The sequence below is a fragment of the Teleopsis dalmanni genome, chromosome 2, assembly GCF_002237135.1.
Source record: "Teleopsis dalmanni isolate 2A chromosome 2, ASM223713v2, whole genome shotgun sequence".
Taxonomy (NCBI): domain Eukaryota; kingdom Metazoa; phylum Arthropoda; class Insecta; order Diptera; family Diopsidae; genus Teleopsis; species Teleopsis dalmanni.
The window spans coordinates 97,778,201-97,850,289 of NC_051847.1; the positions used below are offsets into that span (position 1 = coordinate 97,778,201).

Sequence of the window (72,089 nt, forward strand, 5' to 3'; positions counted from 1 at the left end):
TTTTATTTATTTATTATTAGATCATATCATCTAATAGTGTTCAAGATCAATTGGGTTCAAATATTGCTACAACAGAAAATTTACAAATAATAAGAGAAAAATCGAAAAAGTAAGTCCTAAATATTGTATTGTATAAGTATTGAATCTTAGATTTCAGAATTTATTTTTTATTCAAACTGTATTATTTTGCTAGTAAAAATCTATATGTTTAAAATATTTAAAATATTTAAACATATTTAGCTTATAATTTAAAATATGTAAATAATTAACTATATAGTAAAAATTAAAGGGAATAGGAGGGAATTTAGTGATTAAACCGCACGCAGTTTGAGGTGGTCTTAAACATAGATAATTACAAATAGGGGATCGTAATTATTGTTGTTGTAGTAACCCGCCGGGTCCTGTTTGTAAAGTTCCTTTGGAGGGGTTGAACGGCACTTGATCGTCCCTGCAAACGAGTAACTCCGGGACGGGAATCATAATAGTTGAGTGTAGTGGCATCTACAGTTCTTGAAAATGAATTTAAAGTTCATATAAAAACCGTTATTAAAATAAAACATATTATATATAGTGAAAAACATATCCTAAGGATGTGTTGAGCCTCAAATTTGCACCTTTATATATATCATTGGTTGGAGGATATAAACTAAATTCATTAAAAATTTTAAGAAGGAATTTTTTTTGTATTCCTAATATGGATTAATTACTCCTAATACTTTGTTGTTCATTTCAGTTCGAAAAATTGCAATTGCAATTGCAACTTGGAGCGTACTTCATCACCTTTACTCCGTACTGGTGGCGAAAGGAAATCAATTAAAATGGTGGAAGCAACTTCACAAACGCTTAGTACTGGTGATATTGTTATTACAAAAATTTTCTTCCAAGATGAGCAAGAGAAAGCGAAAGAAAAAATTTTGACTTACTCTGCAAAAAATGAAATTGAATCCTAAAAACTATAACAAATAATTAAAATATTAGTAAACAAACGAAGATATTATAATGAAATGAAAAAAAAAATTTTTTTTTGGAGTCGGTTTTTGGTTAATAGTTCCATTGAACTCTTTAAACTAAGCAATAATTGTGCCTAAATATTGAATAATTGTAAAATAAATAAATGAAAAACAAGCAATTTTTGAAACAATTTATTTTTTACTAATAGATTATTATAAAATTTTGTTGAAAAAAATAACTTGAAATATTAACAAAAATTATTTTATTTTAGCAATTTATAAATAAGATATAACTACAAATTGATTATGTTTTCTTTTTTAAGTGATATTTAAATTGTATTTAATATTTTAACTGCTAAACCTTGTTTTTATAAAACGCCTAATAAAGTTCTAATCAAAATGTCATAAGAAAATAATAACAATTTTATATTACACTGAAATATAGGAATATATAATGTTTATAAAATAAATTTTAAAGATTGAATTGTGTTATTTTAATGTCTCAATATAATCTAATTGTGAAACATTGAAAGTTACTAATTGTCATAAATTAAAATATATATAGAAATCGCACGTCTCATACATTAATGAGAATTTGTGTAGATTTATAGTATATTACGAAAAGCCATTTGTATTTAAAATATATAAAAAATATAAAAACTCAAAAAACTTTAAAAGTATTATCATTATTTATTTAAAATAAGACCAAAATATCATCTAGATATATTAATGAAAATGCTTAAAATTGGTTCAGAATTTTTTTATAAAGTTAGTTTAGTACTTACTGTTTATTAATTGTTTTTGAAAAGTCATTAAATGTAAGAAAAAAATTTTGCATTTAGATTTGTAGGGTTGAAGCACTTTTCACATACGGTTCCCTGAAATTGTTTGAATATAAAGAAAATTTCTAAATATAAAGTTTTAGATCAATCCAATAATGTGACAAAACGTGCATTAAGTCTTAAGTTGGAAAAGTTCAATGCTTTTCTACCATAAACTCTTTCGAAAATCATTGTAATCGGTTAATAAATAACTAAATTATTGCCAATAGAAGGATTCATAAGTGAACAGTGAGTTTGATTAAAATTTCTAAGAGCAATACAAGTGTGCGCTTAATAAAGCTGGACCTTCTCCTAAGATGGGTTAAGAACGAAAACAAATTCATAGCTATTTTATTACGGAAATACCTTATTTGAGCAGCATAATAAGATATAATAGTTTGTGTTTGGCATAAAAAAATAAATTTTGTGGACAATCAAATACATACTAATCATAATATTCAAATTTTCTATTGATACGGACATGAAAATATTTTGATTAGAATTAAGATTTATTGATGTATGTAGGTATATAATGAAAAGAAAAGAATTTTGGTATTTTTAGTAAAATGTATGTTTCTCATATATCCTAGTGTATTTCCTTTTTGTATTAGTTGTAGATTGTCATGTTACTTTACAATTATTCATTATTTACATGGTAAAAAAAATGGGTGGAATCAAAAGGTAAGTGCTTTTGTTAAAACATTAACTCATAGCTTATAAGCTACTATTTATACATTAACTGATTTAGTAGAAAGCGCTTGGAGAGTAATGATATATACCATATTTCCCTTAGAAAATCTTCCCGAATTGTAAAAAGAAATTTTTCCGCACTTGAAATTGTTAAAAAAATGGAAAATTTTGTAGGAAAAGGTGCACGTTGGTAATGGTGGAGTATACAAATTTCCTTTGAAATATTTCAGACAATTTTACACTATTTATATTTAATTTTGCTTCGATTAAATATCTTCATATGTACTATGAAATAATTTTCAAAAAGCCCCCTTTTAAATAAGATTCTGTGTACATGTATGGCAGAGAACTACAATGAGTACTCAACACTCGAGTCATACTTGAATCATTGGCTGTATTTTACTTATATGCATTCTGACTCTTTTTTTTTCTTGAATATTCGACTCTACCTGACTAATATACACAGCTGACAGCACTTGCAATGATTAATACTCTTCTCATATGGTACTTATAAACACCGACACGCGATACAAAAATGATGCAAGTGATTTATGAATCAATCATGAGTATTACGTCACAGTTGGTTTTACATGAGTATTACTAGAGGTTTCAAACTAAAACTATCCCTAATTAATTGCACTTCTTATATTCAAGAACACAAACAAAAAATATTCATTTATAATGCTAACAGCAACAACGCACACTAAAGGCATAACAACAACACACAAAATAAATAAATATACAAATACATTTTTTGTTTAATAAACAACAGTGTTAACATGAAGCTTTTACGAATACCAAAACTGATCGAATCGGTATTCATTTATTTTCGATGAGTACATTCATGGATGTACTCATCGAGTATATGCTATGCTGCACGAGTCATTTGCCATTTAAGCTACTCTACTCACTCGTTAACGAAAACCCTTATTAATCATTTCTATGAGGAATGTGAATGCGTATAAGTAATGTATGAGAAAAACAATATACGTATTTATACTTGGTTTTTATGAGTGTACTCTGAGTGTTAAAATTACGACTCGTTGCAGTTCTCTGGGCTATGTCTATTATTCTTGTCCAAATTAATCTTGTCCAAATCTCTAATTATACAAGGAATTAAACAAACCTGGCCGGATGGGAAATACATCATTTTACTTTTTACTAAATGTGTATAGATTTTTTACAAATATTTTTTACACCGTTATGATAATTGTTTTCAAAATTCCTAAGAGCGACTACAATTTACAAAATGTATGTTTCTCATATATTCTAGTGTCTCTCTATTTTTTGCTATTTCTTTGTAAATTGACCGGAAAATTTTCCCAATCCTGAGATTGGGAAATTTCACTCATAGGAATGTATAATAGCTTTTCGTAAAGATATCTTGTCTTTGTATGGTTCATTATAGAATAAAACGTCCTTTATATATATTATTAGTAATAGTTTATTTATAAATAGTATTTTTGTTTATTTAAAAAGGGTAACAATACAATTTTATGTATGAAATTTACAAAATTTATCAATTTATACAACTATAAAATCGTTTCTTTTGCCAACATTTGGTAATACATTATTTAAAAAGTTCACAAAATAAATTTATTTAATTTTGCTAGTTTCAACATAATTTTTTTTTAAATTTGTATAAGTTATCAAAAATCATTTCACATATGAAAAAATTATTTATTCTACATATTTTTATTCAATTTTCTTTTATGCTATTTTATTTATACATTTTTACATTATTTACATTTCACTAAATTTCTTTTAAGAAAAAAAAACGCAATTATAAAAATACGAGTAACATTACTTTTCGAACTTTTATTTATTTATTTGTTTTTTCTTTTTTTTTGACGGGAATAATTTTGTTAAAATCGGTAATTAATATTATGGATTATGCATATGAGCGTAGCCAGGAAAAAGATCGATTGTCTCATAAGCCGAGCTTTTAAAAAAATAATTGGTCTGTTCCACGAGCTACTCATAGTAACTTTGAGTAGCACTATGTATACACAAGTGCGTTCCACCAGTGAATTTTCGAGTAAATGAGAGCATCTGTGAGAGCGTAACATCCCTGTTGTACTTTAAAAATGCTATGTAGGCTTTACTCGTAGATTTTATTTGAAGTAAAATTTGTGTGATGTGTGAATCAGCTGTTTTGGTTTGAATTTAAATTTTTGTATTGTTTATTTGCACGGCACTGGTGTTTTCACCAGACTTTACACAAAGCTGTTCCATGAAAGTCTGTGTAAAGCGCATAATTAGACACATTATTTGTGTTACGCTCTCAGTTTGTACTTTACTTGTGTTTTACTTGAATTTTACTACGAGTAACTCGTGGTGCAGTCCTATTATCTTTGTCACATATACTCTACTAAGTTCCCAGACTTCGCTAATGGCTAGGGCTCAGTAAGTTTTAACAAAAGATAATTTTTTTACATAAAATATAATATACGTATAAACATATAAAATTAGTTCTTATACAATGTTAAACATTTTTAATGGAAGCATATGAGAAGCAAGATAATATTAGCTAACAAATAACAAAAAACTGAACAATAAAAAAATCACAAAACAATTTTCATTTGTATCAAAATCAATTAAATATGTAAAACGAATGAAATTTTGAAATAAATCATTTTCAATTCGACATAACCAACAAACTTAAAAATATGCTCGCCTTATTTTACAAATTTTAAAAATTAAATGGCAATACAAAATATGAGTAAATTATTATTATTATTTAAAATATATTTGGTAAATTTAACTAAGAATAACCACTAAAATTTAGAAATGAGTGATTATTACAGTTTATATCTGAAAAGTATGTTTTTATGGGTTAAACAATTTCTTTATTTAAATAAAACTAACGCAGATTAGTATAAAAATATTATTTATTATTTATATATCTATTTTTCGAAAACTTTTTTTTATAAAATTAAATAATTTTTAATGAGATCATGTCCTATAGCGCATAATTTCACGCGAGGCATATAACAATTCCGCTTGGTTTCTGGCTTCCATTATCATTAAATTAATGTGCACCTAAAGACCAAAGAGTAAGAAATATAATTTATACATATTTCATATAAGACAAACCATTGTATTTTATAAATAGACACATATATTTGTCATTTTCATTTTATAATATACAAATAAATGAAAAAAATATATATTGCATTTTTTATATACCTTTTCACTATCTTGCAATTCCACAAGTATACTGTCATAATCTTTTGTAGTTATCCTTTCGGGAAAGCAACAAGCTGTTTTTATAAACATTTTTAAAGGCCGATCTAGAAGCTGTAAAAAAAATAAAAAAATTTATAATTGAATCTTATATTAAAAATATAAAATTTATTTATATGTATAATATTATTTCTATATATACTGCTCCTCACTTGTTATTGTTTTGTGAACAAGACGAAATTTCAGTCTCCGTACACTTTTAGAAAACCTTTGATACTATATATTTTTTGAAACTAAAACAATGGTCTCTATAAAGCCACCTATTTGTCTAACCTTTTATACACTTTTACATAAAAAGTAGTAAACTATTTTCACATCATAAGCAACAGTTTGACTACACATAATGTATTTTGAAAGATTGCCTAAATAGATCTCAACTGTCACATTTTCTTTTTCTCTTGTCGATAGCACCTATATCTAAGACTGCGTGTGTGTACCTTCCTGAGTTATGGTAACAAAAACATTATTGATTGTGTCGAAAAATACAAGAACTGTAACAATGACATGCTTTCATTTTATTAAACTTAGTATGTATTAGTATCGAATTATTAGATAGGATTGAGAATAAAATCAAAAATTCAAAATTTTGGAAACTACTCTATAACGACATCAACTTAATATTTAACTGTAATTGTATTTATGTAATTTCCTCTATATTAATAAATTAAGTAATGATTACTCACTTGATTCACTTCGCCATAGTCGTAATCATCATGTCGAATTCCGAATATGCACTGTATGTAATTCCATATGGCTCGCCGAAATTTTGATGTGTCTACATTTTTAATGCCAGCCATAGTGAAGTATGTTAAATTATACGCGGCACGAAATTTTTGGTCTAAAAGTGTGCCAACATCACCATATAAACTAAATATTGATAAACTTCCAAATTAAGAATATCGGAATATGTTAAGAAAACTTACTCATTTACAAGTGAATAGCCATGATCGTCCCATGAGTAATCTTGTATACGAAAAGTATTTGGAATATTTTCAGCACCTCTTCGAGCAAAGTCTTGATAGGTAAATGTCGGATCTTTTATATAATGGGATATATTTTGTGGCACTTCGACAGCAGTTTCCGGTGCAGCAGCTGGTAGTTCAGCAGTCTGCATTTCAACGTTCTTAAAACGATTACTTAATTCTGCTTCGCTACATTCGTCCTGTTTTTCGGAAAGCACTTTCATACGCTCCATTATCGCCTCAACAACACTTTGCACAGGGGCCAAGGAGAATTGAAGTGGTAGCGGTGTCGTAGCTTTTAGGCACACACCAATTACGTTCACAATATTTCCGCTCGCTGAATTATTGTGAATTTCATAACTGCTGTGATCATCAAGATTTTTATTATTCAAAGTAATTTCACTTAAAACAGCTTTTTGTTGTTGCTGCTGTTGCATTTGTAACTGTTGCATTTGTAAATGTTGTTGCTGCATATCTGGTATTTGGTTTAATGTAGGAAAAGGCAATATAGCAGGTGATGACTTCAATTTGGGACTAGAAAGGCCGTCTAGCTTTTGTGTTAAGCCGCAAGAAAATACAAAGGATGATAATGAATGAAAATGTGAGAGTAACACCATAGCATGAACGACCTCTGACAATGACCAACTATTTTTACCCTTTGTCAAACGCTGCAAAAATTATGTAGACATTATTTGAGATTTTCATCTAATTAAATATTTAACACTTACTTCTATTAGCTCCTTGCGCAACAGCCATGGTCTATGTGCTAATATTTTATTTATCTCGTAGATAGCATATAATTTCGATGGAATACAATCCAATCCATTCAACCATTCAGGTTGACCTCCTTGGTTAAGGAACTCCTTTTCATACATTTTGACTAAATATACGCATTGGTGACGTGCGGCCGCCTTATGAAAAAAAAAAATATTTGTATAATCTCTCTCGTGGAACTATAATTTATTACGCTTCACAATTTCAAACTATAAGTTGGAAATCACAAAGAAAGAGATGTAAGAAAGAAATATAGATCTTAGAAGCATATTTTTATGTGCCATATGAATTTATAACTAATGAGAACTATGTACTAGAAAATTTCTCCAAATGCTGGATTGACTTCCTAGAATATTAATGAATACACAACAAAAAAATTTTAATCACGTAAATAGGAAACCCAAATGCATCCAAAAAATCATTTCTTTACGAACCGATGCACGTACACTATATACTTAATGCAATTATATTTTCTCAACGAAAAATAAACAATAAAAAAAATATAAAAATATAAAAAAATATAAAATATGTATAGAAAATAAATAACAAAAAATAATTACGTACAAATTTCTTTCTAGTTATTTAAAGAGAAACAAAATTTACATGGACGCTTCAAGTCTTCGAAACAAGTAGTCAAAATGTCTTCGAAGACATTTGGCTAATTTGTTCGAAAATATCTTCGAAGACCGTCATACATTTGCATCGATCGGTTTGCAGGCATGCGTCCATGTCTTCGAGACGTCTTCGATGAAGGATCGATCCGTTCCCTACTGGGTTTTTGAATAGCTGCAAAAGATATTCACTACTGCTACAAATAATGATGCGTTAAGAAGTTATCTGTATTGATTTGTCCGTATAGTTCTGCCTACTATTTAAGAAATTTTAGGATTTTCAAAATGGTTTACAATAAAAACGTATTTACAATTATAAAATTTTCTGGGAAAATAATTTTGTAAATTAATTCGTTGAAACTAACGTATGTTGTTGTTGACGCCATTAGCCATTGGCTGCACATCTCTGGTGTATATCTTCTTGAAATTAGAAATAATTTATTGGTTTATAGGTTGAAGAAATGGAGTAGTGTGTGTTAGGAAACAAGAACTTAAATGAATTTAAACTCTTCAATGATTTCATATTGACGATGAGAAGGAGAGTTGTGCATAAGAAGCAAGACACAAAATGGTAAATCTATCTCAATCAAATATAAATAAATAACTTTATTATTCAGCAAAAAGGTCACGAGTCACTCAAGCTTTACTGTTGGATCTCCATATGCCCTTTAGCTTGTTTTTTAACTTTTAGGAATGTGAATTCTATGAATGATAGACGGGAAGAAATTGTTTTATTTTGAAATCGTCGGTTTCATACGTGGAAAAACTGGAATAGGGCAGTCTTCCGCTGGTTTGTTTGAATATATTTTTCCAACAAAAGCCCGTGTCGTCATTATACAAGCTTTTTGAAATCTCCCAAGAAAGTCTTTGCTGCTTCAGCGTTTGAGTTTGTTGCTTCACTAAACCTCACAACGCTATGGACGCCAGTAAGATAAAAGGAAAAATACGACATAAACAAGCGAAATTTTAGCTTTTTATGGTTTCTTATTCTACCTCAATAACTCTAGAAACAGATTCATACTCTTAAGTCATTATATACATTTGCATATGGGAAATGTTCTCCACTTTGATTAACCTATTATCAATAAAATGTGGGTACACATATCAGCTCAAAATGATCAGTATGAGAGCGGTTGCGAAACAAAAAAAAAACATGATTATTGGATGTCCCCTAAGCAAATTCTTTCAAAACGAACAAGATCGAGCGCTTTTATGAAGCATATAATACTTGGATCTTATTTAATATATTAAAACTTTTTGCCAAATCCAATGTAATCATATTTTTGAAAGTTTTTTTGAATTGCTTATTGTCAACTGAATTCATTTATTTCTAAAAATTTTTGCCTGGTTAAGCAAAAGCTCGATTAGCGAAGTTTTATTTAAGAACGGGAAGCCTAGTATACTGACAACCAGACATAGAAATGATCAAATATCATTAAGTCTTGCTGCAGACTTGAACCAGGCAAAAGTACATACGCAATATATAAAAAAAAGAGTTTTTTAAGTTGCATGAGAACTTAAAATCATAATACAAGATACAAATATTATTGCAATGAAATTTTTTTCAAGACATAAGCCAAAGACTCAACATAGCCCCATAACAACTAATCGAGAGGCGTTAAATTGCACGAATGAGAGGGCCAGCTAACAGGACCATTTCTGGAAATAAAGTTGTTACCAAATTAATTTCGCAATAAATCGATTGTTAAGCGCGTTGTATGGCAAGTTGCACCGTCTTGCGTCTTGTTAGGATCAAATGTCGTCGATGTTTAACTGTTTCTTTTTTGAAAACAAAAATTCAGTCAGCCTAACTCGAAAGCGCCCATTCAATGTAATGGCAGCTCCTTCTTGATTTCGAAAGAATGAAGAATAAGGATCAATGATGCCGCCAACATGTAAATCGCACGAAACAGTCAATTTTAATGGATGTATTGGTAATTCATTAACGGCTACAAAATTATCTCCGGCTCAATATACGGCAATTTTGCTTTTTGACGTAGCCATTTACCAAAAATGACTTTCATCACTAAACAGCATTCGACGAAATGCTCAAAATTTCCACAATTTGGAATCGTTGTTCTACCGTTGAGTTTTTCATGATCAACCTTACGGAACAGAAATGTCAACACAGTTTGATATTCTCAGCTCTCAAACCATAGTTATCAAAATCGATAGTTCTTATGCAGCTAAAAAAACGCCCATTAGTAATGAGTTAATAAGTAAATATTCCTTCAATATGAGCTTTGTATATCATTGAACATTACAACTTTATTAGGCTGTGGTTCCATTGAATGCGAATTTTGTCTTGTGTGTTCGTACGAACAAATCAAATGTATGTAATCATATGTGAGTGGCTACAATTGCTGAGAACTATTCGCGCGACGTCTTGTCTTTCTTATGCGATTTGATTTGATTTGAAATTAATAAATAACCTGATAACCAATTTTCCGTTAAATATATATCATCTTCACTATACATTTTGTTTCCAAAACAAACAAAACAGAATTGTCAATTCGCAAGCAATTTAACCGCAACATGTGATTTGTTCGCATGAGAAAACATATGTATGAACACGCAAGACAAAATTCGCATGCAATGTAACCGCAGCCTTACAAAGTTGTAATAACTGACAAATATTATAAGGCCTGATATACAACTAAGAAATGGTTAAAAAAGTTTTAATATTTTTAGACTAATATAATATTTTTTGTACACAGTGTATGCTTTATTTGGATTAAATCTAAAATAATCAACATCCAGATGCGTATTCCCGTTTTCCACGCTTTATTCTACGATCTTACCATCATGCACGCATTGTGAATGTGTGGACATTTGCCGCAAGTGCGCACTGGGTCTAAATTAATTTGGTTTCTTAAGCTAATAAAAAATATATATATGGTTCATATTGTCTCGGTAGTATTTTTATAAGGATTGTAAATTCAATACATTTGCCCTTTCACACTGTGCACATGTAATATTTTAAAGCAGGGCTGTCCAAATCACGGCCTGCGGACTATATGCGGCCCGCGGATAATGGTTGTGCGGCCCGCGACATGTTTTTAATCTACTACATTTACCTAAATTTTCTTTTGGTGGACTGGTAAAACTACATTACTTTATTTTTATTATACACCAAATAAATTAATTTAAATTGATGAATTAATAAAAATAAATTTGACATTATAACCGTATTTTTATTTTCGCCGAAAGTAACTATGGACGTATGTATTTGTTTCTGCGGTACTCCAATCTGTACAGTGATTTGTATTGGCCCGCGAACGTATCTGGTCAGAACAGCCCTGTTCTAAAGTATTAAACATTTCATTACTTCTAAGCACATTCTGTTCCAATATATTTTATATTTTAGTAAAAATCGTTTTCTATTAAAGCGTGATTATATGAAATATGTTTTGAATTTTCAAACGCATAAATTTAATGGTTTAAAATGAAATATCGGTCAGACGGGAAGTAATTTTCTTACAAATAATTATTTTTTATTGCACTTTTAACAATCTTAAGACCTTAGAGACGCAATTAAAACAAAACGTAATGAAAACAGAAATGCAAAATTTCGAGATGCAGTTTTCTTATTAACTTTAAGGCTGTTCTCGATGCAACGCCTTTAAATTAATAGATTTTTATATAGATTTTTTATTTGCCAATGACGCATCAAAATGTAAACAAATTTTAATAGGCTTTTAATATAATTAATAAACAAAACAAAGTTCTGCAGCAAAATAAACAAAATAAAAATATTTGCAAATTAAAAATAATTGTTTTTATTATTTTTAGCGTATGCGCGTAGGTGTTGATTACTATATTTCTATGTCGCTTAAACGAAATAAATTTAGTTTAATGTATTTTACGCCACGCCACACCACAGCAACACTTATTATAAAGGGTGTTTTTTAAATAAATGTCAATTTCAATATCAACAACAGGCGAATTATCGTTGGAAAGTGATGACACAATAACGTTTACATTTTATACTAAATCTAAGCGTTACCGTTTATTACAATAAATAGCATTTATTTCAATATAAAGCGTGTTAAATGTATTTTGAGTTTTTTTTTTTGTAGCAAAATTATAACACTATATACAGTCAAACTTCCATAATTCGAACTCCTATAATTCGAATTTTCTATAACTCGAATTTTCTATAACTCGAATTTTCTATTACTCGAACTAAAAAAAAATGCAACAGGGTTTTAGAGAGCAAATTACATACAATTCTGCTTCCATAACTCGAACTTCTATAACTCGAATTTCTCTATAACTCTAATAAAAATATTGTCACGTGCCAATAGGAATGGGGGAAAGTGCATTCTATAAGTGTTAGGGGAAGTCCCTTTTTCCAAACCAAATCTTTAATTGTTTCCTTATTCTGTTGCTTCTTTGCACAAATGTCATTCGTTGGCATGCATAGAACTGACATATGTTCTACCGAATATTACCTAAATTGCAACCGCTTGATCCGGTAGTAATTCAAAATTTACAGTGTAACTAACACACATAACAGAATCGTAAAGGAATCGCTAAAGCGTATAGAAGCAAACAAGAAGCAGGATATTACACCTATGGATTGCATAAATCAAATAACAAAAGCTTGATACATTTATGTAAGTAGTCAAACGATAGCGCACTGCTTTAAAAAAGCTGGATTTGGCCAATTTACTACATGGGACGAACAGAACTACATATTCCTTTAGTTTTCTTGAATAACATTGGTGAAGACCATGAATTGATGTAAAAGTAAAGTAAATATAATAACTTGCAATGATATTCTTAACGATTATATTGAGTTTGACAATAAAATTCAAGCTTTTCTACAGATGACGATATTATTGAGCATTATATGGTAACTCTGAATTAGTGGATCCGATTGAAATTGACCTTCAGCCTTCCAAGAGTGAAGTACAAGATTCATTCAAAATACAACTGATGATCACTATAAGGCTTCGATAGGAAACTATTTTTACTGAAAATAAGAACAGTTAATATCCCAAACCCTAATTTCTCAATATTTTACTTCAGTATAACTTCTGTGCTGTATTTGATTTCAATACGAGTTATCTTAAAAATATCTTAAAAAGTATTTCTAGTTTCTTTCAAAAATAAAAAAAAAAAAATTCTCTAACTCGAAGTCCCAATAAATCAACCCTTTTCTTTGAAAATGGTACTTCGAGTTATGGAAGTTTGACCGTATTTGATTATAATTAAAATACAGAGTGGCATTTGATTATTGAATTAAACGGATTTAATGAGATAATTCAGGCGCTCTATTTGATTCGTTTGAGATCTGCATTTTTTTATAAAATAAAATTAAGAAAATGATAAAATCATAATATCTTGTATCTTGTCTTGTATATTATATTAGAAGAACCAACTTAAACACATATTCTGAAAAATAGTAACATATCTATGAATTCATAACTTGAGCATACATTAGAACATTAATTATAAATAAAACATTGAAAATCGTCAATGTTCGATGTGATATTTTGTAAGTTTAATTAATATATTAATAAACTTTGAACACAATTTATTGTTAAGTCAGAAAGGTGGGAAAGCTTTATTTCACCTTTTGCATAAAAAGTATTAAATACTAGTACCATATATACTCGTCTTTCATAGTCAAAATTCAGTTTTGATCTATCAATTAATTCGTTGCTAACAAGAATATAGAAGTCGTCATAATGCTTTTAATAATGAATTAATTTCTTTGTAAAGAATGAAGCTAAAATCTGTATCATCACTAGAAATCACCTCAAAAATACAATATTTGGTATTTAAGCAAATCATAACAGCTTAATACTTACAATTATAGCCAAATAGTATCTGTACTCATATGGCAATGGTCCATCACGGTTCATAATAAAATCTTGAGTTCGTAGAAAATGATCGAGAAATTTTGGATGATAACCTATCACCTGTGTGACTTGATCTAATTCAAGATCGTCCATGTTGTATTCACGTAATGTACCCTGAAATTGAATAAAGAAACTTATTAGAAATAATTGGATTAAAGTAACATCCATAAATTAATTACAATTACAATAAATCAATAATTTACTTCAATACATCGGAGGTATATAAAATAAGTAACGATAGAATAAATTCCTAGTTGTCAAGTCAATGTAAAAATAAAAAATATTATTCTTACAAGTTATAGACTATCAGGTTTAATCTTTATCAGGTATACTATAATAGAACACATTTTATATGTAGTTATCAAACAAAACGTGTTGCAAAAAAAAAAAACATGGCTAGAACAGCAAAGAAACAATTAGATGATAAGCGGTCATAAATTTTATAAGCACCTCAAAGGATTGTTTTTGCTTATCTGGGTTTCTTATTTTATCAAAATTTATATATCGTTTTGCATTTTGTTGTTAAGCTGAAATATACAGATGACCTAATACTGATAATCAACACAATGAGTTAGATATAGAATACAGTATTCGTAAATAGAAGAAATTAAATATAAGCCACACAATCTCAATTTTATACATATTCTAATATCTAATGTTTATAGTACTCATTTTAGTTATCATCTCTACAGCCATGTTGCTTACATTATTTTTTGAAAGCTATGCTCTTACACGAAGTGCAAGTAGCTATTCGATATAAGAGTATCAAACATAATACATGATAAATAACATGATCCTTCCTTATCAGTTCAGCTATTTCAATACTCTAATCAGACTACTTCACATAATTAAAGTAAATGCTAATTTGTATGTCCGCAAACACGAAGTCTATTATTCCATTTGCGGGTCGCTCGAACTGTTGGGCTTATGTTATGTCAAGTATCTTTAAAAATTCTAAATACTTAGACACATATGTGTTTGTATAACTTATTTGAGTATGGTTCTAATGAACTGTGCTCGCATTTGCTCTGATAATATTTTTATTAATACATATAATTATTTATTTTTTTATTTTTTAGATTTTTAATTCTTGTTTATTTATTTAAATGCTGCAAAAAATATCAAAGATTTTCGCGCTAAACTAGGGCAAAGTAGTTTAGCGTTCATTGACCTTTTAGTTTCTTGATTGCTACTACTCTTAATGGAAATAAATTACACTATATTTGTTATTGCTTATCATAAAATATTTAATCAAAACTTAAAAGAAACATTAAAAGAAAATTTTATTTTGAACACTTTGTTATGTACATATATACAAAAATGCAGTTGGAACCCAACGATAAGTTTTGAAATAATTTTTTTGAAATGATGGTCTTAAATTTGAAATGATAGATAATAGATTTGATTTCTCTCCATTTGTATCTATGAGTGTGTAATTAAATAAAAATATAAATATTTATTTAAAATGAAGATTAGTGTATTTGTTTATTCAAAACTTTTGTCCGACGAGATAAAATTTGAAAAAATTTCATTAAAAGTCCTGCATTAATAAAAACTTAATACTGGGATACTGGGGTTTTTACCAAGCAGCGTGCGGAATTTTCAATGCCATGGGACACGATGAATCCTAAGTTCAGTTTGACTAAGCCTTTAAAAACTGAACAAAGCAACAAAAGAAGATGGGAGGGCATTAATCAAACCTATCAACTCGCTGAGGTAGGTGCCGGAACGGGCATAGTCGGACCAGGGAAAAAGAATTGGGAAGCGCTGGAAAAAAATACTACGTCTTCCAATTTTAAAGTGCGTATTCATCAATATTGAACGGAATTACCAAGGTAAAAATATCGCAATACTGACAGACAGCCAAGCGGCGATTAAACTCGCATCCGGTGACCTGAAAACTAGTGCTAGACTGCTTTGATAAGCTAAATCTGCTTGGCGATTCAAATCACGTGTCGATTCTTTGGACAACGGGATATACGAATACGCGGACAAACTTACCAGGAAAGGAACAGCCACACCGATGATGGGGCCGGAACCTTTTTGTGGACTAGGACATAGTACGCTCCTTTTTTTCATAAAAATAAAGGAGAACCAGAATAAAAAGGATTACTGGGATAATATACCAGGATTAAAACAATCCAAATCATTTCTTGGTACCTATAACAATAAGAGATACCAATATTGTATGAACCTATCAAAAGAAAAACTTAGAATCATCAGAGAAATTATAACAGGGCACTGTAAACTGAAATACTACCATACAAGACTGAGTAAATATACAGATGCAAACTATAGATTCTGTGAAGAGAATGAGAAGTCGGTACAAGTGCTATTAGAATGCCTATCGCTTATGCACATACAGAATAGACTGCTGGGAATGTATATTCTTACGGAAGAAGCAACAAAACTCTGTAAATTAGGTTCTATACTACTTTTAATTGACGCAACAGGGCTTACAGACCTACTCTAAACCCAGAAGGTTGCACAATAGACCCGACGGTCGCAGTGCCACGTTCCCTAACAATAATATAATAAAATACTGGGAATTGTTGAGAATGCTTAGGAATACTTGAATAAAGCTAATTTAATCATTCGTAAATAGATTCTTGTTTTGGGAGTTGTTAACAAATCCGAGCTGAAAGTGAATAATAGTTATTTGTGTATAAAACAAATACATGAAAACATAATTAATTTTTTATCTCACATATATTTTCTGCAAATGAATTGTGCTTTAATCACATAGCGTTTCCTCCTTGCAATCGTCATTTAAAGCGAGCTAAGAAATGCTTTTATTTGCATTTTTTCTTTTGCAAATGTACATATCTATTTATAAGTACTCATATGTACTAGGGAATTTGTGCAATATGTCTTTCGCAGAAAATAATTTTTTCAAAGTTTTTCCAAATACAAACTAAAGTCTCAAATAATATGCAAAATAATTAAACAAAAATATTTACACTGAAAACTGAAGATACTCTGTTCGAATGCATACACATTTATTTCAGAAAATATGTTACTTAAAAATTTTAAAAATATTTATAAACCTTTTTATGGATACTTTTCTTGGAGGCATCAATAGTGCTTATATAATTGAATCTACACTTTCTTCAAATATTTTACGATCGATAGGTTAGTATATAGGTCAGTCCGAAAATGATTTCATTTACTACAAACAAAAAAATTTGTCAACTGTTTTTTATTTTATTTCCTTTATCGCAAACGAAAAATTCGTCAACTGCTTTTTGTCTACTAATCCGTTTGCGTGAATTATAGTTTAATTGAAAAATCGGTAACCACAAACGAGCACATGGTTTCTTAATAACTTTTTATAACTGATTTAAATTTGTTGATCATTGCCAGGAAACGTATTCATTTCATTCAGTTCAGTTAAAAATCGCTTTCATTTGTTTCAACTACTCCATGAATGAAATTATTTCTCTTACTCATTCCCATTCTACAACTTGTATAAATCCATTCCAATGTTTTTTAAACATTTCTATACTTTTGCTCCGAATGTAACTACTTTATTGGAGTAAAACATCCTTTTTTTATTATAAAGTATGTGATCAGACCCCAATTTGTTAAAAGTGTAGATAATTACGTAGTAATTGATGCAATTACTATGATGCGTCATAGCCACTGTTATGCCACATTCTTTATTGCAAAGTCGGTCTATTTTCTAATTTACTTCCTTAAATGCATCAAAAACTAAATATCTTTATAACATATCATGATCATATTCAATAACGGCACTCATATCCTACCAGGTAACATTCAAACTGGTATGGGGGTGCATTGACAAGCTGAACATACTTGGCTGGAACAATCAGATGCACCTAATATGGATTCCGGAACATGCTTGCATCCAAGGCAATGAAATGGCAGACAAACTTGCAAGAAGAGGTGCGGCTTTATGAATTATAGGCCCAGAACTATTCTGTGGTCTAGGCAAAGGAACTCTATCCATTCTTATAAGAAAAGCTATCCAGACTATCACAATCTAAAATGCTTTTAGGGACTTTAAACCTAAAACGCTACAAAAATTGCATAGCACAATCAAAAAATAATTTAAGAATTATTGTGGGATTATTTACCGGACACTGTAGATTGAATAATCGCCTATCGAAGTTAAGAATTTAATCCTATTCAGACTGCAGATACTGTGAAGAAGAGAGAGAAACTTCATACCATGTACTTGGGAAGTGCCCGACACTGATGCACAAGCGGAAGAAACACGTAGGAGGATATTTCATGAATCATAAGGACTCAAGACTAGAAAAGATAGGCTCCATACTGTCTTTCATTAAAGATATCGGACTTAGAGAAAGACTAAGTGGCACAATAGATTTTTTAAGTCACAGTGCACTATCTCTTCTTTTTCAATAATAATACACCATTTAAATGGTCCGATACATTTAATGAAATAGAATTATTCCTAACTTTACAACTATTCAAATAACTTCATGAAATATATTGATTTTTTGTGGAGTAACCACTGAATTCGGATTTTAAATATCCGTGCACAATGTTATTGGGATCTCTACAGCCACGTTTAAGTTCATCGAACCTTCGATAAATAGATGATTTCAGCAAAGAGAGTGCTAATTATACTTTTCCAAATATTACTAGACTTCCAAGGTATTTTTTTTTCATAAAACCTTTCATAAAACAATATCGAAGTTATTTTTCATCCATTCTTTTGGCAATTCTATAAGTATTATCACTCAAATGCCTGTAACTTTATAATTATTGGTCAGAATATCATAATATGTTAACACTTATCGATTGAATGTTCCAAATTTTGTGTAAGGTAGTACACATTTTGTGTGAGTACCTCAAGAATTAACATACTCAGCTTAAAAATAAGAAAGAACAGGGTATTAGCTCCCATTTGAGCAGAGCACCGCGACCATGATTGATCTTTTGTGCTACAACAGACCCTAACTGAACAAAAGACATTCCGCCTTTCGAATGAAGGCCAAAATGTCGGTTGTTAAGGACCTCCTAATGTCAGAAGGTGCTAGCAATTCCCGACCCAGTGATCTTCTCCTGGCCCAGATCAAAGCTGGGCAGTCACATAGAATGTGGCTGGTTGTCTCCTCTGCCTCGAAGCAGAGTCTACAATCTATCTCTTCGGATAGGCCCATTTTGTTGAGGTGGTAACGTAGCCCATGGTGACCCGTTAGATATCCCACTAGCAACCTCAACTCTGTTCTGCTAAAGGAGGATATCTAACATACTCAGCTTAATGAAATGAAATTATTTTAACAAAATTTAATAATGATAATATTATTTTAATGGAAGACTGCAAGCATTTATCGAAAGCTTTCAAACAGTGACAAAAGGTGTTTAAATAATCGGTATATCTGCGGGATTGAGGGAAGCAATCTGCTTATAAAAGCATACACTTATTTTATGCATATTTTAAATAATAACATAAATTCATGTGAGAAATAAAAAATATTATTGGTATTTACGGCGTCCGAATTTTGGTTCGTAGATTAGCTCTGAGCTTAGATTTGCTCATTAGCACACAATCTCCGAATGTGAGTTGAACAAATTGCTCGAATTTCCATATAAAGCACATCATTTCAATAACTTGTCAAGTTTCATCAGTACTAAATTGAAGAAAACGAATGCGAATGTAAATTAAAAATATTAACAATTCAGGCACAAACACATAATTTGACGGCAGGTCTGTAGCTTCTAATATTTTTTTAAGTCCGAACTAGTATTGAAGCGTGTGTTATTAAGCAATTTTTTGTTTTCTGCTCTTCTGCATACGTCTCATATCTCATGTCTCATATCTCATGTCTGCGTTTGAAGAAATTCATATTTTCTTTACAAACCTCTGAATAGTTCTTCTCAAGTGTTGTTACTTTTGAAGCAAATAACGCAAAAGCTGTTAGCACAAGTACTTAGAGCTACACTAAACACTGAACAAATTAAAATTCCTAAACGAATTCATATGTTTATCGAAATTTGCCTTTAGAAGAACCAACGTCAAAAACTCAATTCTTCTTATTAAGTTCTTCGAGACGATTGATGTGCCATAGACTTGTGTGAAGTACGTGATTTGTAAACAGAGTCTACTGATATTTATTTAACTAATATATGTAAAAGCAAAAAATATACTACACAACATTTATGTATAACCCTAATAATAAGAATATGTATATTATATATAACAACCGCCTGATGGCCAATATATAATAAGCGTTGAAATTTAAAAGGCAAAGATATCTATCCTTCAAATTAAATGGTACATGAGTAAAAATATAGCTAGACTTTTAGCTGTATAAATCACTTATTAAAATAGCCTTGAAATGTGATTTTTATATCCCATATCTGAACATTTATCTCTGTATTTTGGGTTGATATATTTTTATAAACAGCTTTAGAAGCAGTTGCATAGATTTATCATTTAATTATGTTGATTTATTATTTGACTAAAATTTTTAATTAATTTAAAAGTTATTTATTTCTGATTTAATATACTATTTAAATAATAACTAATTACGTTACTTTATTTCTTGAGATATATAAATATTACATCTGCTATACTGGTGTTTAAAGCATTTACCATTATAGGTTGTTCTTATATTTTACAGATCCCTGCTTTGCTTTTAAGGTCTACGAATACATCTCGAATACATCATACGACATACACTGAAAACTCTTCGAAGTGCCATTGTACATCCGCACGAATGACATGCTAAGAGATCTCAGAGTAGACCCGGTCAAAAAATGCATGAGGGTCAGAGCCTTGAAGCTAGTCATAGTCATAGGGATGGTATACAGATCTTAGATAAATCACCAAATAGTCAGCGGAGCTTGTGAGGAATACATAATTAGTCAAAGATAAGGAAGGGACTTTGTAGAAACCCCCTAGCAAAGAAAGAGTAAAAGTACCCAGATGCACTAACTCAGAGAAACCTCAAATAAGACTTCAACTTTTTATAAATCCATTTAAATTCGGCATTTTGACATGTCTTTAAAGTATTGAACCCGTGTATTGTCTTGTTAACACAAAACATTTTTCGTTTTAAGTTTAGTCAATAATGTTGGATCATATTATGGTCAGTTATTATATCCTTCAAAAAACAATATTCAAAATATTCCCAGCTAACAATATAGTATTACTTGTTTCTAAATTGTTTTACTTTTATAATCTACATATTTAACACACATTTCATCAATAATTATGAACATAATGTGTGCAAAAAGTCCACTTTATTTTCGTTCAACTATTCTAATATTAGCAAGGTCTCCGATTTTTAATCGATAATTTGATGTAAATTTTTGATATGCTCTATTACAATGTTTATATTCAGGTACTCATCTGTACATATGATAAGGTATTTTAGACTATTAAAATTTTTCGTTGTTATTATCGAAATTTAAGAGTTTTTCAAAGATAAGCAGTATTTGTTGAAAATCAAATTTATAATATAACAGTTCGTTTTAAAAAAAAACAAAACATGGTGAAAAAACAAACGTTGATGGAAAAAACAAATATCGAAATTAAAATTCCAAGAGCAGAAGATATAATAGACAGAAAAAAAGGTATAGTGCAATACTTTGACTGACAATAAGTACTCAAATGCAATGATTCTTTAATTTTGATTTAACTAATTTGATGAAGTTATCTGATCAGGCAGGTTCGTGTGTGATCTTCATATCCAAACTTCGATTAAACTACATCTAGCAAAAATAATTTTTTGTTTATTTATTGTATATTTATTAATCAGATTGGTTTTGTTTTGACAATTTTCAAAAACTATGTAATGATTTTGTTTTAAACAAAAATAGGTAAAAAACATTATATACTATACAATAAAATCGGTGATCAAACCTATGTGATAATACTTTCAATGTTAAACTGGGTTTGTTAACTGTTTATTGATTTAAGTTAACAAAAATATACATAAAAACCGGAAAACAATAAGCAAAGAGATATGTCAAATCTATAGTACAAAAATAATACATAAGTAAAATATGTAAATATATAAAACTAGCCTAATGAACTTTGTTGACAAAAAACAAACACAAAAAGTTTGATCAACCTACCTACACACCTTAAAAGAAAACCCATAAGCTCAGTATGTATTAATGTCTGAAACGTGTGTAAATTGTTAAAAGAAACAATAAAAAACATAGCTTTGACTTCGCCGAAGGTTAAATACCCTACATAATGTTTTGTTCAACATAAGCTAAACAGAGATATTTGAAGAAAATGCATCCAAAATTAAATGGGATTATATGTTAACAACATGACATTTGTATTTTAATTATTAGCTCATATATACAAATTTATAATATATATAAATTTATAGTAATTTGAAATAAACAAGTACGTATTTAATTGTCTGAATGCCAGATCAACAATCAAAGGGAAAAACTCTTACACTTTCACAATCTCTCTTACCCTTTCTGATACCATCAATTAGATTTAATCACTCATCCAAAATCATTTCATGCGGTAGACTTATAGAAATTGGTTAAGACTCAATCATCGCAACTAATTCTATGGTAATATGTCTGAGTTATCAACTTTGAATAGAATTTTTTTAATACTAACTATTCGTACAGCGTTCCAGACTGTTCTAACAAATTATTTGATTCATTTGATAATTATTAGTTCAAATCAAATTGTTTTACCCCATCAACATATAAGCGCGGTGCCGTATACTCAGCAGTGCTCCAAGTTTATACAAAGATCCAAGTTTATACAAAGATCCAAGTTAACGTTCTGAAACAACTCAATATATGAGTAGATATGGTTTAAGTAACGTTTAACATTGGTTTCAACTGGTACTAAGTTCCAATTTAACATTATACAGAAATGCATTTAATTAGTCATTTAATCACATTCCATGTATGTCTGCAGAGACATCACTAAATAATTCTTGATTATAGTCCTTAAGGCACCACTAGACACGGACATCCATACCTCTCATGGAAGAAATAAATCGCGAATTTTACAAACTCCTGAGTTAGTAATTGAAGATGGACAATGAGAACTCTGAAACCACGACTGCTAACAAGACTAACTGTAACAAGTTACAGTGATTAGAAAACACATACATAATTTGATGTTTAAGAACAACTCGTACAGCAGCACTAAATACTTTATTAGGCATTATATCACTAAAACTCAAAGTATCAAATTACATAGGTTATATCACAATGGACTATCTACAAAGCAAAGGACATGTAGTTGGCAAACAACACCTATTCTTCTTAGCGAAATTAAAATAATGAGGAGAGTATCAGATACATCTAGATAATAAGATTCTGAAACAATAGACCAACAAGATATACATCAGTATTATATCAGATAGAATAAAATTGGAAGAGAATAGAATCAATACCATTATCGATGACATTGTCTGGTACAGAAATGGTTCGAAAATTGAACCATTGGGTTCGGGCTCGTGAACCTACGATGAAAAGAGTAAAATATTCGACAGCCTGGGAAGAATGGTTTCAATATTTCAAACTAAAATTCATGCCATAATTGTCTGCAGTAGACATTTACTATTAGAAATCTTAAGAAATAATCCTTATGTTAGAGTCAGACAGCCATTAAAGCTTTGGGCTCGACTTTCATTAACTGTTTTGGAGAACAGTCAATATCTTACAAAACCTCGCTGCTAGAAAACCTGTATTTTTACCACTAGATAACTGCATACAGTAGTTCTGATAGCAATAAAATGACTGACGAATTGGCTAAAAAAATTGCATGAAGGTAACCAAATATACCGGGACGAGTTCTGCATGTCAAAAACAATCACTTCAAAAGCGTAGCAAAACTGAACTAGTAAACCCAACCACAGATGGTCTAACGGAGAAAACCATCCGCCACACCAAGCTGTTTTTCCGAATACAAGATTGACAAGAAAAGCAATCTTAATTTGAACAGACCACATTTTAAAATACTGATTCGAGAGATAACTTGGTACTGCCTTTTAAACAACAATAAAGTACGATTAAAACCCTCAGAAACCGACGAAGATAGACTATGTGTACAGAAGCCACAAAAATTTCCCTACATATCATTGAAAAATTTATCCAGAAGTCAGAGTTGTTAAGTAGCGACTTAGACTACATTAATACTTTCCTGGATACAGCTAAAGTGAAAGTAATTCTTGAGTGCTAGAAAAGGCAATAGGAAGACAATAGTGTTACAATTGACTCAGTGTCACTGATAGTTAATGTTCGAGTTCATATAACAACTATATACCTTTAATAAGTCAGTGAGGGTTCAATATATTTATACAATCGTGCTGAATAAGAATTGCCTTTATATACATACATAGTTTATATGGTATCTGATGTCGTCTTCATAGCCTTACAAATATATTGACAAACTCAATATATTCTTTCAACAATTATATGAAATGTATGAGTTTTAAACTATTAATAATTTTTATATGTTAATACAGTAAATAAACATTTTAAAAAACTGATAACGAAAGTTTACAGGCTTTCGTTCGAACAAAGAAAATTTACAAAGTGCGTTCAGATAAATCGTTTGAAAATGTGAAAAAAGTTGTATTATAATTTATTAAAACATACATACTTTGTATATAATATGCCATTTATATTCTCGTATTTTTTATTTTTATGTGAAAAAACAATCATTTTTGATAGCAATTCTATTTGTACACTGTTTTCCACTTTTTTTGCTACGAATATTAATTTATATATGTTAGACCAATAAATTCAGAAATCAAATATTAAAAAAAAATCATATGCCATAAGTATATAATTATTTGCACTAATGGTTATTTTAATATCATAAGTTCTCATGTAAATGCAAATAATGAGTCTATTACATATCGATTTTATACAGATTGGCGATTCAGTTAAATATTGTAATAAAAAAAATTCATTTAATTTGTATATTTATAGTGTATTAATTTATACCCAAAAATTAGTTCAAATTTGAATATAACTATAATAATGGTTTACAAACAAGTTCTGCTAGAGACAACTGTTCTATTTGTCAAAGTATGCTTTCCAAATTTTGAAATTTAAATATTTAGATATTTTATTTACTTTATACTGCATTGTTATTTGAAAATGGAGTCGACCGCCTTAGATTTTGTTGTAGTAATCTTCGAAAGTAACAAACAAACAGCATACAATGTAAATTCAAAAACTTCCTTCCTGCTTATTACTATCAAAGTGCTGCTCAGCCAATGCGTGTCCTATCGATGAAAACAAATGGTAGTCGGAAGGAGCCAAGTCTGGTGAAAAGTGTTTTGATTGCATCCTGAACCCATTTTGCTTTGTGTGCAGGTGCATTGTCATGGAGCAGAATTACCTTGCCGTGTCTTCTGGCCCTTCTGGTCGTTTCTCATTCAATGCATGGTTCAAATTTATCATTTGTTGTTCATAGCGACCAGCATTGACGGTTTCACCAGGTTTTATGAGCTCGTGGTACACCACACCTTCCTGGTCCCACCAAATACACAGCATTGTCTTCTTGCCGAATCGATCTGGTTTTACAGTCGATGTTGATGGTTGTCCCGGATTAACCCATGATTTTTTCCGTTTAGGATTCTTAAAATAAATCCATTTTTCATCGCCAGTAACAACCCGATGCAAAACCGATTTTCTTTCGTGTCTTTGAAGCAAAATTTCACAAGTGTTTTTTCGGTTTTCCATCTGTCTTTCATTCAATTCATGTGGCACCATTTTCCACACTTTTGGATCTTTCCCATAGCTTTTAAACGGTCAGAAATTGTTTGTTGTGCAACATTTAACATTTCTGCCATTTGCTTTTGACCCAAAGTGTCATCTCCATCCAATATCATTTGCAATTCGGCGTCTTCAAACTTTTTTGGCGGTCTTCCACGTTCTTCATTTCTCACATCAAAATCATTATTTCTGAACCGTTAAAACTATAGCTACCCAAGCTGAGAATACAGTATTTTTTGATATCTACAATAACTGATATTGGGACATCATAAAATGTTCAAAATCGGTTAAATGCAACAGGAAATTGACTTACAAACTGAACTATTAGGCTTAATTCAAAAAGCTCACTACATGTCCATTTTCAAAACACAAAACATAGAAGATGTAACAGTTAATGTTATACGAAACGGTTATACCAAAATTTAACAGTAAATAAAATAAAATATCTTGATAGAAGGCTTAACTAGAAAATGTTAAACTTTTGAACATAAATGTCTAAATTCTTATGGCAACTCTTAGTGTTGCCCAGGCATAACACTTAAAAGGCCGCCAACGCAATTTACAACAACACGATGCTGTCTTGTGTATTGTTTAATTAAAATTGCAACAAAAATGTGTTACATATTTATTATTATCAATTTAATAATTCAAAAAATTATATAAAAAAATTAAAGCATAAAAAATTACAGAAACCTTAGCAATGAATAAAGCTATTCTTGGAATACCCTTTTCGAGTACTCCGTAGAACTAACAGAAACTGATATTGAATATCTTACAAATTTCTCAAAAAAAAAATTAATTGGTTAAAGCGCAGATTGCTTTTGAATGTAGAACATCCGTACCGTAGAAATGGTCTAGAAAAACAAATTACTAGAAGCAGGCACAACTTAAAAGGAGAACCTTACAGTAGCGTAACGGATTTATAAGTAGTCTGTGTAAAGTTTGTCGCAGACTCGTCTTAATGTTTATCTAAACTAACTAACAGAAACTGATATTGAATATCTTACAAATTTCTCAAAAAAAAAATTAATTGGTTAAAGCGCAGATTGCTTTTGAATGTAGAACATCCGTACCGTAGAAATGGTCTAGAAAAACAAATTACTAGAAGCAGGCACAACTTAAAAGGAGAACCTTACAGTAGCGTAACGGATTTATAAGTAGTCTGTGTAAAGTTTGTCACAGACTCGTCTTAAAGTTTATCTAAACTAAAGCAGATATTAGGCTTATCTGTTCACATCTCTCTCCCCTCAATACTGGAATAAAGTGTCCTCAATGCTGTGGAAATCTTCTCCATTCATTCGTAAGAGCTGGTGTTTGTGGGTTAAAGTCTCACACTGTGGCTTTCCATGCTTTCCACCTACTGCAAAAAAAAAAAGTGTGCTAAAATAAAATTTTCACGCAAGATAAGCTTTGACATTTGGATTTTGTAGTCAGTACATTTTTAATATTTAATTTAATTACTGCATATCAATCAAGCAGTTAAGGATTTTTATTTACAAATATTATATTTTTTTTGATTTTGGGGCAATTATTTATTTGTAAGTTTGTAATAATTTTTAACAAATAAATAAATAATATTAATACTCGTCGTTATATGCCTTTCAACAATATTTTAATAAGAATTGTTTAAAAAATGTTTGTTTGCTTTCTTGCTTTTTATCTCAATTTTCAATTTGATGAAATGCATTTTGACATTTATTGTACGCCTCTTTCACTCTTGACGTCAAATTCGTATTCAAAAATAACCTCATAAACTCAGATTTAAAATATTTTAATGTGGCAATAACACAATCAAAAGTATTTTCAAATTTTTCTTTGTTTGTTTTTGTTTACAGTTTAAATTTAAATTTAAATCAAAATCAAAAACAAAGAAAACAAAACCATCTGCTTTCTTTATTGGTGATTAGGTACGTCATGCGGTTTTCAAATCATTTTAATAATTCTTAAATGTGCACATTCGAAACTGTAACATATTTTTCTAATTAATAGAAATTGTGTTACATACATATTTATTTTGTATGAAAACCAATGCTAACCGCATCGTTCCATTGCATTCAATTTTAGACTATTTTAGATAGTAGATATTATCTACTAGATACTAGATAAGCGAATGCATTCAAGTCAAAGCAAATTCATTTTATTTTATATGCAGCACACAATATAATTCAATATTTTATAACGAATGCGGGGTGGGGTGATTATAAAAATGTAGCCAACCAAACATTTCCGCAATTTTTCTACAATATAAAAACATCAATTTAATTATTCAATTACGAAAATATATGAATAAAATGTAAAATATGTAAGATTTATTTCTAGAAGCAATTGTGATGCAATAAGTTGTTTACTTTAACAAATTCTAATTTAATTAAAAATAAAAAATAATTCATATACATGCGCATACATGTAGAGAGAATTTAAATCAGAAACTTTGTTGAAGAATAAAAATGCACTCGAAAAATGCACTTTAAATATATGCAAAACAAACAAACCAAAAAAAAATTCTTTTTGTTGCCACACAAATACTATATAATATTTTACCGTTTGTATCTTTCGTTTCTATAAGTATTTCTAACTCAATAGTTCAAGTAACTCTCAGCTTTTATCTTCGCAAAAATAATAAACAAAATTAAAATAAACGCACATAAATTGTTAAACCATAAATGCTTTCCTCCGCTGGCTCATTTATGAGAATCTTTTTAAAAAAACACTTTCATAAACAAATACAGTAAAGACTTGATAATCGAACAAATTTTACTGAAGGTATGCCTGAATTACAGAAACTTAACAGTACAGAACTAATACAATAAAGGCCTTCTAAGATAATCGGTTCTTTATTTCAATATATGTATTTTTTTTTTAAATGGGTTGGGGACTTGTCACCGCGTCACTGCATCCTATGAAGATTGTTGTGACATACCCACTTCACAGTTCCATAGACGAGTAGCAGTTAAGAATGCCAATATGTCCTTTGAAGTGATGTTGCCTAAATCCGTTATAGGTAGATAGGCAGTGGATAAGTACCGAAGTCTGAGTCTGGTAAGACTATCACAGTGACACAAAATGTGTTCTGCTGTTTCCTCTTCTTCGCAACAAATTCTGCAGCTATCGTTTCTAGTAATACCTAGGTTCGATAGATGCTTTTTAACTCTGCAGTGCCCAGTGAGGAATCCTGTGATAAATCGGATACCACTTCTGTTCAGCATAAGTAGCTTCCTAGTTCTGGCTTTTGATCGAAATGGCATGGCTTCTTTGGCTTGTCTGCAGGCAATTGTATTATTCCAATCAATCTGAGCTGCTCTTTTCAGCCACTCATTAGTTTTAAGTTTGAAGCTCCATGAAGGACCGCAGAATGGTTGTGTCACAGTCAATATATGTATAAAATTTAATATATTTTTAATATCTCTTTAGATATAAATATATTTATATATTTAAATATATTTTAATATATTTACGTATGAAAAATATAAGGATTATGTGGTTCCAGCGTACTATTATTTAGCAATAATAAATTCACTATATCCTTGATGGAAAAGTCATTTAGTTCATTCTGTCTTTATAAGTATAGCTCAACAAAAATATGTGAAGTATTAAAACATTGCGTTGAACTTTACAATACGTTTTTTATACAGCCGGTGTTTCAAAATTTTTTTACTTCTTTTTCAATGAGAGTCATATTAACAACTTAACAACTGTGACAACAGTTGTCATACTGCGCCCTGATATTGAAGTCAAACAAAACTTTGAAATGTCTGTAATATTTTTATATAGAAATACTTTTTATATTATTCAAATACTCTTTTTTTTTTAATTTCAAAAAAAAAAAAAATTTAGTATATGTTAGATCACTTACTTCTGCACAGTCAATAAATATCCTATAAATGTTGGTGCATTTACCTGTGTAACCTTATTTTCTTGCTTTGATTATAGTAAAATGCATTCATAACTTTGCTTTGAGATTTAATATCTGAAGCTTCCAATGATATCTATCAATCAATCAATTAAATTATTTCTGTGGTGACTAAATCATTCACATAGCAGTTTAAAAGTTAATCCTTTTCAGAATTATACTCTTCATAGCTCAAAAGTTATATGTTATGTTACAGTGAAAACATCAATTATAAGAATAGAGAAGTAATAAATATAAAAAAGTGTCGAAATTACTTATTGTTACTAATACATTTCCGGGTTTCAAAATAAATAATACAGTTCAGTTTACCACATTTTCTGAATTTTTGACTGTTTTTATTACCGAGCAAATACTGTACATGGCTACATATTTTTCTACAATTATTAGATAAAAAAAATTTAATATTTTCGTTTCGAAAGAAATAAAAATGGAAATATTTTTGTTTATTACAGTACAATAAATAATTAATTGACCTATTTTATCTTAAGTTTTACAAATATTATTAAAAGGTTTAAAATCAAAATTAAATATATATTTTTATTTTTTGAAAGTCATTTATATTTTATTAATATATGTATAAAGTCAGTGACATACCATATATCAAATAAAACTATCATCCAGGGCATACTACAAAAATGGTGAGAATGTTTTGGTTCGAATTTCTTTTAATACTGAGACTCTAGATATGTTAAAAAATAAATTACCGTACCTGAGACAATCCTCAAGTAACTGTCGAAAAATAATTTCATAAAAACCGTCAATTCTGATATATATGATCGTTACAGCAACATCATCACTTTTATTGTGTGTGAAATGAAAGATATAGATACAACAACAGGAGGGATAAGGCAGCACAACATACCCTGTTTTGGATGTGTTGGCAAGAAATTTTTCTGACTTGTAATTTCAAGTTTTATCCACCAAATTTAAGAGACTTGTCATCACTAAAGTTTTTTGGTAGGGTTGCACAAAAGATCGTGTTTAAGCAAACAACTATTAAACTCTCGACGTTTTGAAAATGAACATTCATCTAGTTGGCCAGGCTGTATTATCCGTGTATGGCGATAAGGTACTAAACATTGCTTGGAAAGCATTCAGTGCAGTCCGTAGAGGACATTAGATTATTGCTGGTGAAATACAACATTAATCTAATTGATACAAACAATTTGTTGACATAAAAAGTCAAATTAAAATTGCAGTCATACGTGTGTGTTATTAACGTTAACCTCGGAACAGTAAATTAGACAACCCCATAAACACACTATTTATTTACCATATACATTTATTGTTGTGGTTCCTTTTTAAAATGATTTTCATTTTTTAAAATGATCTATTTTGTTACATTTATATATTCAGTTAAGATAAAGACAAATAGTTAGAAATATAAACTCGGTATATACATGCATGCCGACATTGCATGTGTTGAAAAAACTATCCAATTTAACATCTTTAAAAGGAGAATATCAAGAAAATTTTTTGGTTCAATATTGAAGAGGCATAAGATAGACGTTCCTAAATCATAGAGGACCAATATTACGGATAACTTTCTTTCGAATACTCCTAGTGTTACAGGAGCATAGTTAGTATGAAAGAGCCATGGAGCATATATCGATAGAGCTCTGCATCTTAATTACTTACTGAGCTTGTTGTCGCGTCTATTAGCAATGATAATTCTTAGTCTGATCTCAACACTGGCATAGTTGTTGTTGGTTTCGGCAACAGCGATGTACATTTAGTCAGCAGTTATTTAGAATATTTTTGCAGACTTTTTTAGATGGCAGCAAAGGCAGCAGTAAGAACGTTTCACACAACTATGTCTTTAATTTTATAGGATGACAAGTCAGAAAAGGGACCTTGAAGATATTGAATCTTCTTCCAGTCAGTTATGGACACTGATGATACAAAAGGTTAAGTACAATTTGCTTCTCATTCACTGAGCCAATGCCTTTCTGTGCGTGCCTTTTTAATACGAAGTGACGTACTACCACCGATTCCGTACTACTGAGTAGGTTTCGCTTTAGCTGAAACAGCTGACAGCTATAAATTTCTTCTAATTTGGATCAGATAAGTTTTATTATTTGACAAGAATCTTCAACTATTCAGGATTTCTTCACCAATTGTTGGTATTTATGTTTAATTGCCAGTTTATCCGTAGAAAGAGGAATATCAATATCAGGGAAGTGAATGTCGGATAGCAGCGTAGTTGCTTTAGTAAGTTCATCTGATTTACAGTTGTCCGAGATATCTTCATACCCAGGTTGCCTATTAATCCTAATAACCTATACTAAAAAATTATCGAAGTTAATAATCTTTCTAGCAAAACACCCTGTATATAAGTACTATAGTATAGAATAGAATAGAATAGAAGTATGGAAGTAAAAGAAGTAGAGCTTACTTAATAGATTAGTGAAGTTAATTTTATAATTAAAATAATATTAATATTATCATTATAAATTCGCTAACAAAAAAAATCAACACTAAATTTGTGATGAGACTTAGAATAATTGTTAAAAACAAAACCTGCCATACTAAGATATGTGTGTGCCTAGTTAATAAATGTTAATTCTATTCAGTTTCAAAAGCTGCGGGTAATTTAACAAAAATAAAAGAAAAAACAAATATAAATAATAAATATAAACCTGCATTGTGTGACTGATAAGATAATAATTAGTTCACAAGCTGCTAGTTGTTTGCCCATAGCCTGGTAATTTAGAACAATCGAATAAAGAGCACTCAAACACTTATAATAAAACTATAGTCAGATAAGGTGGTCTTTTCAAGTAACAGAAAAATGAACAGTGAATAAATAATTTTGTACGTTCATCTTTTAAAAACAAAACAATAAATTGAAATTATACAAAAGTTATATATTACGGAAAAATAAATTCATATAATTATGTATTCACTATTAGCATATTTATTAAACGATGCCTATGTACTTGTACTATGTAGAAGGGAGTAAATTTGAGCCCTTCTTATGTTTAGACCACTCGTTTCATAGTCTACGTCAATAAAATAATACACTGTATTGGATCAACAATATAATCCGATAATGGAATTTGAAGACAATCTATTGAAAATATTACCATAATGGGTTTTTCATGCGCTATATATAGCATGACATGGATCTTACTTGGAATTGTTCTAAATGTGTTTTAAAAATATTATTTTAAAATAACTCGAAAAGTCGAGTTTGTCAGTCAGTTTCAATATAAAATAGTTCCTCAGTTTTTGAGCTACTCGATGAATAGTATACACACATATTTTTTCGGAAATGGACCTTGATTATTTTCTGTATTCGAAATCTGACAAACGTGGCACGTAAACGTACCATCATATTCTATTGTTATTATTATTATTTGAAAAGGAGTAGTGTACTGCGACCTTAAAGACGTATTGTGCCCCTTAGTCCGTTTTGGAGTGTTTCTCCAAGTCCGGTTTTTTAATGAGAGACACTACAGAGCCTATCATTTCTAGTCTTGAGTCCTTATGATTCATGAAATACTCTCCTACGTGTTTCTTACGCTTGTGTATCAGTGTCGGGCACTCCCCAAGCACATGGTATGAAGTTTTTCTCTCTTCTCTACAATATCTATAGACTGTGTTGGATTGAATTCCTGATTTCGTTAGATGATTATTCAATCTATAGTGACCGGTCAATAATACTATATTCTATTACTGCCATATGAACTGCCCAATCGGATATAAATTTTTCCTTTTTTTTAATAAAGATTATCAAATAAAACATTTTACAATATGTATATCGGTTCAGATTTCGATATATCTGTCCTATAAACTGCTGATTAAGACAGATATTTGTACTTCAAATTTGGAACTTAAGCATTTTTTTTAAATGCAAAAAATGTAACAAAAAACAAGTTGTTCGATTTATATATAGATATATATCACAAATGTATAAGTTGGCGTTTAAAAGTTGCTGTTTACATTTAAATTATTATCAGTCTTGATCATGTTTTGAAGTATGCGACTTAAAATTAAATCTATCCACCATCACGACTACAAAAACAAAACTGATAAAATACTTGAAAATTAAATTGACTTTTAATGTTAATAACTTTTGAAAGCATTCTATATAATAAAATTTAATAATCGTTAATTAGTGTACATGAATTGTTTTATGGCTTCTTTTTGTTTGGTTAAAAACAGTAAGTAGCACGAATTCAGAAGACGATTGCAACAAAATAGCGCATAATAGAAGAAAAACTTTTATTTGAACCATCATAAGTTCCGAATTTTTATAAATAAACTACATATTAGGTATCAAATCAAATTAAAGTATATTTAATGAACTCAAAAATATTGTACGAGTTAAGCTATTTGACTATAGATCATTTTAAGATATTAGAAGTTTCTGATCACAACAAAAATAAGGTGTTTTCGAGTAGAAAACACCTTGCACATACAGTCGAATCACGATAATTCATACTCCGATAAATCGAAAACCTCAACAATTCGTTACTTGAAAAAAACTCGTTAATTCGTAATATTTCCATACATTTTGCTCCCCTCGTTAATTCGTATTTTATTTGAAATTCAATTTAACCTGTCAAAAAACCTGTCTGCAAATTCAAGGTGCTTCAAGAACATTTGTAGCTTTACAATGCTTTACTGACACATTAAGAAGGCATGGATGACAATGGATCTATTTAACGAATGCTTTCAGATGCTGAATGATAGCATGAATACTAAAAATCGAAAGATACTGTTTTTTATGGACAATTGTACAGCGCATAATGGGACTCTTAATCTCAGGCACGTAAAAATAAATTTTTTACCAGTAAACACAATTTCCAAGCTGCAGCCCCTCGATCACGGTGTTATTTTGCATTCAGAACTGATTCCAGGCTTGCGGTTTTGATAAAGATGTAAACGAATATTTATGTCCAGTCGAACAATTAAACATAGATTATCTATTTATTTTCTTATTGAATTAATAGTACGTAAGATGTAAATACATACGAGTATGTAAATTAGATTATTTAGTTATAATAAAGTTATATACATATATAAAATAAGTGAAAATCAATTTAAATGTAAAGGCCCCGTTAATTCGTATTTTCTTCTTTTTTAACCTCGTTAAATCGAAACCTCGATAAATTGAATCCCCCTCTAATTTGTAAAAAATGCTATTCCCTTGTGATTTCTAATTATCGGAATTCGACTGTATATTGACTCGTATATATGTATATATATATCTATGTATATATAAAATAATAAATACGTCTTAAAGAAACTTTGTAAAAGCGATATATTTACAGTACTTACTCTTCTTATTTTTGCCTTTTATTTATCAAATTAATATGGTAGACTGTTGTCGATTATGTATTTAGAAAAGACTTTGATTTTTTTTTTTGTTTTTTCTAAAACGTAAACATTAAAAATAGTGCTATAATGGGAGACAAAAAAGCTTTGTTAAGGAACTATCATTAAAATGAAAAGCAAAAATTAATAGTACTTACATCTAGATTAATTTGTCCCATATCTTCGAATTGATCAACTATTGAGAACATCTAAGCGTTACAAATCGAGTTTTGTCGGTACAGAAATGGGAAGCCAACAAAAATAAATTGCCTGTGTGAAGTGTTTGGTTAACGTTAATTTGTTGTTGTTGTTGTTGTTATTATTATTATTGTTATTGATGAAGCTGTAGTTATACACATTAAGAATGGAAATACAAACGCTGTTGATACTTGTTTTTGTATTTAACTGCGACTTTGTGTCGCAGTCTTATATGAGCTAAGCCAAGCTCAAAACAAAACAAAATGATACACAATTTTCTAGTTATTATATTTTTTTTTGTTTTGTTACAATTTTCAGTTTTTTTTTCTTTTTTAATGAGTTATTATTAGTGCATGTACTGTGAAAGAGTCTTAGAACATTACTAGGCTTACTAGACTTATTGCACTAAGTCGGCTTCAAACAATGTTGTTTTGTTGTTTTTTGTGATTTAAAAATTTCAAATTAATAAACAAAAGCAGTGGGTGTTTTTAGATTTAATTCGATTAATTATATTTTTGTGTTAGGAGCTCAACGAAATTTACCAAAATTAAAAAAAAAATACAAGTTGAATCGTAATTTAATACATTCATGAGCAATTCGAATTTTATAATTTTTTTTTTATTGCTACCGATAAACAAGCATGCCGTATAAAACTAGTATTCGGCTTTGTTTTTGTTCGTTTGTTTTGATTTCTCTCTTCCAAATTTTCTCTTCTCTTACTATGGTTTACAGCGCGGTTAGCAACGTCTACTTTTCCTAAACCAAAACTAACTGGTTTTCGTATATTTTTTGTTTTTTATTATTTTTTATTTTTTTTTCCCATCTATTATTAAAGGTAGTTTCTTATTGCGATTTTGTTGCAGTTTATTTGAAAGAACGTTGTTGGGTCAGTAACAGAGTTTTCTCTTTAATACATATGTGAGTATATATGTATGTATGTTATTTACGATGCAAATGCATTGGCTTAATTTTCGGGGTATACGGTATACGGGTCTTACAGTTCATTTATCCTTGTTCTATAGAAGTTGGATTATGATTTAAACGTTTAAAAGTGAAAATTTTAAATTTTGTTAGAATTTCAAAATTAAATTCCGGATTGTATTGCAGTTGTTGTAGTTGTATTATGGTTTTATTATTGTTTTTGTAATTAAAAATTTTATTATTCATTTGTACCTTTAACTAAAGAATAATGGGTTTTAAATCCTTTTTAAACTCTTTACTTCTCTTTACTTAATTCATAAAGGTTTCGCAGAGTGACAAAATTGAATTAATACTTTATATATATTTTAATAAAAAAATGGTATTGAAACTAATTAACCTTTTTTATAATTTATTTATTTTTTTATTCTTGTGTTTGTATTTATCACTCTAAATATGTATGTAAATTGAAATATTGTTGATTTGGTTTAGTAGTTAAATCATTTACATAAATCTGATGTTGTTTACATTGTTTTGTTTTCTGTTGTTTCTAAAAATGAGAAAAAAGTACATATTAAATATCAACATTTAATAATTAATTGAATATTACTATAATTATGATATAATTTGTATGTAAAGATACAATATGAGGTGGTATAAATTAAATACGCTTCGCTGACTTAGAATATGAAAATAGAGATATTCTTAATTAACATTATATATACTCTGGGGCTTTATTTGCATAACCAGTTTTAAAGTTCTCTTACAGGTGAAAAATAATTGATACACTTAAAAGAGACTAGTAACATTTAAATAAACAAACAAACTTCCATTTTATTTAACTAACAATAACAAATGCACTTATTAACTGATTTCATGTTACGTTTTCATGTTTCGATAGCTGTTTATGTATGTTTAGATAGCTTTATCTGGACAAGACTAAGAACACTTTTCAAAAACGAAGCCATTTTTTCTCAACAATGTGCAGAAAATTTGAACGTAAAATGTTCTTGGTGAATATCTTCATTCCACTAATAATTTCCGTCATATCGATATGGCTAATTAGTTTAAGCAGACTAGGTGCAATTTTAATATAATAAAAAAAAAATCCGCTAATAATTGAACTTATTTTTGACAAATTTTTTAAATCACGAACACATCAATAATTTGTTTTATATTCAATAAAACCATTTAGACTATAATATGACTATTCAGAAATTGGTACTTTTTATACTGATTTCTGAATTATATCAACTATTAGTATTACTGGTTACCAACAAGTAAACTTATAAAAATTGAAAACAAAAACAGCAAATGAAATGCAAAAAATATCAAATTAATATAAAATGTAATTTTTTAATAATCTATTTGAATTTTTTTAATCAGTACTACAACTTTTAGATCAATCTAATAACGACAGACAACATAAATATGTTAGTTAATAGTCTGGCATATTACTAAGTAAGGCATTTGCTATTATATCTGTTTTTGAAGAAGTTACATGTTCACATATATAACTCATTCATATAAGATATGGTATATAACTTATTTATATAGCATATATAACTAATGTATATAATTCATATATACATATGTATATATACAAAAAGTATATACAGTCAAACTTCCATAACTCAAAGTCCAATTTTGCAAAGGAAAGGTTCGACTTATGGAGACTTCGAGTTAGAGAATTTTTTAATTTTTTTTTTATTTCTGAAAGAAACTTGAATTACATTTTAAGATATTTATTTATTTGGAATCAAATAAAACACAGAAGTTATATTGAAGTAAAATATTCAGAAATTAGGGTTTGGGATTTTAATTTTTTTCTTATTTTCAGTAAAAAGAGATTCCACTTTATTCATATGCTTATAGTGATCATCAGTTGTAATATCATTTGATGCACATATAAATTCTGAATTTTGAATGAGTTTTCTATATCATTCTTGGAAGCTGATGAATAATTACATCCACCGAACCCTCATCATCACTTTCCGTTGCGCTTAGAATTGGAACCAGTAATTTAGAGCTATAGTGCTCAACATCTGTAGGAGAGCTTGAAGTACAAATTTCATATAATCGTTTAATATGATAAGTTGCCCATAACTCCAGAGCATTTTTTAAATTATTCGCGGCAGACATTCGATTAGTGAACTCTAGCCTATTGAATTGATGACGTATGTTACTCTTATATACGTATAATAAATTAACCATGTAGTTTGTTGTTGGGTCACTGCCATTGTTTACAGAAATTCACTATACTAGTGTGTGGATATTCGAGTAATTAAAACATCATATACCAATATATGATTGGTTATACGTATAATAAATTAACCATGTAGTTTGTTGTTGGGTCACTGCCATTCTTTACAGAAATTCACTATACTAGTGTGTGGATATTCGAGTAATTAAAAAAAAAAAACATCATATACCAATATATGATTGGTTAATATAATGTAAGATATTAATTTATAATAACGTTATAATAATAATATTAGTTTTTGTCACAATGCTTTCAAACATAAATAAAAAATTGAGTTGCAATAACTATTTGTTGTTTTGAGAAATTACAAAGAAGTCTATGTTAAGTCTACTATATGATAACCTTAGTCTCAGCAGTTTCTCAATTTCTTAAGAAATTAAAAAACTGAGAAGATTAACACAGGGAATATCAAACAATACTGTTAGTGGTCTCATTGAAAACTCACTGTTTTTGAATATTTATTCAGATTGATATATCATAGTTAAAACATGATGATTTAATTTTTTAATCTCTTTTATTTGATTTGTAAAATTAACATATTGAAATCTCTTTCTGATCTCTTTCTCTGAGCGGGTTGTTTGAATAATTAACTAATTTTGAACACTATTAAATGCTAATTAATGAATTATAAATTCATGTTAATTAATTTAAAGATAATAGCAAAATTTTTACAAATATACTTACCTATGGTATAAACTATTAAAAATAATAAATAACCTCTAAATAGTGAATATAACACATAGCATGTGAATTGTCGCACTATATTATTAATATCAACTACAAACTAAACCACTACACTCATCCACGCAAGTATTCAATAATTAAGTTAGTTCACACATTAAAAATAAAATAAACAATCGCCAAAGTGCTGGCTTGTAGCACTAAAAAAGGCCAAAACAAGTATTGAAGATGAGGAGAAGAACAATATCAAAAATAACAACAAGACGAACAAAAAGCCAACAACACCAACATTTGTTACGTTTTCTGTGGATTTCATTATCGTATTTTCTATTTATTTCATACTTAGGCCATTAATATAGAGTTTTGTAAATACATTTGTAAATACATTTGGAAAATCGCTGATAAGAATGATAGATAGGTGAGCATACCGTCTCCTTTGGTGTTCTTAAAATGTATATAAGAACAATGTAGATATTCGACAGCATTTTTAATATCATTTTAGTAACAAAATAGATGACATTTACTGTAAGTCAAATATCATATAAGTTATAGTTTATTTTATCTTTAACTGTTTTAAATGAGAATTTGTTTAAAATAAAATGTTACTATTTAACAAGATTCATCTATTATACAATAGAAATTCTATGCGTTTTAAGAGTGTAACGAAATTTTAACGAAATTAACATGCTACATAACACCCTTAGATTTAGATTAGATTTTAAAACGAGTTGGAAACTTGTCACCACGTCACTGCGTCCTTTGGGGATTATGGTGACATACCTACTTTCCATAAACGCCATTATGTACTTTGGAGAGATGTTGTTTAATTTCGTTGTAAGTGGATAGGTTTGACTCTGGCGAGATTATCACAGTAACACAAAATATTTTCTTCTGTTTCCTCTTCTTCGCAACAAAGTCTGCAGCTATCGTATCTAGTAATACCTAGGTTCGATAGATGCTTTTTAACTCACTCCGCAATGCACAGTGAGAAACCCTGTGACAAGTCGGATGCCTCTTCTGTTCAGCATAAGTAGCTTCATAGTTCTGGCTTTTGATCGATACGGCAGGGAATCTTTCTTGTCTGCAGACAATTATAACACTCTTAAGGGGATCAATATTTGTTTCTAAAAGAATGTGTTGACTAGCGTTTTTTTTTTAATTTATTACTTTCCGTAAAATAACATAGCATATAATACACATAAATCGAAATATATATAATTACACATATATAAAATTTAATTTGTTAAAAATATTCATACACCGTTTGAAATATCAATATATTACCTTTTCAGTTTAATATACACAATATTAAATGTATATATTTTTTGATATAATTGTATGCGAGCTTAATCTTCACCAATGCGATTAATTTATTAGTAATATATTCACTTCTATTTGTATATATAATTTTATATTCTGTTTAATTTTTTTAAAAATCCTATTATTTTAAACATAATTCAAATTATTTATATTTTTTTAACAAAAATAATGACAAACAAATTAAACAAACAAATACTTTCTTCGCGATATTAAAGCAAAATTGAGTATTTAATGTTCTAAACGTCAAGAATTAATATTAGAGATAACAAGTTCATGCACTGCTTCATGAAATTCCGTCAAAAATAAAATAAATAAATAAGACACCAAAAATAATTTCGATCAAAAACACTCCGATCTCACTAAAGCTTTCTGTTTCTAAAAATTATTTAGAAACAGACGCGTGGAAAACACGGCACGCGAAATGTTCCCACACTGATAAGATGTGACCGCACTGACGAGTGTCAGAACGTTTATTGATTTTATGATATTTTCAGATCAATTTTATTGTGTCTTTGGTTCTCCTTCTGCTGACTCTGCTGATTCTGCTGACTCTGCTGACTCTACAGTTGTTGATCTGCTGCCCGGTGATTTACAATTTAAAGCCATCAATTGCAGAGATGGATTTTTGTAAATCTGTGCAATTTAAATTCTTGAATCGCTAAAAATAGCTGACAACTTTTAAAAAGTACGTTCCGCCATCCTCTCTGATTTGCAACATCAACTAAAGTTTTCAAATATTTTTACAATATATCACTATATCACTGTATTTATATAAATTTGGCACAAATGGGTAATATTATCGTTTCGCTACACAAATAACGATCCGCACCAAATTAAACCGAAATATCTTACATTCCGATTTTAAAATTTGGTATACCCTACTCTCTCGCGTATGCGAATACTTTTATAGAAAAATAAAGTTTACAAAAGAAAAGATGGAAGATGGAAGATAGATGCAAAACGTACTGGAATCTTCAGGTTTTAAGTTCGATCTGAAGAAACAATCGGATAAACATCAGATTTCTATTACTATCGGAGCAGTTTTACATTGTATGTAGGTCGTTTACTACGCTGCATTGGCGGCTGGCGGCATCTGTTGAAAAGACAATGCGTTCGCTGTTCACAAGTAAACATCTGTGCAGTTTTTCAGGTTATTTTAAAAATTTATTTTTGTGCTATTTTTCGATTCACACTTTTGAACGCAAGAAACGAAAAATATTTGATAAAATGTTGCCTCATCGTATCAACGCGATATAACGATCTGAACGATGCCACCACACAAAACTTTAACAATAAAATTTGGCACTACATTCATTTTTTAACAAAAGACAGAATATAAATCCAGACTTTTTGTCGCTATACTCGCACAAAAATAAAGTTGACTTTTCTTCTTTGAGTGAGCAGAGTAGAATGTTTTATTTATATTATTTATACTGCATTTCATATATCAAAATATATTCTTAACATGTATTCTGATTATATTGCCTTTACATTTAATATATAATATTAAACATCGGTTTTAGGAAAAACTATTCGTTATTTTTCTGTTGGCTTCAGTTTATTATTATATTATTATGACATGTTCTATAAATTACAATCACAATTCCAGAACTTAGTCTATTCACATATGCTTTCCAGACACCACTATTACTCGTTAATGCTCTTAACCAGGGCTGTCCAAAGCACGACCCGCGGACTACATGCGGCCTGCGGCTAATGTTTGTGCGGCCCGCGACATGTTTTTAATCTACTACATTCACCCAAATTTTCTTTTGGTGTACTGGTAAAACTACATTATTTTTTATTATTTTTATGGTATACCAAATAAATGAATTTAAATTAATAAAACTGAGTTTAACATTACAGCCGTATTTTAATTTTTGTCAAAAGCAACTATGAACGTATGTATTATATATGTTTCTGTGGCCCTCCAATCTGTACAGTGGACTGGACAGCCCTGCTCTAAACTCCCTGTTTATCGATCATCTCCATGTGCTTTTTGGCCGTCCACGATTCCTTCTACTTTGTGGGTTTCATTCTAATGCTGAGTGTTCAAATTCACTAACCGGTTAACCAGGGTATGTCCCAGACAGCCATATTTCCGCTTCATTATCTGCTTTTCAATCGACTGTTGATGCAGTGCGATAAGTTCAAAACGATCGATTTGCATCTGATAATATTTTTTTTTGTTTTAAGATTGGTGCTCCGAGTTAAAACTTTCTGCAGAGGAAAGATGAGTGAAATTTTGGAAAAGTTTATATCATTTTTGGATTTCACTACGATAAAAGAAAAAAGCTGCACAGATATATAAAAAAATTTATACTAGGGATATTTCAACGTTGATCGGTAACTCGGTTATCCGGTAATCTGTAAAGTGATAAAATAACAAACGCGTTAATGCCCCTCAGGACTGAATCAGAAACCAAAAAAAAAAACGCAATTTTGCATAAACATAATTGTTTTATGTGTCTTTAAGTGTTTTTGAAAGTGAAACGAAACAAATATTACGCTATAATTAAATTTTTGTATTAAAAAAATTCATTGCCTCTATCAATTTTTTATCTGAATTATAGTTTTACACTAGATGCTTTTTAGCGTGATTATCTGACGTTTAGGCGTAACACCAGGGGTGCTCTTCACACACGTATTAGTATAATGCATATAGTTTTCTTCTTGAGACAAAGGCAATGCATAAATGTCTTAATATTATTATGGAGCTCAAAAAAAACGAACAAAAAAATAATTAATTTAAATTTTAAATGCCAACATTTTGGTAGATAATACGAATTTTTTTTTTCTTTAGCTTTCTATGGGTTCTATGGGTCACAGTACCCGATTGGAATATCAAACTCTACATCGATTGAAAGTAAATTATTACAGTCATTCCTTTCACATGTTTTTATGTTTTAACCACAGCCACAACCTTTATTGTTCAGGACACCATAGTACTAGATTTATAAGCTGCGGTTGCTGCAAATGAAACTTACTGCCTACTATTTATAGTTCAAACAGTATTCGCAGGTGTTATTCACTGGATTTTAGTCGCTCCTTAGTCTTACCTCAAGAATATTCTAACTTTCCAACGGGGACTACTTTTATATACAATAATAAAAATATGGAGGCCTAGCTGGAAACATAGCTGTACCACCATAGTTGAGAAAGATCACCCTGGATGGGTAAAAAATGACGCTACTGAGGAAAACAGAAAAAAGTGTATCAAATGGGCTTTTTTCTTCATCGTGAGACAGTGAGCATTTAATCACACTTAAGGGTATGCAAATAAGAGCGGTGTACTTAGTAGGCTGGCACCTACTACTAAACCATTTCAAAACGCAACAAGCCTTATTGTTATTACACATTAGAACAAGAAATATTCAGAGTAAAACTGGCTTAGGTGCTTTAAGACTCAAGGCATCTTCATATTTAATATCGGAAACATAATATGATATTTGATAACATTAGAAAGATGCTTACAAAGTTTCATTTTAGAGCATATCTTTAATATTCACCTAAGACAGCGCTATGTGTCTAGTCTCCAAAGTATAAACAGACGTCGGAACTTTTGTCTTACTTAAATTGATCTGGAGAATGGAATGTTGACATCATTTAGTTATAATGGCTTAATAAACATGCGTTTCAGGCTAATTTTTGATTCCATATGTACAAATAGGGATCATTGTATTCCTTGTCGATCAGTAATAATAAGAATATATCCAAAGTAAGTATGAATAATAGGATGATGAAATATAACATTATATTATTGCAGTATTTACTTTGAATGTCATCGATACTGTCATATCATAATATTATGAAGAACTTGGCTCTTCATGATTAATTGGAAGTGCTCTGTTTCCGTTTAATAATTCGTACATAACTGCATAGATCTCCCCAAATCATAGAAGTTTGAACCAATGAATTATGGTAGTATTAAAATAAAAACATTCAAATGGAATGTCCGCGTAAATTGTAGTGCAAATATTGGAAGCCACCACTAGTTGGTAATTGGCACATTTAAAATTAATTTAGTAGCAATTAAGGAATCAACAGTTTGAAGCGTCGTGGGTATAACATTTATAATTGAAGGTCGAATCGTGGCTGGTGTTCTTTACCTTATTGCTTACGAGTAGAAACCGTTTTGATACACTAAAATATTTTAAATTAATTATATCAACAGACGACAATATGTAAATAAATGAAGTAATAAAAATATACCACCAACCTGTGAGAATAATCCATGGACATAAAGAAAAAATGAAAGAAAATTTAGACATTACAAAATACTGGAAAAATTAAGGCATACATAGCTTAAATTATTAACAAATTTAACAAAAAAATATTTTTAGCACAAGTAGATTTCTTAATAGTAATAGTTGTTTCTCTAACGGGGAGTGTCAGAATCTGAAACCTAACGCCCATCGAACGTGGTTTGTATTCGCTTTTTCCAGAATAAACTATTATTCCGCATTATTATTCGCAATAATTTCGACATTTAAACTGGTCTACCTTTATACCTATGAAATTTCTGCCGTTGTATAAAATTTTTTCTCCAGACCGATTAGACCCGTGGGGATTATGATACCGAGTTTTCAAGTTTATAAATAAGGATTACAAGAACTTTTTAGATAATGTCCACCTGCTGGCAATCGGCTACCAATAGGCAACCGGATTCTGTAGTGAACTGCTCTTGACTTGAAACTCCTCCAGGGCATTAATGGTCCTACTCAGTTGTCTTATCACAACAAGACATTAGTTACCAATGGGCATTGGATTTTACTAAGAGCAGACTTATTTTATTTAATAAATCAACGATTTAACAACTACCATAGATTAGAGCTTTAATTTACTCCAAAATATATATTATGTAGGTTAGAAAGAAGTAAACTAAGAAGCAAAAAAAAGAGAAGAAAAAGTCATGGCAATAACATGTGCAGCAATTTACTTTTTTTTTCTCTCATCTTTTAATTATTATTTCAAATATTATTTTGTCAATATTGGTATTAAAAAAATAATTGTGTGAAAAAATTAATGTTTTGTTACATTAATGAGCCAAAAATAGCTCTAAATATAATAGATATGAAAACAAACATTTCCAACTTGTGTATATTTAAAAATTATAAGTCAGAAATTATAAAAAAAATTTACCTTCCAAATACGAATAAAGAAGATTAGACTAATTAAAACATTGTTAATGCTTTCATATAAATTTCTAGTTCGGATCTACTTGCTATCTATCTGCGATGGATTATGTTGTTAGGATCAGTAACGAAATTGTAAAGGATCCATTATAGATACGTAAGTATAGTCATGAAATAATATTTAGAAGATCCCTGAGGAATCTATTGTTCGATTTGAATAATATACCACAATTATTGAAAATAATGTATTTGGTATGTTTGAGACGTTTTGATCTCGAATAGTTACCGGAGATGCCGAAATACACTATCTTGAATACTTACTCAGGTTAATTATTTATCAACTAATGTATTACTTATTTTAATTATTAGAAATTTTTAAATCCATTGAAGTGAATGAACTCACAGCTAAATACTCGTATTTACTCAGTAAATAAGTTTTTTTAATATGTCACAAAACCATAATTTTGCAAAAAAGTAATACAAAATTGTAATTAAAAAAAAAACTATGTAATACGAGGGCGGCTTGATAAGTCAGTGACTTTTTGAATTTCCCGCGAAGTTATTCCAACTGCAACAGTGCTGCCGTCAGCTGTAATCTACCAGTGGGCAACTTTCTAATTTTGAGCAAGCTACGTCATTCAATTGGTGTTTGATAGCCGTTCAAAGTAGACAACCTCGTGAATTTTTACGAAAATTTTCGTGTGCTGATTAAGCATTACTTTTTACGTAAAAAATCCATCACTGAAACTAAGGAAAGACTTGATATATATTACGGGGACTCGACACCATCAATTTCAAGTGGTTTACAGAGTTCCGTTGTCGTCGTACCAGCACTAGTGACGCCGATCGTTCAGCTCGCCCAAAAGAAGTGATCACACCGAAAATCGTCGATATAATCCATGAAATGATAATGGATGATCGGAGAATGAAAGTGCGACAGTTGGCTCATGCTATAGGTATCCCAACTGAATGTGTACATCATATTTTACACGAATATTTGGACATGAAAAAACTATCTGCGACATGAATGCCGCAATTGCTCACATTCTACCATAAGCGTAATCGTGAGATCACTTCAAAAGAGTGTTTAGCGATGTTCAGCCGTAATCCGAACGAATTTTTGCGCCATTGTGGACGAAACATGGATCCATCACAACACGCCAGAGACCAAGTAACAATCGAAACAGTGGGTTGCTAGGGGTGAACGTGGACCAAAGAAAGCCAAACTGAGTCTGTCAGCCAACAAGGTCATGGCCACAGTTTTTTGGGATGCAAGCGGTATCATTCACTTCGATTACCTTGAGAAAGGTAAAACGATCACCGGCAAATATTATTCAAAGCTTTTGAACAGATTCGACGTTGATTTGAAGCAAAAACGGTAGTATTTGGTGAAGAAGAAAGTGCTGTTCCATCAAGACAATGCACGTGTGCACACTTGTCTAGTCACGATGGCCAAAATACACGAATTGGGATACGAACTGCTACCCTATCAAGTATATTTTCCAGATTTAGACCCCTGCAACTATTTTCTGTTTCCAAACCTAAAGATATGGCTGGGCGGTAAGAGATTTGAGACGAATGAAGAAGTCATTACCGAAACAAACGCGTATTTTGAGAGCTTTGAGAAAACCTATTATTTGGAGGAAATAAGAAAATTAGAAAAACGCTGGACTAAATGTATCGAGCTAAAAGGTGATTATGTAGAAAAATAAAATGTTTATTTACCGAAAAAAATTTGTTTCATTCATAAAGTCACTGACTTATCAAACCGCCCTCGTATATTCTTAACAACTTGCAGATGTATGAAAAGTCACTGTACAGATGAGTAATAGAAACGTGTAATATGAAAAAAGTAGGTAAGTTGGCAAACATTCGATTTTCTATTTAAAAGCAACTGAAATAGACATTTATATATTTTATAAATGTATTATTGAAAAAGAATTTTTACTATAGACAAAAAATTTAAATCAGACTTTTTGCCACCGACGAGAAATTAAAAAGATATAAGATATAGAGTAATTCTCTTGTTGTAGAATTCCCGGAAGTATCGATATGTTCAAACTTCAACTTTTAATTAAAATTTCTTGTTCCAAGTTTTGAAATATTCACATTTACAGACCTAGTTACTCTGTAAAATAGGTTGAACGGAATAAATAACAAGAGGGTTGATAGGAAGAAAAATATCAAATGCAAGTTATAGAAAAAACATTACGAAATGCAAGGAGAAAAGTTATGTAGAAGTTATTGATTTGATCGCGACTACAAACTAAGATCCTTATACTTCTAGTGGACACCTGCTGTAGTTGCATCTTAAATTATTCAACCATCCTTGATTTTTTTTATTGCTCCATAGTTTATTACGACTTTCCCAAGACAATAAAAAACTCGTATAATTGCTTAGTGAAATTAAGCCAAAGTTTAAATTTATATTAGCTTTACATAATGCCGGACTCAGTCCGTTAAGTCACTTTTACTATGATATTTTTATTTTTTGTGGAATGGACCATATGTCAGATTTTCGTGTGACAAGAATCTAATGATATGATTTGTGCTTTTGGTTTATGTGACTTCGTTAAAGGTCTTTATTCTTAAATCATGATACAGTTCATTATTTGTAATGTACTAATCGGCTTTAACAATGGTACGGTGTATTTTTATAGAAGCTGTTGTAATTCTTGCTTGTTTGAAGATAAAAAATAGTTCCCTATTCAATACTTTATGTCCATATACAAGAAACGTAGTAGTCAGCTGCTTCAGCTAAAACGTAACCTGGTCAGCACTAATGTGTTGGTGTTGACAGGTGTACTAGGAAGACATCTGTGAGACTGAGTTTAACCCATAATAACATTTGTCAGGGTTCTGACTGTCGGATGACAAAGAAAGTGTACTCGAACATATTTATCAGTGCCCATCACCAGTTAGAAGAAGATCATCTACAATCATCTATAAATTAATTAAACCGATATATATTTTTTTATATTCTACTTTTTTATTCCATTGCGTTCCCAGGAGAACATTGGGCCATAAGATGATGTATTTTTATATTAGTATTATATTATATTACTAAAGTATAATAATATAAATTATTTAACTAATTGACGTTCTTAGAAAAATGGAGTATGTCTTGCTTAAAGACACCTTTCGGTCTCTTTTTATATTTGCACAAAAGTTACTTTTTTACATAAGTAGGCATCGCTGGGGCATATATTAAATATAGATCGATTTTAACCGATTTTCTAAAACCCATATTAACAAAAACTTCCGTTAAATTTAGCGTGCAAAGGATAGAGATACACTTTTTTATATGAAGCGATCATTTTTGATGTATTCAGGAAGGAATGTACACATATTTTAAACTTTATAGATGAAATTCAATTGATTTGATTTAGGAAAATGGGTCGAGGTAAGCAGCTACAAGAAATACACAATATGTAAATACTAATACTATATATATGATGCTATATATATATATACATATACTTTTGAGCAAAAAAAATAATTTTTATTTTTAGGCTTTATTTTGTAAACAAATTTGTTTTGCTCTGTAAAATGTAAACAAAACATTTTGATAATATTCACACTTTATTGAACCGCGTTCTTTGTTTTAAATTTCATTGTGTGCTCACTTAGCGATAGAAAAGTACAACAAAGTATTAATAATTTCTGATTATTTACAGCAGCAGATAAACGACAGAATCGGGCACTGTTGTGAATAGATTGTCTTATATTCGGAAGGTGATGATGATGAAATTATTAATTGTATTTCAAGAGAATCAAATAATTGACATTAAATATTAGGTTTGAAATCAGCAAAATCTGTTCTATGTATATTTTTTTGTTTTTGTTTTAATTGCATTTGGTAATAATTTCGTCTGAGTCGAATCTCATTGATAAGCAGTTCTTCTAACATGAGGAGATGATTTCCAATTGAGATTATTTGTAAACTTAAATAACTTAACTTAGTTTTAAGTGAGAAAAACTGAGAATATACCGTCTATAGCATTGTGGGACTTTTATCTGAATGGAACTTTATAACTTATTTTAAAGATATGAAACATATCTATGCACTATGATATGGCATGCAGTTAACAGTCGAATGGGAAAATAATATATAGTCCATCAATCAATACATTTGCAGAATGACTAATAAAACAACTTTTAAAAAGAGTTTGATTTTATTCAGTAATATTTATTCCTTCTTCATTCTAACGTTTCTCCAATATTTTGTTGCTTTTTTTTTATTCAGTTCAATTCCAACTTCATTGAACCCCAATATCCTTCCTTGAAGCATACAAATAGTAATAGTTGATACACACCAGGTCTGGTAAATACAGTGGTGGTAGATTGATTCAAAGTTCAATTTATGGAATTTTCTGGCACCTCCATTTGACAACTAATTTTAGTTAATTGTTAACTAATTTTAGTTAATTGATTTATGTTTCATCTATTGTTACAGAGTGCAAAAAAATTTTTTTTTTATTATACTATAACAGATCTGAACAGCGTTATTTTCGACCAGTTATTATTTTACTATAAGCTTTTGATTATATTAATTCATACAAAAAGGAGAATACACTACTTTCTGTGATTTTTGATATTTTTTGAAACAGCCACCGAATTCGCGCCACTATAGCAAATCATCGTACTTTTTCCTATCAAAAAGCAATAGTAGATTTGTACAAGAAATTCAGGTGTTTTTATTTTTTGAAAGTTTCAAATGTAGTATTCTAGCAACTATGATATATTTATACATAATTGATGCAACCAGTCATTATTCTACACAATTAGGCCATGTGTGAGTTCGAATAATTTGAGGTAAAATAAATTGAAATTTTCTAGGGATTTTTTGCACTGCACTTATATAAACATTTATTTATTTATTGCACTTATATATTATTTTTGATTAAAAGTTTTCAAATTTATTTATTAAACATTTTACAAAATTTTCACAATGGTAACACCTAATTTACTTAATTTTTGTCTAATTTACCCTGCTCGAAATTCTGGTAAATACCAACATTCGTTGCCATATCGACATAATTTACTATTTCCCTCAATTTACCATCAATTTATTTAAACTCGCACACGGCCTTAAAATGTATAAAAGAAACAACAGCAATGCCTATAGCAGTACTGCTACCAGAGCAAGTATCAACAGATGGCGCAAGAACAGGAAAAATAATTTCCCGAAAAGGAAAAAAATGAAAAAATAATTTCAGTTGGAATTTATTTCTATAAAAAATCTCTATGTAAATATTTTTAATATTAAAAAATATTTTAGACTGTATATATATGTTCATATGATAGCTCTCTAAATATCTAGCTCCACTTTAAAGACAATTCGGAGTTGAAGCTAGTTAGACCAAGTCATATATATTATTTTGTGAGGTTAAAGTTGAAGAAAGAAATGATATTGATATTAAAATAAATTAATAGTCAGTTTATTTGTTATCTACATACAAAACGCATTAATATTGTTTGATATAATTGAAAAAAATTAAATTAAGAACTTCCATATGGGATACTTTGCAGAATTTTTTAACAAACTTTACATTTTAATAGAGATCTATTAGTCAGTCACGTAAACAAATCTGCTACATATTGACACAACTACGAGTAAAGAATCCCTTTGTGTCTAAACATGCTTGGACGGACATCTACACAACACAAATGTGTGCCACTGTATATTTGATTATGAATAATAAAAAAAAAAAAAATAATGAACAAAACTTGAGTATCTTATCAATTGTTGACATCGTTCGTTATAGATTAATTATCGCTTTTAAATTATGCTTGGCAACAATAATGTATAAAAACAAAATTGAAATAATTTATACAATGCAAATAAAAGGATTTCAAAATATTTATAGTAATCGCATTAAAACTTGAACCTCTTAAAGTTTAATTATAAATATATATACAAATATTTGTATGTATGTATGTATTTTGACATATTCACAATGTACATATAAATCCATTTATTTCATATAATATGTACGACTTTAATACTTTTTTATTTTCAATTATTATTCTTTAAAGAAATCAATTCAAAATGGATTTTATTTAATTAATAAAACAATTTAAAAATATTAAATATACATAACAATAAACTAATTACTATAAAATAAATAATTAAAGTAATTTGTAATATAACACACTCACCTCAAAATGACTTATTTTTCATAAATTTTGAAACAATAAGTAATTAAATTATTTATTCTATTTTTTTAATGTTAATACGTAGATTTGATATACAAAAACAACTGAAAAAAATTAAGCACTTTAATACACAAACTATTGGAATTTTTTTGATTTTTACATTTATAAGTTTAAGTTGTTTTGAATGTGGGAACATTTGTGTGAACTCTCTTGTTAAGCTATAAAGCCATACAAAAGCTTTTCGTGTTTAAATAAAATTTTATAGTGAAAATAATAATAATTTGTGGAGATGAAAAATTTAATAAAAATTTAAATAGTACAAAAACAGGTAAAAAACAATATGCTGTTGTTTAATTTTTCCATGGGAAATGTTATCTCAAACAAACAAATAAATCACGTTCTCAGTATGGCAAAGTTCGCTGACGTTCAAATTGTGAGATATGCACAAACAACTATTTATTATGATTTGAAATCAGCTGTTAGAGGGGTGAAGTCAAAGAATATTTGAAAAAGGCAACAAGTTTCGTATTGTATGGGTTACAACAAGCTATACACGCCCGGCAGTGTTACAATCGATATAATTAATTTTTATAATACACACTCAAAAGTTTACAGCACAGCTTATCATTTTCGTAAAATATTTAATATGAAGAAAAAATGTTCTATATTAAAAAAATCTTGTTAGAATTAGTTTAACAAATACGTACGATAAGAGACTTTGACAAACGGTACAAACAAAACACCGATAATTTTTTAAAAATATTTTGTATTTTAAAAGTTGAAAAAAATAATAATTTCTTTTTTATTGTAGTAAATAAAATAAACTTTTGTTATTTACTAAAAATTTGAAAATTATAGATAACAAAATTTTTCGTTGTATGCGATGCGCGCATATCTGCCTCCCACATTTCCCAATCACATTTAAACTGGTATTTATTTTCATTGAAAAGCGAAAACTTTTCAAGAAGAAAAGGAAAAAATAAAGCAAATAAAAACTCAGCACATAATAAAACAGTAATAAAATATGTGCACAAAATATAAATAAAAACAGTGTTATTCAACAAAAAAATATATTGATATTGATTTTTTGGTTTTGCATTTTGTTGCAAAAATAATTAAGAAAAAATGTATATAGTTAGAAATAGTAAATTTTTAAATATATATTTTAAAATTCTACGACAGTTTAGCAAGTAAATATTAAAAGAGTTTGAGTACTTTATCAGAACTTTTTAAATGGTTATGAATTTGTGTTTAATATACTCATTTATAAATTAGAAAAAAATTTCAGACTTATTAAAATGTTATTAAAATTGCAGACTTTTAAAGTGTACTAGATTACATAAATTGTTTCTAATATATAACAATGCTTGCGTGAAGAAAATAATTAATTATAGGTGTATTCCTATGAGATGAATGCTCCAATACAACGAACACCCTTTGGTTACTTAAGAATAACTTGGCATCACTGCCTAAATCAGTAAACATATGACAAATGACAAGTAAAAGAATTTTAAACATATTTGTGGTTGAATAATAGTTATAAACACAAAAATTCCTGCAGATTGTTTTATAAAATAGTGTTTTTATATAAATATATATAAAATCAATGACGCAAAAAATTATAGGTGAGCATTTTATATTGTGTTTGAATATATATAAAAGTACACATTTTATTTAGGTTTTAACTATAATAACGGAGAAAAATAATGAAATAATACGAATACAAAGAGGAAGCGCATTGATTTTTTATATAGCTCCAGCTCTTCAGAAGGCAATTCGATAACTTTTATTTTGAGCGTTAATTTTTGTGTATTTCTATACATATTTCGGCAAATTCGCTTTTGCCTTCTTCAGGAGAATTCCTTATATTAGGATAGGAAATAAAAGTTAATCATAGTAATTCTGAATACTCCCAGGGAACAAGTCTCCCTATTATCCACGCTATTCCCAAGAATACAACTCATTTATTCTTAATTGCTTGGGAGAAAGCAGTCTTGTGAACAACTTAAGTTTCAAATTTGTTTTGTTAAATTTTGGCAACCATGGCACTTTTTAATGACGAAAAGTGCGAAAATGAGCAAAACAAAGAAAAGAATTGTGTATCATATGTCGATTTAAATTTAAAAATCGCATTATTTGTCTGCAACACAAAATATAAGAAATAAATATAATGAATACTTTATAAGTAAATAATAGAAAATTTATATTTTATTTATTTGTTTTATTATTTAAGCATATATATAATTTATTATTTTCTTATATGCAATAAAACAAAGTAAAATATCTTATTTAAAATTAGTAAATATCTTATTGAAATTATTAGTGTTTTAACTAAAATTTGAGTTCCTCTCCAAAACTCGTATTTATTTTTATAATAAGGATATTAATTAAATTAATAAACTGTAATAATAGTTTATGATTGTGCAGATGTTATAATAAAAAAGAAGCAATGTTTTACCTGTGCATAATTGCAAAAGTTTATTTTAACTTGTCCCATTCATTTCAAAATTTGGATTTCTTTCATTATCTATTGTTTTAAATAACAATAGTTAATGCTTTAATTTGTGGAAAAAAAACCCTAGTAAATAAAATAAATAAATAAAAATTTAAATATATTAAATTTGTTATAATACTTTTATTAAAATAATAATGTTAATAAAATATATTATATAAAAATTTCGTTATATTAAATTTAAACTTATTAGAAAAATTTGTCAACGAAATAAACAAATAAATATTTAAAATGTTACATTTATTATACCAATTTTATTAAAATTTATTCAAAAATCTGATCATTATAAGTTACTTTCATATTAAATTAAACTATTTTTAATACTTTTTTAACTTGTCTCCCAAACTATTTGCAAAATTGGGAAAACCTCCCATTCCCATACGATTCAGATTTGAAAAATTAGGAATAGGGAACAAAACTGCCATTCTTATATTGTTCAGAATAGCAAAATTGGGAAAAGGGAAAAAACTCCCATTCTCATGCGATTCAGAATAGGCACAAATATATTTATAAAAAAAAAAAATAAATATTTTATAAATATAAATAATATAAAAATATTATAACTGTGTTCCAATATTGAAACTGTTGTCATTCTTTTTATTATCACGAAGGATTTTATGACGGATTTTAGATGAAAAGCATATAATAAAGAAGAACGCAACAGAATAACTTGTCCTCCTCAAAGGTATCATTGATATACAGGCTATCATTTAGATTAAATAATTTAAAGAATTTATAGAAATTATGAAAAAAAACCATCTACTAAACCAAGCTATATTTTAGAAGAAACTTCATTCAGTTGTTGTTTAGAAGTGAAGGGTCTTCAGGTTGCTACTATTTTTAATATTACATATATTTATTGTAATTAATTGAATTTAGTAATGGTTCTGAACTTTGCTCCAGCAATGTTATTGTTATATATGCTTCCATTCTGTCGATATGCATTTTTTTTCCAACTCTTGGTGCAAATCTTCTTACTATTAATCTTGTTTGAACTCTACTATTTCGTTTTACACCTCACTATACATACTTAAATTTCAACCAGTGGCTAAATAGTTCGAGTTTAACTTGAATTCACGAGCAATGCTCTACTTCTATGTAAGATAAGTTTGCATAGAAGTAAAGCATTGCTACGGAAATAGAAAAGGTTATTTTTCGAAAAATGTGTAACTTATTTGCGATTATGATTTAAAAATCTTGGGATACTATGCTCGCTATGATGGAAATACTCACGATTCTTATGGGAGAATACCGCAATCAAAAAGTTCCTAGAAGCCAATTACAGGCAAAATAATGATTCTATTGGTAAATATAGTCATTCCGGATAACTTCTTCAACCATTGTTAATGACTCCTTATAAAAATACTGTAAATGCAGGCCAGCAAATACATTGAATTTCAATGCAAAGCATATTAATGCTCGTAATTGCATTGAACTGTTAAATGGATTCCTTTAAAAGGTTTAATTTATTTACTTTAACTTACTTTTTTCCATTGCTCTAGATTTTTATTGAATCCTCCAGAATTGTTTCGTTCTTCGGCACAGTTTTGCCAACAGTTTTCAGTCTTTTCATGACTATCCGATCCTAAAAATTTAATTTTTGTGCTTGCGACACACGACCAGAGAAAATTTTTTTCTTAAAAATCGTTAATGATTTTAACATATCAATAATAATTAATAATTATAATAATATTATAATATATATTAATAATATTATAATAATTATAATTAATAAATAACAATAATTATTATTATATTATATTAATAATATCACTCATTACGAAGTTATCGCGTCACTTTTAACTAATATTTTATTACAATAAAACAAATGTTTTCACTACCACATTAAATTCAGAATATCTCGCATGCAATTTGGCAGGTAAAAAAAACTGCAAAGAAAATGAGAAAATCTTCACCACAGTTACATTAATACTTCGAGTGACTAACTGTTAAAAGTGAGAAACTTATATAGACAAGTCATAGACCAGCTAAAGGTAGGTAAAGAAAGCAGAAACTTTTATTTGTGGGGCTGAAGTCCGCCCCGAAAAGAATCGAATGATTATTTTTATACATATGTATGCTCATTAATGATAACATCCATTATCATTACCATATTTTTAATGAAATTAATTTTTCTTATATTAATCAAATTATCTTGTGTCAAAATGGCAACAACCAGCTAATCAGTTCAAAAACTGTTATACTGCTGTTTTGGGATAATTTTCCTTAACCAATAGAGCAAACAACCATTAATTTTACCGAGAGCAAAAACGCCGGCCCCAAAAAGAAAAAGTTACTACTATTTTAAAGCTTCATCTTTTTCCTTCAATATTTTTAATACTGAATATCAAATAAATGGAATTTGCAAAAAATTTCGAATCTTTTGAATTTATTCCGAGCCCACCAAAATAATTTTTTAAAATGTGGCAACATTATACACCATCTGTTCTTAAGTTCGGACACATTCATGACCGGTTTCTAATGTAGGATATTTCCATTTTTAAGTATTGCAATAAATTTAAAATGCCTCCCATAAAACCGAATAAAAAATGGAATTTTTTAAAACAATTTTACTTGAAATATGTTAATTTAGAGTATTTAAAATTCTTAATATTTGATCCCGCGGCACTTCCTATTGTAACGGTGTTAGTATTATTAGGAGAGCTCCTGTTGAATGTGCTTGTAATTCAGCGCGTTCCTTACACCGAAATTGATTGGAAAGCTTACATGCAAGAATGTGAGGGATTTTTAAATGGAACGACTAATTACGCACTTCTCAAAGGTAAGATTTGTAGTATTTTTATCGCTGCTGCAGAATGTGTGTGCTATAATCTATTTTTGTTTTGATGGTTATGTTTAAAGTCAACCAACAATGTGTCTTAACAGAATAAACAAATGCATAATTTTTCATTTAAAATTTTCTTTAAAGTATCAAAAATGTTATAACTGAAAGTATATTCTCCAACGTAAACTTAAGTACGCTTATATTGCACATCTTCTGTATAATTTCCAATCTAATTCTGGTGCATGAAAATATAAATTTACCTCAAGAGTGTTACTTATTTATGGAATGTAAATTTTTTAGTAATTAAAATAAAACACTAAATCTTTATATTGTTTACAGTTTGTTCTAATGGTTGTCTTATTTATTTTATTCTTGGAATCTTTCCCCAACTTCGATTTAATCAAGTAAAATTTAGTTAAACCGAAACAAAAACAATTTTTATACAAAAAATGTACATTCCTGACGATACCCGTTGTGATATAATAAAATTTAAGAGCGAATCAAATTCGTTTAAATTTATTTATTGTTATCTTAACACTAGGCAACTACGAATCAATAACAATTTTCTATTTTGCGCTCTTGATGATAATTAGTTTATTAATTAAACAACGATTTAAGCCTTGCTAGAAATCCGTTTGAACTGTTCACTTCTGCTCTGTAAAAAATTAAATTTATAATCAATTGAGCATCTTAAAAAAAATACTTTATCTACAATATATTACGTCGCTTTTTTTGTGCCATCCGTTTGCAGTGTAACTCCATTTATTTGACCGGGTGTGTCTTTTTCCAATTCTGCATAGGCTAAAATTAATTTTTTCTGTTCTTGGGTTAACTTCTTAGGGACATCAATTTTTATGTTTACGTAATGGTTGCCATAACCGCTTGTATTAACACGTTTGAGACCTTTTCCTTTAAGATAAACTTTGTGATGAGATGAAGTACCGGGTTCAATATAAATAATTTGATCTTCATATACGCCTTGTATACGTACTGTACCACCAAGCACTGCTTGGGCAAGGGAAATATTAGCATCTGTGTGGACATCGGCGCCATCTCGTCTGAAATATTTACTCTGTTCAACCCTAAACGTTATAAACAGCTCTTTGCGTCCCACTTGCATGCGAACTGTTTGACCGTTTTCTATACCAGCTGGTACAGGAACTGTAACCTTTTTGCGTTGCACTGTTTGACCTTTTCCTTCACATTCTGCACAGGGAAATTTAATAAATTGACGTGTTCCTTGACAATAACGACAAGTAGAACGCATAACGAATGGACCAGTCGAAATTGTTTCCATTCCAGTGCCATTACAATATTGACAGCGGCCTGGTTTTGTACCGGGTTCACATTTGGAGCCATTGCATTTGGGGCATGTATCAACAACATTGACATTCACATCTTTATTAACTCCACGTGCGGCTTGTGCAAAAGTTATATCCATTACAACTTCTTGCGCACTACCGAAACCATATTGAGAGTCTGCAAATTCATCGAAGCTATTAGTGCGGAAATTAGCTTCTCCAAATATTTTTCGGAAAAGCTCTTCTGGATCAATTGTTGATCGAAATTGCCAGCTCTGAGAAAATCCCTGCGGTCCAAAGCCTCCGGCACCAGACCGACTCATATTTTCAGAAGTCTGTCCATATGTATCATATTCCCTACGTTTTTGGTCATCACTCAATACTTCATATGCTTCTGATACTTCTTGAAATTTTTTACTAGCGTCTGGGTCGTTTTTATTCGTGTCCGGGTGGTATTTTTTCGCAAGTTGATAATAAGCCTTTTTAATATCTTTAGCAGATGCATTTTTTGCAACACCTAAAGTTTGGTAATAGTCTTTAGCATTCAGCCAGTTGGAGTGGTGTAACAATCTTGTTTGTTGTGCAGCTAAGGATGTATTGAACTTGGTTCTTGATTTGAAATGTGGCCAAAAAAATATATTGTTATAGGATATTGTTGATATCCATTTGCTCTGTCCTTTGTTGCAACACTTAACTGATAGTTGCCGAAGTAAACACAAGTTCATCCTATTTATACAAATCATTTTTAATAAAATTAATTTGGCCGAATATCCAGCTGACATGCCGTAACACTTTGCATGCTTTTATAAATGCATTAACTGTCAAAAAAACGACAATTCATAATTATGTGTTAGTCACAATAAATAATGGCTTGCGTAATAAACAACTTGTGAACACGTACTTTCTATTGTGAATAGAAAATTTACTTACGAAATTTTGAATGTTTACATAAAGAGCACAAAACTAACCGAAAATATTTTCTATAAGTACGGATACTCCATGATGTATATATTACAATATAAGCTGAAGTTTACCTGTTTTGATTTAAAAATTTTATTAAAAAAAAATTGTTTTATTTAGTTTTGTACTTAATACGTTTTAAATTTTTTTTTCTGCAAAAAAAAATGAGAAATTTCTGAAGGGTATAACTATTACATACTTGAATTTTTTAACAAAATTTTAAAAGATTGTATACGTCAGGGAAGATATAAGATTTTCTCTGGTATATATGATTCAATGAATCACATCAAATGCTCTGCTTGGTATTCCATATGGTATTAAATAAATGACATATGTGTATGAACAAACAATCTAGAGACGTTAGAAATTTTAATTTTGTGTTACTAAATTATAAATCTAATGTAGCAAAAGATTTAATATAATCAACAACAGGCTTTTAAAAAAATTCACTCCTTGATTTTGCATTATTTATGTGTCTTAATTAATATTACTTAAATTTTGCTAAAATTTTAACATTTTAATTTAATTGTTTTTAGAAATAGGATGTACTTGATATTTGGACCGATAGTTGGCTATATATAGTTAATTAGTTAAACAGTGAGTTTGGTGGTGTGGATAAGTATGGTTGAATATTTTTATGCACGTTTATAGGCTAAATATTTGATAGTTTTTAGAAATTCTTAAGTTTCGTAAATATGGTATCCAGTTCAACTTTGGGTTGTTTTAGGGTTTTATTAATGATTTTATGATAATTTATTTATTTATTATCTGTAATTTACGATTAAAAACATAATTATATATAAAGAGAGCTACTATAAAGTAAATTTTTAAGTGAAAATGAGTAATTTTAAATTAATGAAAAACAGAATAAAGAAAAATGTGTCTTTTATTAATACTATTTGTACAATACTATTTGATTTTTTATCAAACCACCAAAAAAACCCCGCAAAAATCAAATATAGAACCTTCGAAAATTTTTACAATTGCGACAAAAATCATTAAGAATAAGATTTTATCTTATGGCATTAATGCCTTATCGATAGTAAATCGGCAGCAAATGCATTCTAACACTGATATCTTTACGTGACATCTCAATGAGATGGAAATTTTTTTTATTTTTTTTAAAGAATCCATGATGGATCCACAGATGTCTGCATATTGAATCTTTGCATATTGTATTATAATGTATATATAATAATTAGTAAAGAAGACAAATTAATCACGGTTGTTCAATTGGAAATAAATGTTTAAAATTTTATTTTTTATTTATAGGTGACACCGGGCCGCTTGTTTATCCTGCTGGTTTCGTCTACTTGTATTCAGCGCTGTACTTTATAACATCAAATGGAGAAAATATTCGTGTTGGACAGTACATTTTTATGGGCATATATATGTTACAAATGTGGTTCATATTGCGTCTTTATACAAAATCTAGAAAAGTACCACCATATGTGTTGGTCATAAGTGCATTTACATCTTATAGAATACATTCGATTTACGTTCTTCGTCTATTTAATGATCCAATAGCTATACTCTTTCTTTATGCGTCACTAAATTTGTTTATGGATCGTCACTGGATATTTGGTAGCATACTTTTCAGTCTTGGTGTTGGCGTGAAAATGAATATTTTATTATTTGCACCTGCTTTACTGTTATTCTATATAACCAATTTAGGGTATGTGAAGGCATTGCTTCAGATATGCATATGTGGTTTTGTTCAACTTTTAATTGGTATTCCTTTTCTATTTACTTATCCGTTAGAATATATTAAGGGCAGTTTCGACTTGGGTAGAATATTTGAATATAAGTGGACTGTTAATTATAGATTTCTGCCCCAAATTTTGTTTATTAATAAATATTTTCATTTAAGTCTATTAGCCCTCCATATTATTTTGTTATTAATATTCGCGAAACCAACACACTATTTCTTCACAAGATATCTACGATTGCGTGAGTTGCAGAAACAACTTCAACCACAACTTCATCAAAGAAATAAAGATATTAAAGCTAAAGGTATAGCGTCAAAGAAATCAAAAGTGGTGGATAAAACACCTAAAGAAAAACTAACGGCCGAACAAGAATCATTTCTAAAAACGTTCGAAAAAAATTTGCAAAAATCTACGGGATTAAACACACCGCCAAAACGCGAAAATAAAGAAGTTCCGTCAACTGAGAAAGAAGTTTCGATTCATTTCGAGCAATGCACTCAGCTTGCTTTGTTACCATTTTTTTTGTGCAATCTTATAGGAGTAGCTTGTGCTAGATCATTGCACTACCAATTTTATGTGTGGTATTTCCATTCTCTACCTTACTTAGCATGGTCAACTGAATTTAGTTTAGGTTCCCGCTTTCTTATATTGGGTTTAATTGAAATGTGTTGGAATACATATCCCAGTACTTACTTTTCAAGCATTGCACTTCATTTATGCCATGTCGTCCTCTTGATAGGAGTTGGACGTGCAATGTTCAAAACAATCAGACTGAGTGAATCAGCAAAAAATCGATAATTGGTACTAAATTTTTGGAGAAATGGACTTAATTTAAATATAAAATAAAATGGAACGCAAAAGTAGTAATATGTGTGTTTATGTCAAATTCTTGTTATTTGTTTTAACGATACAAATAGTATTAATTCTAACATTGTAACAATCCATGTTTTGTTATAAATTACAAATATAAATACCAAATAAATCTTATATCAATTTATTTACACAACTATCTATGTATAATGTATTCACTATTTGAAGCAATAAATATTAAGTCTTTGAGAGAACAGTTTAAAATAAGAAAATATTTAAGACGTCAGCTTAAATTTAAATCTTAAGGTATAAATTTTTAAAAGTATCTTACAAGTTACTAAATTTAAAATAGTTTTACAAATAGGGACGAATGTTTACTATTCAAAAGTGGTCAAGTACTAAGCGTTTCAGTGCACGAACTAACTGTGAGGTTGCTTACAGAATGTGTGTTAGGATTTGTTAAGGTCGTCATTGACATTGTGGCTGACGTAGTTTCTAAATTAATTCGGTTGTTTTCCGTTGGTGTTGCGTTAGTGTCATTTTTGTGTTGCACTCTAAAAAAACGCAAAATTGATGTTTCACTATTACGTCGACTGGATGTAGGCGTTTTTGGATGTGGAGCTGATGGCGACATAGTTTCATGAGACCGGCCAGAATGTGATGATCGCCGTCGCGGTGTTGTGTTTCTTGGACTGCCTTCTTCGTTACGTAAATTTTGTAAACGCGGGGACATAATGTTAGTAAAATTAACATTTACTTCAGTTGATCTCTGTTCATTCATTTTTTCAGTAAGTGTTGATCCACGAGAAGACAGCAATTTTTGTTTGCGAATTTTTGTAAGCCAGTCAATTTTATCCTTGTGTTTTCGTGTTGGTGACATTACTACTAAATGTGGAGCTTCACCATCTAAAACATAGTTTGGCAGATTAGATGTGGGTGAAAACACTACAGAAGATAATGGTTGCTGCGTATTTGAAGAAGCTGCTACGCCATTCAAACCGTTTGACAATATATTCGAAGATGTATCTGGTGGTGAATTGAAGCAGTTATTTCGATTTTCTGTAATAGCTCGCTCACTCAAAGGTGATATTAATAAATTAGAACTTTTATTAGAAGCACTAGTCAAAGTTTCCAAATTATTTTCTTGGTTACACTCCATAGAAGATTGATTATTAACCAATGGAGGATTTGTATTTTCTGGTGTTTCTTCGGCAATGGCAGATAAATGCTTGAAAATGTGACATGTAGGTTGTGCGGAACCCATTATGCCACTTGAGGTAGAGGGACTGAAGAGACGTCGAGCTATAATTATATTAATTTTAAATATTAAATTATAAATATTATGTACACCTTATTACCTCGGGATTCCATTGTTCGTTGTCTTTTTTGTTCATGTTCCATATTTTCGCAACCAGTGGCAGGTCCTAACATTTCGAGGAAAGAACGTTTATTTGGCAATTTTTCTATGGAATCTGGTGTTCGCCCGCTCTGCGCTAAATGTTTAATGGAACGTGGTGTAAATTGCAAACTACATAGATTACTTGAAGATAACATTTTTGGTAACCTGGGCAACACTGTCGCTTTGCCGCGGTAATGTGTAGTTTGCTCTTCAATAGACAAATTTTCAGGACCGATACGCCATATTTTATGTCTTGCATCATCACTGCATGTAACAATTGGGCAGTCATTTGTTGATCCCCACGCCACGCATGTAACTTCAACAGTATGCCCAGACAAGGCTACCAAAGGTTGTTCGGGTATTTCTAAATTCCATATATATGCTTTCTCATCACTACTGCCACTTAAAAGATATCGACCATCAGGGCTTAAGCACGATTTAATGTAAAATGTGCTGTTTTGTAAACCTTTGTAACATGCCAGAGGTTGGGGCGAGTAAGCGGAGAGATTATAACAATAAATGGTATTATCCATACAATTTGCATACAATCTGGAAGCTGAATCGTCGATTATTAAGTTTGTAAAACCTCTAAATGTAGATGTGCCAGCATACGGTAGACTATGTCTAGGAAGCGGTTCTTTTTTGTACGAGGTGTAATTTCTTCTTAAATCCCAAACTTTGATGACACCGTCACCAGCACCACAAGAAATCAATGTATTTGTATTCTAACATATGTTTTAAAAGTAAAAAACAAAAATGTATTTTATGTTTTTTAAATTAATAGTAAATATTTTATACCTGAAAAGCTAAGCCAGTTATACTGCTGGTTGAAGTATTCGGAGCAAGTTTTGGTGTATGATGGCGTTTTTTTCTAGAAACTGGTGTTCCGGGCCCGCCCGCATGCCCACTAAATATACAATTATCAATACGTGGAGTCATGTCAACACTTAAAGCAGCTCGAGTGTCCCAAATAATAATTGCACCATCACGTCCTCCAGTGGCAAAAACTGATGAATCACATTTGCGAAATGCTGCAGTTTTTACAGATCGTGTGTGACCCAGAAAAGTACTACTCTGTATGATCTCTGATCCAGTTACAATCCAGAGACGTGCAGTGTGATCTCCTATAGTGTTAAAATATTAACAAAATGGATATTTGAATTAACAATTCACTTACCAGAAGCAGAAACAAATTTCATTTGACCCGGGGCCCATTCTAAGTCGAACACTGCATTATAATGACATTGTGGGGCATTTAAAGATTTTTCCTCTGCACTATAATTCCTTTTATTTACGTCTTGCAAAGCAATTTTCCCATCTTCATTCGCAATGGCTAATATGTGGCGATAACCATCGCAATTTGCAAATTTAGCGGAAAATATTGGTGGCTCTGGATTATAATCAGAATTGTAATCTGAAGGCGAAATACCTAGCCAACTATCTTCTCTCGCTACACAAAGTCGCCGCAGTGCGAAGTCATAACCGACATTTGTGTCTGTAATTAAAGGAAAAATTAAATTCGAAGAAAATTAAGCACATGGTATTCACAAAATGCATAAATTCTACAATTGCTAAGAGTTTCCGCTGTTTTTATGTTTATAATGTCACAAATTTGTTGGATTGCTTTGGCGCTAGTTTTACCCGCGAAACCGCCGAAAATTTGGAGCCAAAATTATTTAGCGAGAGCATACAACTTTTCTTACTTAAAACTTACTTATGTCTATAAAATTTAACTTACGCATTCCATGTTCTCTTTTTATTAAGGATTGAAGGCTATTCATTTTCGAGTTTTAATATTGTATCTTTTAATTTTTATTTGAATATATTTTAACTTTAGTGAGAAGCGCTTCACATCATCGCAAACCCTCCCATTCAGCTGATTAACAAAGATTGATTAAAGCGAATTTCGTTAATTCTTGAGTGAAGTTTTGGGCGAAAAAAAACAGTGTTGTAAAGTAAACAACACCATGTCAAAAAATGATTACAATTATCGAGTTTACCCATATGACATAATTACTCCTAATTTTAATTATAATTTTACTAATTTGATTCGTTCGACTCTTTTCGTTACAAATTCATGTTAAAATTACGAACTTATTTCATACCACTGCATAAGAGCTGACTGCCAAGATTATGGTTAAATTAAAATTAGTAAAAATTAATTTAAAATTAAATTTTTAATTCACTATAATACAATTGTGTAACGATATTGCGAATAATTATCAATAAAAAAACCAATAGGAAGTAAAATATTAGGGGTATTCACGATGACTGTGCATCGTTGCATGTGCAAAATTATTTGATTTCACAAAAACAATTCCCTTATAAATAATTCTGCACTTGATTTGCAGGACAATATTCAAGACCATATTTTCAACACCAATTACCTCTTGCATATTTGATTTTCAAGACTCTATTGTGAATAATACTACTTTTTTTACTGTTCGCTGGGCAACACTTTAGCGAAACGGTCGTTTTTTTTTATTTTGTAATGTTATGATTTTATGCAATTGTTTGATTTTGTATTTATTTTACGTCCAACAATGTCGGAGCTGCTGGCCAAAAATATTCGGAGATGTTGCAACAAAAAGTAGATCAACAATGAGGTAAATCTCATTCTAGATTTCCTTGAGGAAACTGAAGGTTTTGAGGTATATATGTTAGTGTTACGATATATATTTGCATCATGCCAACAACAACATGCAGCTTATAATCACAGGCGATGATCAGTGGACCATTCAATAGATTTTGGAACTTTTGATAAAATTCCACGACGGCACATAAGCACAGTGGAAATGTCTTCTTCTAAATCATCCAAAATGTTATTTATTACATCGTCATCATAAGTATCAATTTCTGAAATTCGTATGAATATAAATGTACTGCTATATTAAACATATAAATGCACGAATCTAAACTACCCATTAATTCCGCAACAACAAAATCCAGCTCAGTATTCAATATATTCTACTTTTCACTTTTTCTTGGCATTGTTAAATACGTAAACAAAAATCAGCTGTTCTTAATATTTTAAAGACTATTATGCACAAAGTGTGTTCACGATTATTTAAGTTTGCAACGATGCACAGACATCGTGAACACCCCTATTGCTTCTATATTCGATATTTTATTTTACGAGCGCTATTATAAAATTAAAATAATATTAATTATAATATTAAGAATTATCCTGTGATAAATTTTTAACGAAGCGAGATGAATGTGCGAAATTAATAAAATTCAAGAACAAAAGGAAATTAGGAGTATTGTAACTACTTACACATTTTACGAAATGGGTGTCTATCAAACAAGATAAGACAAATTTGTTTTTGATACCTTACAGGTATATATATGCAAATAAACAAATACACATATTTACAAAACACGCAAACTAAAAGTTAAAGTACCAAAAATGAATAATAATTTGTAACCCTAAAATAACAAGTAGAAAAATAACAACGAAATACGAATAATTTACAAAAACATTTATTGACGGTTAACTGGAAATTTTGTACGCACTTCCAAAAATCATTCACAATAGACGAATTTTTAGTCTTGGCAATAATGCAATTTGAGCTGCTTTTTAATTAAGCGGTTTCAAAAAAGTTGGACTAAATAATCCAGCAGTGTTGTTGTTTTATATGTTATTTTTAAAAGATGCGGTTTAGTGTCATTTACCATTAAAATTCTAGAGAATAACGTCAAAAACAAAAGCAATTATTGTGTAATTACGTTTATAATGAAGTATTCCAGTGTAGTCGCCATGTATACTCTTTTTGGAAGTATTAATACTCTTTCTTCGCTATTGGCTAATTTAAGTGGTGTAGTATAAAAGCTAAATTTTAATTTTGAAGAAATTGCTAACTGAATAACAATAGTATTCTCTTGATATTTACTTGATTTTAAAATTAAAATGGGTTTCATTACAGTTCTGAGATAAGATAATTAAACCCCACAAATGCATTCCTTAAATTTTTCTCTAACTATGATTAACTATGACTATGATTTATGTAATAAACTAATACTGTCTTTTACTATGTTCAGACACATATTAATTTTGCAAAAATCTTAATTTCATCTTCGTTTCAGCGAAATTTAGTTGTGTTTTTCGTACAAAATTCAGTTTTGAGGTTAGAACGAAATTAAGAAAATGACCTTAATTTCGTTGTTAATTAAAGAAAAAGTGACATTTGTTTTAAATAAATGTCAATGACAGTTGACTTTAATAAAACCGGGAAATATTTTGAAAGCAGTGCAAATTTTTAAATTTGAAGATAGAGAAAAAAATGTAACTGTTATTAATTTAAAATAAAGTAAAAATTATAATTCACATACCTGAAATTCAGTAAAGCTAATAAAACTACTGAATGCCATCCTTTATAGTTATTATAATCAACTTTTGAAATTTCCCAGATACAAAAAGTGTTTGGAGCATGTAATTTTTTACATTCGATTTGTAAACAAAAAACATATGATTTCCTTAATTTGGGGCAGTATGAACACTTTCAAAAATAACTAAATTTTATTTTCACGAAATCAAGGAAATTTTGCTGTCTAAACATAGTATTTAAAATGCGTTTATATTACAGTTTGTGTTTTCAGATAATGACTTTATTTTTTTAAAAATGAACATTTTTTAGGTACTTATCACGTTTAGTAGACAACCATTTCGTAAAATATATAAATAGTATAAAAATGTAAAAAATGTTCTAGAGATCAACGGATTTTAGCAAGCCTTTCGTTTATTGGTGTGAAGGTTAAGGCCAAATTTCTCCACCTTCGGCTTACCGCAAATCCGATTCCGAATTCGTGCTTTGTTGCATGGCATCTGTAGTAGATGTCACGATATTCTTGTTGTTAGCATCCTTGTCTCGTCCAGGTGCATATTCTTCAATCATGTTCCTTAGTGTCATCAACGGTATGTGGTTTCCTTATTCGAGGCCGATTCTTTGTTTTCATGGAAGTTGTGTTTTTCCATAATGGGTTCCAAACCTGTCGCATAACCTCATAAATCCATGAGGAGGATTTTGATGCACACATTAGTTCATTACGCACGGATGATTTTATCTATCCAGAGGCTGTGTCTCAACTTCGAGATAACAGTGACAAGAATCGCGCTGGCATTTACCAATTCAAATGCAATTAGATAATTTACCTTGTATGTTCACTCCTCTCCCCTAAAGGAATAACTACTGTTCTTAATTAAGGGTGCTTTAAAACATATTCAAAATCATTTTCTAAGAGTAACAACACAATAAAAATAAATGGAAAATTACGATTGTGTCAAGGCTACAATTTATTAAGAACGAATAGCTCTAATGTGCAGAGCAAAAACGGATGTCAACGAAGACAGAACTCTCTGCTGTGCTAATAGGCCACTGGTCAGTGAATCTACAGTAACAAAACAAGGACTATGCACAACTTGCAAAAAAGAGGAAGCTCAGCGACCATTGAAATTCGCAAGCATTGCAAGAAAGTAGACTGTGACACCACTATGACAGGCTATATAAAATTGTGTTACATAGTGAAGGGGTCTAAAAATGACAAAAATTTAATTACATTATATTTGAACGTCCCCTAATATGTTAATTTTTATTAAATGCAAGTTTTTTGTTATCGAACTATTTCTCGAACTATTTTTGTTTTTTATTAAAGCCTTTTCTTTTTGATTATTATCTGATCTCTAAATTTTGTAAATATTTTACAAATAGTGATTCCCATATTGATTTCAGATAAAGCGCTATTTCCATTCTCTGTTCTAGACTAATCTCGGTAGTATAGCATAGTGTTGTTGGTCCACTACTATAGTGGTAATGTTGTCGGACCATGTCTTATCCATACCATGTCTTATCCATATTGTCTTAGTGTGTTTCTTAAAGAATTTTCATATCTCTTACTATATTAGTTGAGCTAAATCAATTTTCGTTTTTTGCTTTAGGACTTTTTGGTTCATACTACGAATTTATTTAGGAAGAGAGTTGCTGATTTGTTCATATTAAGAACTAATATTATAAAACATTTATTTTGTTTATTCAATTTATTTAGTTTATTCGGTTAATATTTTTGTTATATTTTCTTTAATTAGATTAGTAAAATTTGGTTCTATGTTCTTTATCTGAATTTCATTAGCAAACAACAGAGAAGCTATCGTTTTGGAAAAAAACTATTTTATCTATAAGTTAAGCAGTGTTGACCATTCGTCAGCATTAATATGTAACAACGATGTCAGCGACCCAGTCCATGCGCACAATTAAAATTGTCGCTTTATTGCAGCAGCGGTTTACGCAATATCGAATTTCATTTCGGTGCAAAGAACCCAAAGCAAGCGCGTGTTGGCATTGTTATTGTACTTAATCAATAACAATAAATTAAATTATAGAATAAGCACAAATAATTTGTAAGGGCAGCTGACATTGCTATTATAATAAATAATAAATAAAAATTATAAATTTTGTAAAATAATAAAATTAATTTGTAAGTGCAGCGCACTAGCAAATTTTAATAAATTTTAGATATACTTCTCAATCGAAAGGGTAACGTGTTTTATTTTAAAAACGCTCCGTGATTCGACTTAAAATAACTGGCGCCCAACGTAATATAAGCTATAACGTAATATTAAAGCAATTAAAAATTTTTTTAAAGTGAATAAAAAAAATATAAATAGAATTTTAGCGCGACGTGAAACGCAATAAAATAAAAAAAAATTAGAACATTAAAAACTAAAAACAAAAAAAAACTAAAACTAATTAACAAAAACTATCTAATAAGTAAATAACAATTTAGTGCAACATAGTGTGCAATAACAAATTATTAAAGTAAAAAAAAAATAATCAACATTAAGTGAAAAGAAGACTGCACGCACGCCGAGCGTAGCCATCGTGGGATCAACTTACTGTGAAAAACAAAGAATTAATTTGAGATGAGCAACGCAAAAGGTTTTGGATTAATGTAAGCTTATTTATATTTCTAATAAGTCCTAATACTAAAAAGAATAAATTATAAAAATTATAATAAAATAGATATTAAAATATTAAAATTTTTTAATAAAATTATAATAAAATAGATATTAAAATATTTAAAATAACTTTACATTCAGTAAAACTTTGTAAGATAGTGCAAGCAAAGTGTTAACGTTATATTTAACACTAATTGATTTTTTTAAAAATATTTGTTAAATAAAATTAATAAAATTAATAATGGATAGGAATCAAGTAATGAGTTTGGTAGAGGCCGCGCTAGAGATTTCTAGGGAAGAGTTTTCTAGGCAGATTAGCGATCTGACAAATGCAGTTCGGTCACTTCAACCTACAACAATAGAGCCGCTCATGCCGGCTACAATTAGAGAAGGTGTAGCAAATTTACACACAAATTTAGACTTAGTAAAGTCTTTACAAATTTTTAAAGGTAATCCAGCAGAATATCCTGCATGGAGAGAGGCGGCACATTTCGCCATGAATTATTACACTGAAGGATCAGAATCCTATTATGTGGCCATAGGGATTCTTAGAAATAAAATTGCAGGTACGGCAAATACGGCCCTTAGTGCCTTTAATACGATACTAAATTTTGAGGCAATAATAGCAAGGCTCGATCAAACATATTCAGATAAGCGTCCACTGCATGTCTTAGAAAATGAGCTCAGCGTCCTACGACAAGGACGCATGACGATTAATGAATATTATGATGCAGTGGATAAACAATTAACTCTAATAATAAATAAAAATATAATGACAAATAATAGTAATAGTGACTTGATTAGTGCACTTAATGACCGTGCAAGAGAAAATGCACTTCGTGTCTTCATTTCGGGTCTTCGACGCCCAATTTGTGACATTTTGTTTTCGTCACACCCTCCAGACCTTCCAACAGCACTTGCAACCGCACAGGAGTTGGAACAAAGTCATCAAAGGTACGATTTTGCAAATGCGTTTGCTGTTGCTAAAAATGTTAGAGTTAGGAATTTTCGGGAAGTGGCTCAGCGTAGCCCTCACCCCAACTATCAGAGAAATTATTGGCCTAACAGACAAGTTAATTCTCGATACAATGAATCTCAGGCAGCACACCAAAATACACTAAATCACCAAGGTAACATACCAACACCTATGGAGGTGGACCCTGGTACATCCTATTTTAGACGGCCAAATATGATACAACCACAGAATTACTCAGGCAATCACCTACAGAAACGGCAATATGAGGGTAATAATTCAAATCGTTCACCAGCCCAAAAATTACAGAAAATTAATGCTATGGCACATCAGCAGAATTCTGCTCATGTAGATTACCACCCTTATGGTGAAATTTCTGATGATGTTAATTTTTTAGGGTAAACTCGCTCCTGCCATTTATCGCGGGACGAAATCCAGATGGCAAGGAGCTTCGCATATTAATTGACACGGGAACTTCGAAAAATTATTTTAAAAATCACAGTTTTCTAAAGGGTATTAGGCTTCTTGATGTTCCGTTCCTAGTTAAATCTATCAATGGAACAAATAAGATTACTAAATTTTGCGAGATAAATATTTTTGGCACAACCACAATTTTTTACATATTACCAGCCCTAAGTAGTTTTGACGGAATCATTGGCTATGATTTCCTCAAAGCAATAGAAGGAAAAATCGATACAAAAAATGGTGTTCTTTTCCACAAAAAAGGAAAAGATATACTTAACCATTTAACGTGCGAACAAGTAAATTCAAGTACAGATAAACCAAATTCCTTTCCCAATCAATTAATACCCGCATTAAATGATATAATTGCAAATAATAAAAATGCTTTTGCAGACCCTAATCGGGCTTTGCCTTATAATACAAATGTTAAAGCAACAATTAAATTGCTTACGGATGATCCTATTTATACCAGGAGTTATCCATACCCCATGTCAGCCGCTGAATTTATAAAAAAAGAAATTAAATCCCTATTAGAAGATGGCATAATTCAGAAGTCATGTTCTCCATATAACTCACCTATTCATGTTGTTAGCAAAAAAGGCCTCGATAATGATGGCAAGCAAAAACAAAGAATGGTAATTGATTTTAGAAAAATTAATGAAAAAACTATATCGGATAGATACC

General features: G+C 29.8%; 5 protein-coding genes across 10 annotated transcripts in view; 2 read left to right on the forward strand and 3 right to left on the reverse strand.

Moving 5' to 3' along the window:
• LOC119675137 overlaps nt 1–1,106 on the forward strand; it is a gene marked incomplete at its 5' end in the record, with an annotated part of 2,122 nt that extends 1,016 nt beyond the window's left edge. Inside the window, 2 exons of the mRNA XM_038086326.1 lie at nt 21–109; nt 734–1,106. Coding sequence (XP_037942254.1) covers nt 21–109; nt 734–950 — 306 coding nt within the window. The remainder of the gene's footprint in view (nt 1–20; nt 110–733) is intronic.
• Nucleotides 1,107–4,879: 3,773 nt separating this feature from the next.
• LOC119677807 (sestrin homolog) lies at nt 4,880–35,560 on the reverse strand (the record flags this gene model as incomplete). 2 transcript variants are annotated; one of them, XM_038089332.1, is given in 8 exon segments in its annotated part: nt 4,880–5,503; nt 5,651–5,761; nt 6,391–6,574; nt 6,631–7,337; nt 7,398–7,580; nt 13,874–14,038; nt 34,833–34,953; nt 35,027–35,560. In XM_038089332.1, coding segments are annotated over 6 exon segments (1,416 nt in total). In that variant the 5' UTR covers nt 14,018–14,038; nt 34,833–34,953; nt 35,027–35,560.
• Nucleotides 35,561–56,526: 20,966 nt separating this feature from the next.
• On the forward strand, nt 56,527–61,825 carry LOC119677809 (lethal(2)neighbour of tid protein 2). Its single transcript, XM_038089334.1, has 2 exons — nt 56,527–56,836; nt 60,373–61,825. The coding sequence occupies exons 1-2, from the start codon at nt 56,578–56,580 to the stop codon at nt 61,605–61,607; spliced, it is 1,494 nt and encodes a 497-aa protein (XP_037945262.1). The 5' UTR covers nt 56,527–56,577; the 3' UTR covers nt 61,608–61,825.
• LOC119677810 (protein tumorous imaginal discs, mitochondrial) lies at nt 57,184–59,174 on the reverse strand. Of its 5 annotated transcripts, XM_038089336.1 has the most exons (3): nt 59,071–59,171; nt 57,562–58,958; nt 57,184–57,494 (listed from the first exon to the last, which is right to left on the reverse strand). In XM_038089336.1, exons 2-3 carry the CDS (start codon nt 58,920–58,922, stop codon nt 57,437–57,439), a joined length of 1,419 nt encoding a protein of 472 aa, XP_037945264.1. In that variant the 5' UTR covers nt 58,923–58,958; nt 59,071–59,171; the 3' UTR covers nt 57,184–57,436. The 5 variants fall into 5 exon arrangements, with proteins under 5 accessions (XP_037945264.1, XP_037945265.1, XP_037945263.1 ...); XM_038089337.1 differs by having other exon boundaries at nt 57,184–57,489; nt 57,562–59,174; XM_038089335.1 differs by having other exon boundaries at nt 57,562–59,174.
• Nucleotides 61,826–61,925: 100 nt separating the features above from the next.
• On the reverse strand, nt 61,926–64,917 carry LOC119677808 (protein lethal(2)denticleless). Its single transcript, XM_038089333.1, has 5 exons — nt 64,757–64,917; nt 64,196–64,513; nt 63,817–64,142; nt 62,978–63,743; nt 61,926–62,921 (listed from the first exon to the last, which is right to left on the reverse strand). Exons 1-5 carry the CDS (start codon nt 64,797–64,799, stop codon nt 62,011–62,013), a joined length of 2,364 nt encoding a protein of 787 aa, XP_037945261.1. The 5' UTR covers nt 64,800–64,917; the 3' UTR covers nt 61,926–62,010.
• Between the last annotated feature and the right edge of the window lie 7,172 nt (nt 64,918–72,089).

Excerpts from the sequence above, each read along its gene's own strand:
- LOC119677808 (XM_038089333.1), bottom strand. The coding sequence starts at position 64,799 with ATGAATAGCCTTCAATCCTTAATAAAAAGAGAACATGGAATGC. Across the intron at positions 64,514-64,756 it reads AAAAAGAGAACATGGAATGC|ACACAAATGTCGGTTATGAC; the intron begins GTAAGTTAAATT and ends CTTTAATTACAG. Across the intron at positions 62,922-62,977 it reads ACGAACAATGGAATCCCGAG|CTCGACGTCTCTTCAGTCCC; the intron begins GTAATAAGGTGT and ends ATATAATTATAG.
- LOC119677809 (XM_038089334.1), top strand. The coding sequence starts at position 56,578 with ATGCCTCCCATAAAACCGAATAAAAAATGGAATTTTTTAAAACAATTT. Across the intron at positions 56,837-60,372 it reads TAATTACGCACTTCTCAAAG|GTGACACCGGGCCGCTTGTT; the intron begins GTAAGATTTGTA and ends TTTTATTTATAG.
- LOC119677810 (XM_038089335.1), bottom strand. The coding sequence starts at position 58,922 with ATGTCAGCTGGATATTCGGCCAAATTAATTTTATTAAAAATGATTTGT. Across the intron at positions 57,495-57,561 it reads GATGGCACAAAAAAAGCGAC|AGCAGAAGTGAACAGTTCAA; the intron begins GTAATATATTGT and ends AATTTTTTACAG.